The sequence below is a fragment of the Chiloscyllium plagiosum genome, unplaced genomic scaffold (assembly GCF_037043375.1).
Source record: "Chiloscyllium plagiosum isolate Xiang-an unplaced genomic scaffold, Cpla_swu_hap1 HiC_scaffold_27, whole genome shotgun sequence".
Classification (NCBI taxonomy): domain Eukaryota; kingdom Metazoa; phylum Chordata; class Chondrichthyes; order Orectolobiformes; family Hemiscylliidae; genus Chiloscyllium; species Chiloscyllium plagiosum.
In genome coordinates this window covers 35,891,490-35,963,578 of record NW_028270165.1, presented here as the reverse complement: position 1 = coordinate 35,963,578, position 72,089 = coordinate 35,891,490, and the positions used below count along the sequence as shown (strand labels likewise).

The window sequence follows — 72,089 nt, the reverse complement described above, 5'->3', positions numbered from 1 at the left end:
AAATCCCAAAACTTCTTTTAAGTCACAGTCTCGAGATAACTTCAGGTTTTACAAAGAGGTGCCATCTCAGCTCAGACAATGCATGAAAGATGTGAGGTTCGAGTCTGTCTTGAGTCATACTGGTTCTGTTTCCAAAGTAGGAATTTATAAAATATTACATGGATTGACTGTCTGCAGATTGTGCACTTTTTGAGCAAAATAGAATGCATCTATAAACATAATTCTGCAAATGCAAATTCATCCCATGGTCTTATCTATGTGTGAATGCATGAGAGTGAGTGAGTGTGTGCATACACGTGAGTCTGGCTGAGAGAGTGTGTGTTTGCGTGTGTGCATGCTTGGTAAAGTGAGAGTGTGCAGGAGGATGTATGTGTGGGTGAGAGTGTGGGTGGGTACATTTGTGTGCATCTGAGAGAGCGCGTATATCTGAGAGAGTGCCTGCCTTAGTATGTGAGAATGTATGGCTGTGTGTGAGAGACAGAGAGACAGAATGTGTACAGTGTAGTGGGGTCACCTGTAATGTAACATGAACCCAAGATCCTAGTGGAGGCCATCTTCATGGGTTCCAAACTTGGCTATCAGTCTCTGCGCGGCCACGAGAAATGATTAAGCAGTTACACAATAGACACGGGAGAGGGCAGGGTGAGACTTGTCTTTCGATTTGCAAAAGGTGGAAGGCTCTGGATGATGTGATCCATGGGAAACACAACTTGGAGGACCTTCGGCTCAGAGAGGTGGAACTGGAAGCCAGGTTGCTGACATGCTGGGAAGGCAAGGCGGAAAGTTAATCAGATGTTTTTTTATTCCGGGAGATGATTTTTCCCTCCGTACAGAGCCTTCTGATGGGGTCAGTGGACAGGGTCAGGAGGGTGTGAGCCCGGGTCAGGCAGGTAAAGGGGATCTGAGAGAGGGCTGCAGGGGGGAGGAGCTAACTGTGGGGTGGTGGGAGTAAGAACAACGTTGGGGAGGGGGAGGTAAGGGACAGAATAGTGACGGGGATTGCCTCCGTTCTCTGCAGTTGGCAGCAGGAGCACAGATGGTATCGGAATCTGGTGCCAGGATTCAGGAACCGATGCGTTCAGGGCTGGAGAAGTGGGAAAGGGAGGTGCAATGGGTGTGGTCCAACGATGTCAGCAGGACACAGCCTCTGCTGAGGGCGCATGAGAAGTTAAAAGCTGCAAAGACAAAGCAGAACCTCAAAGCACTGGGTGGGATGGTGGCTCAGTGGTTAGCAATGCTGCTTAATAACGCCAGGAGCCTGGGTTTGATTCCATCCTTGGGTGACTGTCTGTGTGAAGCTTGGCATGTTCTCCCCCTTGTGTCTGTGTTGGTTACCTCTGTGTGTTCTGGCTTCCTCCCACAGTCCAAAGATCTGCACTTTAGGGTGGATCAGCTGTGCTAAAGTGTGCAGGTGAGCTTGCATCTTTTAGGATGACCATGTTAGTTTCCCAGAACTTTTTTAAACTTACATTCTCAAGATAGCTTTTAACAATAGGTGTCACCTCAGCTCAGATAATGCATTGAAGGTGAGACATTAAAGTCTGTCTGTGTCCCAATGTTAGGTCAGACTGATTCTATTTCTAAAGGGGGGAAGCTACAGAATCTTACATGGATTTATGCAGTTTTTGAGTAATTCGGAATAGAATGGACTTCTGCAAGGAAGTGTACAAACAACTAACCAGGAACACAACAGGCAACTACCAGCTGATCTGACCAAAGAGCACAACCGTGAACTGACAGCATTCATCAAGACTTCTGATCCAATCCTTCCAGAAGTTCAGCATCCACGGATTAGTTGAATCCGTGGACATGTCAGTACTCAACACCAGCATTCCTCACGATGATGGCATCACGGTAACAGCCTCAGTACTCAATACCAACAACTGCCAATCTCTGAGCACTGTCCTACAACTCATCCACTTCATTCTCAACCACAACATTTTCACCTTTGTCAACCAGTTCTTCATCCAGACACATGGAACAGCCATGGGGACCAAACTTCCACCCCAGTATGCCAACATTTTCATGCACAGGTTCGAACAAGGCTTCTTTTCTGCACAGGACCTCCAACCAACACTATACACCAGATATATTGATGACATTTCTTCCTCTGGACCCATGGTGAGGAGTCACTGAAACAACAAGACTCTTTAGTATCTGTCTCATTTTTGAACACATGCAGCTCTATCAAGGATGGGTATCTCAGCACTTCCCTGGACCGCAAACCCACGGATAACCTGACAGTGCTACACTTCTCTCGTGAAATATATTAAAACAGCCATCCCCTCTGGACAAGCCCTTCGCATACATCGGATCTGTTCAGGTGAGGAGGAACATGGCAGACACTTGGAAGTACACAAGCATGCTCTCATAAGAACGGGGTACAATGTTCAACTCATCAACTGCCAATTCCAATGTGTCACAGCAAGAAACTGTGATGACTTCCTTTAGGAGACAGACACGAGCTGCAACCAAAATGGTACCCTTTGTTGTCCAGTACTTCTCAGGAGCCGAAACACTACGCCATGTTCTTCACAGCCTGCAACACATTATTGATGAGGATGAGCACCTCGCCAAGACCTTCCCCACGCCTCCACTTCTCGCCTTCAAACAACCACCAAACTTTAAACAGATAATTGTTCTCAGAAAACTGCCTGGCCTTCAGGAAAACACGATACAACTCTGTCACGGCAGATGATGAAAAAGTATCAGAATGTTGACACGATTATGACCATTATACGTGAGGACACCACCCACCATGAGTGCAGCAGGTACTCATGTGACTCAGCCAACATTGTTTATCTCATACGCTGCAGGCAACGATGCTCTGAGTCTTGGTATATTGGTGAGACAAAGCAGAGGCTACAGCAACAGATGAATGGACACTGCACAACAATCAGCAGCCAGGAGTGTTCCCTCCCAGTCGGGGAACACTACAGCGGTCTGGGACATTCAGCCTTGGACCTTCGGGTGACCATCCTCCAAGGTAGACTTCAGGACAGGCAAAAATGCAAATTGGCCAAGCAGGGGCTGATAGCCAAGTTCGGTACCCATGGAAATGGCCTCAACCAGGACCTTGGGTTCATGTCACACTACAGGTGACCCCACTGTACTATGCATTCTCTCTCTCTCTCACACACACACACACAAGCATGCATTCACACAAATACATGCTCCTCCAAACCAACACTCACACAGACTCTCTCTCATACACATACGCTCTCTCAAATGCTCTCTCTCTCACACACACCCTCTCACAGACTTATACCCCATTACACTCTCTCTCTCTCACTCACACACACATACACACCCTATCACAGACTTATACCCCATTACACTCTCTCACACACACACATGATCACTCGGTTTCTCCTGCGCACACACACACACATAAAAGTTTGTGGGTTGAATTTGTACTTGCAGAATCGCATTTTATTTTGTTCAAAAACCCATACACGTAAGATTCTGTAATACCACGATAGAAATAGAATCCGTCTGACCTAACATTGGGACACAGACAGACTTTAACTTAACACCTTCAATGCATGATCTGATTCAGATGACACCTATTGTTAAAAGCTATCTTGAGAACGTAACTTTTGAAAAGTTCTGGGATTTACATGTGAAGGAATCAAAACTAACATGGTCATTCTAAAAAATGGTAGAGGTAAGCTAAAGTTGTTTAATGTTACATCCCATGACACTGCAATTCCTGTTGCTATAAAGTCTGTGTTATGATTCTGCTCCACAACCAACGATGAAGGAGCAGCGCTTCGAAAACTAGTGATTCCAAATAAACCTGTTGGGCTATAACCTAGCATTGTGTGATTTTTACCTTTGAAAATCTGCAGTAATACCAACATCTCCATACTGCGCATGCTACTCGGTGTCAGCAACGCACTACGCATGTTCCACAGTGTCAGCAAGATATTACGCATGCTCACACAACAAGCGGAAACACTCCGTGACCTTGTTTTGATGGACCAATGTGAAGTTCTGGAGGGCCGGATGGAGACTGGTCCTCCTGCCAATCACAGCAAACCAATCGTCTGGATGCGGAAGTAGGACAATGAACTTTTGAAGTTGTTGCTGCTGCTCCTCTCTCTATGAACGAAGATTGAGCTTCACTCCAGACTGCAACTTCCTTCCTCTTTCCAACATCTGTGAGTACAGCACACTCTTTTCTCACCCCTTTTCCATTCCGGGGTTGAGCTGTTGACTTGCAGGAACTGAAGGGAAACGAAGTGAATCCAGGGAGGGGACAGACTCTGGGAAAGTTAGTCCAGGTCTTTTTTCAATGGCAAATACAGGAGAATTGACATTTCAGGCTCGAGCCTTTCATCAGCAATGATGTGTGGCTGAACAAAGGGGCCTCTGCGTCCTTCTAATCCAGTCAATGCAAGTTGTCAGACAGGTGCAGCAAGTAGTGAGCAAGGCAAGTGGTATATTAGCAAGAGGAATTGAGTTCAGAAGTGGGGACCCCTTCCTGCAGTTTGGGCGTAATTGAATATATCCAAGGCTGAGTTCATCTGATTTTTGAACAACAAAGATGTGATGGTTATGGGGGAGGCAAGACCAGTACAGATCAGTTACAGAAACAGACCCTTCAGTCCAACTAGTCCATGCTGACTATGTTCTCAAACTAAACTGGACCCACCTGCCTGTGTTTAACCTATATCCCTCTGAACCTTTTATATTGGAGTCATAGAGATGTACAGCACAGAAACAGACCCTTCGGTCCAATTTGTCCATGCCTATCAGTTATCCTAATCTCGTCTGCTTGCCAGCCCTGGGGCCATAATCCCTCGAACCCCTTCTATTATAGACCAATCCAAATGCCTTTTAAATTCTGTAATTATACCAGTCTCCGCCACTTCCTCTGGCTGGTCATTTCATATATGCACTACTCTGTGTGAAAAGGCTCCCCTTAGAGCTCTTTTATGTCTTTCCCCGTTCGCCCAAAACCTTTAGTTCTGCACTCCCCCACACCAGGGGGAAGACATTGTTTATTTACCCTATCCTTGCCTCTCATGATTTTATAAACCTCTAAGGTCATCCCTCAGCCTCCGATGCTCCAGTGAAAACAGCCCCAGCCTATTCAGCCTCTCCCGAGAGCTAATTTTTTTCAAACCTGGCAACATGCTGGTAAATCTTTTCTGAACCCTTTCAAGTTTCACACCGTCCTTCTGATGGGCAGGAGACCAGAGTTGCACACAATATTCCAAATGTGGCCTCACCAATGTCCTGTAGAGCTGCAACATCACCTACCTCCCAACTCCTTTACTGTAACCGATAAAGGAAAGCATACCAAATGCTGCCTTCACTATCATATCTACCTGGGACTCTACCTTTAAGGAACTATGAACCTGCACTCCAGGTTTTGATCTGGGATTCCTTACAGAGACATGGCTTCAGGATGACAAGGATTGGATCCTAAATATTGAGGGGAGATGTGGCATTCAAGTCGAATTGGAAGCGAGGTAAAGGTAGAGGATTGACACTGCTAATCAAAGCACTGATCACAGGGTAGTCTAGTGTCAGCTCGGATTTCAGGTCCTGGTTTCTTTGTCCTCTATTGATCTCCCTGTTCCCACAGTTGTTGTCTGTTCTCAGCTCTGCTTCATTTCTGCTGAAGCTTTAACCTCCTTTGACACCTTCTGGAACAATAAATCATTCAGTCAATCAAAGTCCAATCTACAATCTCCCAGCCTGTGAACCATCCAGACACAGAGTATCATACCAGAAAATATAACAAAATAAGTGAAAAGTTAGAATTAAATAGGTGCTTGTGTCTGTTCATTGGCAAGTAAACTAGAAATAGGGGTCTGCCAGGATTCTTATAGTGCCCTGATTGAAGAATTCTCTCTCCCTTACATCTAAGTATTAGTACCCTGCTATGATTTATAACAATATTTACATCAACAGAAATAAAGCATCTGTTATGCAATAGACATAGAGATATACAGTATGGAACTAGACTTTTTCTCTCTCTCATGTGTGTGCGCACACAAACACACCGAGGTCTATGGGGTGAATTTGTATTTGCAGATACCATCTATTTTGCTCAAAAAATGCACAATCTGCAGGCAGACAATACATGGAATATTTTATAAATTCCACTTTGGAAATAGAACCAGTCTGACTCAAAAACTGGGATACAGACAGACTCTGGCCTCACACCTTTCTTGCATTGTCTGAGCTGAGTTGTCATCTTTTCTTATAAAACCTTAAGTTATCTTAAGCCTTAGAAGAAGTTCTGGGATTTACATATTAATGACACCAGCAACTCATTCTAAAAGATGAAAGACTTTACAATCCAGGTTTCTTCAATGTATCATTTCAGTGGCATGACTCTGTAATGTTTTGCTGTAAACTCAGTGTCTTATGATCTTATACTCCACAACCACCGAATGAAGGAGCAGTGCTCCGAAAGCTAGTGCTTCCAAATAAACCTGTTAGACTGGCGTCATGTGATTTTTATCTTTGCCCAGGTTAGGGTGGGTTGGCCCTGCTAAATTACCCATAGTGCTCAGGGTTTTGCAGGTGTGGGAGAATTGTTAGAAGCGATTTGATTCTACCTTCTCATGACTGTCTGTGTGAACTTTGGTATGTTCTCCCTCTTCTGTCTGCGCGGGTTACCTCTGGGTGCTCCGGTTTCCTCCCACAGTCCAAGGATCTGCAGTTTCGGATGGATCGGCTGTGCTAAAGTGTCCAGGAATGTGCAGGTTAGAGTGGGTTATCCATGGGGAACTGCAGGGCTGTAGGGTAAGTGGATGAGTCTGGGTGGGATGCTGTGTGGAAGGTCGGTGTGAATTTGATAGATGAAATGGCCTGCTTTAGCCATATGTGGATTGAGAAATGACTGCTGTGGGAGGAGTAGGTTCCAGTTGATGGGACACTGCCCCAGTCCTGGGGAAGGTAGGAATTGTGCTGTCTCTCTCCCCACCTACTGCCGCCAACCATTCTCTCTCATCCCGCAACTCTCTGCCCCCATTTTCTCTCTCTCCCCCTCATTCTATTCCTCCACCCTTTGACCCCCAAGTCTTTCCTTTCCGCCCCCACCACCCTCTGTTCCCCCCAGTCTCTCAATGGCCCCACACTCTGTCACCCTGTCCATTCTGTATCTCTTCCGACTCCCACTAAACTTTCTCATGCCTCGAGCTCTCTTTGATCGCTGTATCAAGCTCTTCTCAGAAGAGAGAGAGAAAATGGTTGGTCATGACACTGCCTGGGAGATGGGGGTGCACGAGAAATGGCTGATCTTTCAAAGAGAATAGCTAAAATAATATATTCAGAAATAGCATTAAAGTTTGAACGCATGTTCAATTTTATATTAAGACAAAGCTGCAGCCAACTTTCTCAAACTTGATTTGAACTATGTGCAGTTGAGGACAGGCTGTTCGGGGTGAATGAGGCTTTTGCCTAAAATGTCAATTTTCCTGCTCCTCGGATGTTGCCTGACCTGCTGTGCTTTTCCAGCACCACATTCTTGACTCTAATCTCCAGCATCTGCAGTACTCACTTTCTCCTGTTAGGGGTGAATGGCCGATTCCTCGTCTTGAAAAATTGGTTCTGTTAGAAGGTGTCGAGGTGTATTCTACCTTCAAGAGAATTGAAAAGCGAGCAGAACCACCTGACATAGCACCAAACGTTGTGAACAAGGTAACAATTTAACATTTGGTCAAACAGCTCAGTAGCTGGGTTGCCTGGAGACAAAAACATACTCAATTTTGGCCAATCGATTTAAATCTTGCCCCAAAATACTGAATTCCAATCAAATTTGAATTTAGTATTTTGATAATATTGTTAGCACTGCTGCCTCACACCACCAGGGCCGATTCCAGCCTTGGGTGACTGTGTGGAGTTTGCACATTCTCCCCGTGTCTGCGTGGGTTTGCTCTGGGTGCTCCAGTTTCCTCCCACAGTCCAAAGATGTGCAGGTCAGGTGAAGTGGCTATGCTATATTGCCCGTAGTGTTAGGTGCATTCGTCAGAGGGAAATGGGTCTGGGTGAGTTACTCTTCGGAGGCTCGGTGTGGACTGGTTGGGCCGAAGGGCCTGGTTCCGCACTGTAGGGAATTTAATCTAATCTAATATTAACACCAATGAAACGATTTGATGCTTTGGAGTCCAAAATCAAAACAAAACGTTGAACAGTTACAGGAGAACTGTCAAAAGACCAAAAGGCTGCTAGTGAGAACTCTGAGAGGTACCTGTCCAGAGAAGGAGTCTGCACAGAGAAAAAACATCGACACCGACCTGGAGAGCAAATCTACAGAGGAAGGTACAAAGAGAAGATTTAACAGCTGGCTGGTCTTGAAGTTTGAATCTTTCGGTAAATCTTAATCAGGGGTTTTTATTGGACTGGTATCATACAGGGGAAGGTAGAAGATAGGTTAGAGAAAGGAGTTGTAAATTGTTGTTAATTAATTATTCTCCATTAGACGTTAATAAATAAAGTTGTTAATTTTAACTTTAAATACTGACCTTTGGGAATAGTTTCTTGGTTCTTGAATTTTCACAGATTACTGCATGGGTTCAACCTTCTCTCTGTTGCTGGTTTAAATTAGGTGGGGGAGGTTGCACCCAGTGTTGTAAAATTTGGGGGCTTTCGTCCGAGATTTGAACTAGTTTAGACAGATTTGAATAGATTTGGCGGTACGAAAAATCCCAGCAGATTTAAACACTTGCAAGTTAGTGTCCTAGATCATTAAATAAAACTTTAAATAGTGACTTTTAGAAACAGTTCCTTACCTCTTGAATTTTCACATTATCACATGGGGTAAATCTTTTTTGGGTTTAAATTAGTGGGGGGTGCAGTCCGTGTTATAACAGTTCTGACTATATAGAAATAGAGTAGTGGAACATGGAAACAAACTGTTTGTTCCGTGCCAGTCGGATATCCTAAATTAACCTTGGCCCATTTGCCAGCTCTTGGCCCATATCCCTCCAAACCTTCCTGTTCATATACCCATCCAGATGCCTTTTGAATATTGTAATTGTACCAGCCTCCACCACTTCCTCTGGGAGCTCATTCAATCCACGCACCACCCGCTGCGTAAAATAGTTGGTCCTTTTGGTCCCTTTCTATCCTTTCCCCTCTCACCCTAATATAAATCAATTGCTGCTTTTTCTGAACAGGCTCAGTAGTTAGCACTGCTGCCTTATAGCGCTAGGCACCCGGGTTTGATCCCAGTCTCGGGCAACTGTCTGAGTGGAGTTTGCACCTTCTCCCCATGTCTGCGTGGGATTCCTTTGGTGCTCCGGTTTCTCCCCACAATCCAAAGATGTGCAGGTTTGGAGAGGGCACTTGTGGGGAATTAACTTTCACACTTTTTTTCTACTCCTTCGGTCCCTTTTAAATCTTTCCCCTCTCACCTTCAATCGATGCCCTCCAGTTTGGGAATCCCCTACCCTGAGGAAAATATGAGTCGTCAAATAAAATGCAAAAGGAATAAAATGTGGAGCCGCAGGATAAATATAAAATGTCGCTCCAGCCTTTCTTGTCTCCGAGTGTCATTTGGGCACAAAACCTGTCGGTAACACCAGCAACGTCACAGAGCATCTTGCGCATGCTCCTCGGTGACAACACACACTGCGCATGTTCGCCGGTGTCAGCAAAACCTGTGCGTGCACCTGGCTGTCCGCGGAAACTGCGCGTGATCTTCTTTTGTTGGGCCAATAGGAAGCCCTGGAGGACCGGAAGGAGCGTGGTCCTCCTACTAATCAGAGACACCTTTATTGTGTGTGCCTCTCTCTCAATCTCAATTTATGGAGAGGACAGATTCTGGAAAAGTTGGGCCAGGTCTGTGTCTCAGTTGGCAAGCTCATGGAAAATGCAGTACCACGATGTGAAGTGATAGCATTCCCGGGGGGGGGGGGGCAGAAAGGAGATGCATTGTTTAAATGGTGATATATTGGGATGTGGAGAAAGTGAGGACTGCAAATGTTGGAGATCAGAGTCAAAAAGTGTGGTGCTCGAAAAGCACAGCAGATGAGGCAGCATCCGAGGAGCAGGAGAATCAGCGTTACAGGCACGAGCCCTTCATCAGGAATGTGTATAAAGGGGCCTCAGCGTCCTTCCATACCAGTTAATGCCAGTTGTCAGATAGATGCAGCAAGCAATGAGCAAAGCAGGTGTTATCTTAGCAAGAGGAATTGAGTTCAGAAGTGGGGATGTCTTCCTGCAGTTATGGGATCATTGAATATATTCAAGGCTGAGTTCATCTGATTTTGGAACAACAAAGAAGTGGATGTTTATGCGGGAAGGCAAGAAAATGGTTTTCACACCATTGCAGAACAGTTACCGAGTCAAACAGCACAGAAACAGTCCCTTCAGTCCAACTACTCCATGCTATGTTCTGAAACTAATCTAATCCCATCTGCCAGTGTTTGGCCTATATCCCTCTGTCACAAAGCTGGTCCTTTTTTCTAAAAGCTGGTCCTTCTTCTCAAGGATGCTCTGTCCTTGGTTTTTTTTCAGAGGGGTGGTAAAAAGACCCAAGCTCCGAAGCAACTGGTTTAGTACAGAGATGAAAAACGGTATTGGGAGGCATTTTTGGTAATGTGTGAACAGATGAGACTTGAGGCCAAAGCTTTTTTGTTTTAGAAGTGACCTGTACAATGAAAGGGGAGTGGTCAGTCCTGAAAGCTGAAGTCTTGTTTGGGTGAGTTAAGCAGTGGGCTGTGTGGAGAAAGGCTGCTAATACTGTCTCCTTCTGCCCTTCTAACTTCAACTGTAAGCCTCTGTTTCAGTTTTACTTTGTTTAAGGGGTTTGTTTTTTTGGTACTGTTGTGTTCAAGCATTGCGAAGAGTGTTAAGAGTTTCTCCACAACTTGTACTGTACTTAATAAAGTTTGGTTGTTCACAGAAGTTGGCGTATTGCAGTGTAAGAAGCTCAAGCAAAAGAACTTAACAAAGGAACCTAAGGGATAAGTCTTTCATGCAGAAAGTGGCGTGTTTAAGGAAAGAGCTGTCAGAAGAAGTGGTGGGTGCTGGCACAATTATGACATTAAAAGGCATCTGGATGGGTATACGATTAGGAAGGGTTTAGACGATATGGGCCAGATGCTGGCAAATCAGCCGAGATTAGGTTAGGTTATCTAGTTGGCACGGATGAATTAGACCAAAGGGTCTGTTTCTGTGCAACATATCTTTATCACTCTGGCTTGCCACTAACATTTGCCACATCTATATGTACAGTTTCTCTCTGGTGTCAGTGTCAATGCCTTGATGTCTCATTCTTAACCGGGCTGGCAGTGATGATTTTTGTAATCTTTTCTTACAGACTATCTGAAGACAGAAGTTTCAAAGTCAACAGATAAAGGGCTCAAGTCCAAAATGTTGATTTTCCTGCTTATCTGATGCTGCTTGCCATGCTGCGCTTTTCCAGCAACGCATTTTTTGAATCTGACTCTCCAGCGTCTCCATTCCTCACTTTCACGTCAATGTCTGACAGTCACTCAGTCCACCAGGACCGCAACAATTTTCAACTATGATTCTGTGAGAAGGAGCAAAGCTTTCTTTTTGCTTCCTGTTTGAGTACGGGGGGACTGGTTGAAAGACGCTCCTGTTGCAGCGCACTGAGTGTGGAGCCTGAAATAACTCTACTGCCTGGAAAGAAGAATTCACGGCGGGGTTGTACACGTGTGTGTGTGTGTGTGCAGCTGAAGCTTCGGCCATGGAGAAACCTGAGGCAACACTCCCCGTTGAGAAACCATGGAAGTGTGGCAACTGCGGGAAGGGCTTCCATGTCCCATCTGTCCTGGCGGCTCATCAGTGCAATCACACTGGGAAGAGGCCGTTCTCCTGCCCCAAGCGGGTGAAGGGCTTTACTTGCTCCTGTGTCCTGCTGGCCCACCAGCATATACAGACTGGTGAGAGGACGTTTTACTGCTCCGTGTGCGGGAAAGGGTTCACTTGTGTGGACAACCTCCAGACCCACCAGCGAATCCATGCAGGAGAGAGGCTTTTCAGTTGCCACGAGTGCGGGAAAGCCTTTGGCAATTCCTCCGACCTGCTGAAGCACCGGCGAGTCCACACGGGGGAGAGGCCATTCAGCTGCCCAGAGTGCGGGAAGGCCTTCAGCGACGACTCCAACCTGCTGAGGCACCGGCGGGTCCACACAGGGGAGAGGCCCTTCAGCTGCCCAGAGTGCAGGAAGGCCTTCAGCAATTCCTCCAACCTGCTGGCCCATCAGCAGGTCCACATGGGGGAGAGGCCCTTCAGCTGCCCAGAGTGCGGGAAGGCCTTCAGTAAATCCTCCAACCTGCTGGCCCATCAGCGGGTCCACACGGGGGAGAGGCCCTTCAGCTGCCCAGAGTGCGGGAAGGCCTTCAGCAATTCCTCCGACCTACTGAGACACCGGAGAATCCACACGGGGGAGAGGCCTTTCGCCTGCTCTGAGTGTGGTAAGGCCTTCAGCATTTCCTCTGACCTGTTGTCCCACCGGCGGGTCCACACCAGGGAAAGGCCATTCAGCTGCCCCGAGTGTGGAAAGGGGTTCACCCGCTCCTCCAAACTGCTGGCCCATCAATGGGTCCACACCGGGGAGAGACCGTTTGCCTGCCCCGACTGTGGGCAGAGGTTCACATTGTCCTGCAACTTGCGGAGGCACCAGCGGGGGCACCAGTGCACCCAACAATCAGATTCCACCAGTGACGCTGCAGTGGGTCACCCCCAAGGCTGAACCTCTTGCCCATTCTGACAGTGGGTGCAGTGGGCTTTTTTTGTTTTGTGCTGGACTCACCATCCCCTCCCCGCCCCAACCCCCCCAAGCCCACCTACGTGGCTCAGGGGTGGTATGGTGACTCAGTGGTTAGTACCACTGCCTCACGATGCTGACCTGGGTTCAATTCCACCCTCGGGATGACAGTCTGTCTGTATCTTTCACGATGTCCCCCCCACATCTCTATGGGTTACTTCTGAGTGCTCCGGTTTCCTTCCCCTGGTCTAAAGGTGTACAGGTTAGGATGGATTGGCCCATCTAAATTGTCCCATAGTGTTCTGGGATGTGTAGGTGTGGTGCATTAGTCAGGGGTAAATGTAGAGGAATAGGAATAGGGGAATGGGTCTGGCTGGGTTACTCTGCGGAGGGCCAGTGTGGACTTGTTGGGCTAAAGGACCTGTTTCCATACTGTTGGGAATCTAATCTTTAAAAAAAAAGAATTCCTCCAAGCGATACTGATAAAACATGCCGAGTTGGACAAAGTATCCCGTCAAGTTTGAGACAAACCCAGAGTTGAAGAAGTCGGAAGTCACACAACAGCATGTTACAGTGCAATAAGTTTATTTGAAATCACAAACTTTAAGAGCATTGCTCTTTTATGAGTGCTGCTCCTTCATCACTTCATCTGGTGCCATGTGACTTCTGACCTTGTCCACCCCAATTCAATACCAGCACCTCCGCATCAGAGTTGATGAATGAGATTGGAGTTTATTCGGCCTGATTTAGTAAGATGTTCATTTGGAAACTCAAAACTGTCAGACCGACAAAGAGACATGAATCATAGAGTCCCACAGCAGGAGACAGGCCCTTCGGCCCAACATGGTCCATGCCAACCAAACTGTCCATCAACACTAAGCCCATTTCCCTGCACTTGGCCCATTTCCTTCCATACCTTTCCTATCCACTTATTTGTCCAAATGCCTTATAAATATTGTTAATGTACCCACCTCAACCACTTCCGCTGGCATTTCATTCCATATGTGTACCACCATCTGCATAAAAAAAAAAGTTGCCCCTCACATTCCCTTTTATTCTTTTTCCTCTAACCTTAAACTGATGCCCTCTAGCTCTCACTTCCCCAACCCCGGGGTAAACGTCTGAGTGCATTCACCCTCTCCATGCCTCTCACGATCACTTCACTTCTCTAAGGGCCCCTGTCAGTCTCTAATGCTCTAAATAAAAATATCTTAGCTTGTCCAACCTCTCCCTTTTACACAGACCCTTGAGTCCTGGCAACATCCTTGTATATGTCTTCAGCACGCTTCCAAGTTTAATAACATATTTGTTATAGACACTGCCCTGTCTACCTATTTTGTTGGAAATATAGGACCTAATCCAAACTGGATAATCTGGCTGATGGGGCAGGAAACCACTTCCTTTCTTAAGAGAGAAGTCTCCTGGAGAGAACTGGCTGGCTGACTGATCTACTGACCCTCACAGTGTCCCACTGCCCTCAGTTATCTGGAGGGGTGTCCACACATTTGCCTAAGGTGGTGCTTGAAACCTTTATCATCTTTGGGATGGATCCCCATTCATTCCGTGCGATGGAGTCATGCAGCCTGGAAACAGACCCTTCAGACCAACCAGTCCATGATCCCTAACTAAACTAGTGCCACCCATCTGCTCCTGGCCTGTATCCAGTTTGTTAATAGTTTTGTTCATTTGTTCACCATGAGAGTTGGATAAATAAATTGCTGATTGTTGATTTTAAAGTGTTGGGGATTTATTCTTCTCACTAGAGCAGGTTACACCACTTTTCATGCTAATTTTATAGATTATTGGGCGACACTCTCTGTTTGAGAAAGGTGGTGCTGTCAGCCTTCGCTTTATAAGAGTATTGACGTGATGTACTGCTGAATGCAATGGAGTCAACATGAATCCCAGCCTCTCACTGTGGTTGTGGGTGAATCGCCTTAATTTGGTTCTTAACTCAGAAACTGCACACAATTAACTGCTGAAACAATGATTTACACTTGATTGTATGCAGAAACCAAAAATAAAACTCAAGTAACCATGTTCAACCTCACTCACAACTTGGCTATCACCCAATTGATGGCAGAATTTAACTGAGTTTCCACCAACAGTTTGTCTCTGGAAGTATCCAGGGATTCAGTGCAGCATTCTTCTTCCAAGTACTGCTGCTGCATCTTTCTGGAGTTGCATTCTGGTGGAGATTCCTCGCTTTCAAATCTGTGGTGTGATGCTTCTTTAGATTCTAACACCATCTCCCCACACTTCTGGAGATCTCCGGTCTGTAGCTTACCTTCTTATCCTCGAGGGTTAGTGGCTTGTTTGATACAGCCTTTCCTGCAAAAAACCCCTTTACGTCAGTGCCTTCCTTCCACAGACAAACTTAATTGTCCTTTTGTCATGAGGTTATTAAACACTTAGCTCATCGGTCCCAGGAAACAACTTGTTGCTTTGCGTCCTTCTACCCAGGGATGACTAACTACCAGAAATTAGGCCATTCAGCCCATTGAGTCTGCTCCACTATTCAATCATGGCTGATATGTTTCTCAACCCAATTCTCCCCGTAACCCTTGATAGGTAAGAATGATTGAATGGTGGAGCAGACTCAATGAGCTGAATGGCCTCATTTCTGCTTTTGAGGTCTTCTGATGTAGCAGTTTCTCAGTGGCCCTTTTGTTTCTTGGTCCAGAAAGAGTTACTGCTGACTCAGGGAGTTTGGAAACTTCTGGAGTTTACAGGACCACACCACATTCCTCTCTGCCTCCTCCCGAGATACTGGCAATTCCCAAGATCCCTTAGTATCCCTGAAAACAATCGAGGTATCTGTAAATCTCTGCTGCTACTCAGGAACAGAAAGATTATGGGGACAGACTATGGAGTTCTACTCCAGGATTCTCTCAAGGTAAACTTACAGGTTGAGTCAGTGGTTAGGAAGACAAATGCAATGCAGGCATTTATTTTGATCAGACTTGAATATAAAAGCAGGGATGTACTTCTGAGGCTCCGGTCAGGCCACAATTGGAGTACTGTATGTAGATTTGGGCCCCATATCTCAGGAAGGATGTACTGGCCCTGGAACATGTTCAGAGGAGGTTCACAAGAATGGTCCAGGAATGAAAAATTTAACATATGAAGAACATTAGAGGACTCTAGGTTTATACTTCATGGAGTTCAGAAGGATGAGAGGGGATCTAATTGAAACCTACAGAATAATAAACGGCGTGGATGTTGGGAAGATGTTTCCATTGGTAGGACAGACTAGAACCTGAGTGCTCAGCTTTCGTGTCAAGGGAAGACCCTTTAGAACAGAGGGGAGAGAAACTTCTTAAACCAGAGTGTGGTGAATCTATGGAATTCACCGCCACAGAAGGCTGCGGAGGCCAAGTTACTGAGTATATTTAAGACTGAGATAGATAGGTTCTTGAGTATCAAGGGGATTAAGGGTTACGTGGAGATTGGGGTTGAGAAACGTATCAGCCATGATTGAATGGCGAAGCAGACTCAATGGGCTGAATGGCCTAATTTCTGCTCCTATGGTCTTATGATATGCTGATGTGAGGAGGGGGGAAAAAGAGATGAAGAGAGAAAGATAGTTAAAGTGAACCTCGATAGTGATGAAGGAAATATAAGAATTGTATGATAAATGGCAGAACACATAGGAGCACTGGCATACAGAGGGATCTGGGCATATAGATCCGTGGAAGTGGTAATGCAGGTGGGCATGGTGGTCAAGAAGGCACACAGCATGGTTCCTTGAGTGTAAGAGTTACGTTACAGCTCTTTATTCTGACCACATTCGGAATATTGTGTGCAGTTCTGGTCACGGTGCTACTGGAAGGTTGTGGGTGCTCTGGCAGAGGGTACAGACAAGGTTCACCAGGACATTGCCTAGTCTGGAGGGCTCTCATTACGAGCAGAGGAGGCATAAACCTGGATTGTTTTCTTTGGAAAAACAGAGGCTGAGAGGAGACCTCGACAAAATGATGAGACACACAGATTGGCTGGACAGGGGTGGCAAGGTAGCTCAGTGGTTCGCACTGACGCCTCACAGTGCCAGAGCCCTGCATTCGATTTTAGTCTCAGGCAACTATCTGTGTGGAGTTGGCACATTGTCCCTGCACCCCACCTCCGGTGTCTGTGTGGGCTTCCTCCGGGTGCTCCGGCTTCCTCCTACAATCCAAACTTGTATAGGTTAGGGTGGATTAGCGAAGCTAAATTACCCATAGTGTCCAGGAAGAGGCAGGTTAAGTTGGATTGTCTGTATGTAAATTGCCCCAATGTTCAGGGATGTGTAAGTTTGGTGCATTAGTCAGGAGTAAATGTAGATAATAGGGGTAAGGGAACGGGATTCTATGTGTTAATCTTTGGAGGGCCGGTGTTGACTTGTTGGGCTGAATGGTCTGTTTCCACGCTGGAGGGAATCTGTGATAGTCAGAGGCGTTTTTTCCCTCCAGGGTGGAAAAGTCAACTAAAAGAGGGCACAGGTTCAAGGTGAAAGGGGGACTGTTTGGGGGAGAAGTGGTGGGGGTGGGGAATTTACACAGAGAGGTGGTGGGTTTCTGAAACGCACTGCCAGTGGAGGTAGTGGAAGCAGGCATCTTAACAATGTTTAAGGTGTATCTTGATAGACACATGAAGGGGAGGTGAACAGAGGAACAGAAACCACACATGGGCAATAAATAGCAGGTCTAAGTAAGGATTAAGAATTAGCACAGGCTTGAGGGGGTGTGTATGCCTAAACCAAGTGAGAAGAGCCTGTGACTGTGCTGTATTGTATTGATACAGCTTTCCCCCACTATTTGAAAGTAGAGTGTTCCTTTCATAAGCTGAAATGGGCCTAAAGCGAAGAAGCAATTACCATGAATTAATTTATATTATGCCTTTCTTTGTAAAAGCGACAATCCTCTTCAGATTTCTTTCGATTTGTGAGAACAGGTATTAATGTAGGTCTTTTGTAAAAGTGAAGTAGTGTAAAGTGAACTTTCGAAAAGTGGGGGATACCCTTATGCTGATGGAGGGGAGATGGGGGAGCAATGAAGAGGGGTGGATGGAGGCTCATGTGGAGAATAAACACAGAGACCAATTGTGCCTGGCCCTGTGCTGGAGACTCAATGGGACAGAGACAAATGTATCTATTTCAGGTATACCTGCAGTATGCTCCATCCAGGATTAAAAAAAATGTCCTTCATCTGCTTCAGCATACAGGGCAGATGAGCAGTTTCTCCACAATGTGGACCAGGAGGTGATGCGACTGAGTGAAGCCTTTCCTGTGCTGAATGTAGGTGAATGGCTGCTGCCCAGTGTATAAATGCTGATGAATATCTGGCAGGCGGGGAAGGGAAACCGTTCCTACACTCCCTGCATTTTCATGATTTCTCCATGGTGCAGGTGTACTCGTATTTCTCCAGGTTCAACAATCAGTTGAAACTCGCTCACACTTACAGCATAGGTGTGGTGTTACTGGTGAACTGGTAATTGGAGGACTCGCATTCAGTCTGTAAAGCATGTTCCAGTCACTACTCTGGTGTGTGGGTATGTGAGACTCTGAGTTTCCAGTCACACTGACGTTTAAAACCTAACTAAGCAGACAGACCTTCTCCCCTTTGTTTTCAAGGCCATCAATATCCAAGTCCTGGTGAATCAAGCGACTGTCAGACTTCGATGTGATGTTTGGTCTGAGATTTCTGCCTCCAAATTCTTCTCTTGTAATATTCCTGTGGAAAGAGGTTGCAAAGGTCATCGCTGTCAGTCCACAATAGAAAATCAAAACACACAATTCTAGTTTCTGTGGAACATTCTTTCCTCTCTTAATACCCAAGATCTTTGTGCTGATCTTTATGTAAATGTATACAGCAGGGTAATGTGGTGGATTGCATACTCCATGAAGAGTCCACTCAAGTTGCTGAATGGACATCTATCATGCGGTATTGACGTTCTTACTGAAGATACACAATATTCTGCTGTACAATATTACGAGCCCAGCAACAACTGCAAATCAGGCTTTGAGAGCTATAAACATTCCATCAAATATGTAACATATACCCCAGACTTATCTGTCTTATATTAATGCACGGTTGTCTTAAATCTGAGTCTTCTGGAAATGTAAGTTTTAAGTGTGACTTTTTGTAAAAGAAGCCATCGTTTTGGACTCCTTCCATGCCATACTGACTCTATTACTGGAAATACATCCATACTACACCAGGATTCATGGATCAATGACGTGAGGCTAATCTTTACCCTCTTATAATTTTCTGTTACATAAATGTTTCGACGAATGCCAACGCTTTTCACCAGTCATACAGTCAGAGACATAAAGCACAGAAACAGATCCTTCAATCTAATTTGTCCATGCCAATCGGATATCCAAAATTAGTCTAGTTCCATTTGCCATCACTTGGTCCATATCCCTCTAAACCCTTCCTTTTCATATATCCATCCAGATGCCTCCACCACTTCCTCTGGCAGCTCATTCCATACACGCATCACCCTCTGCAAAAAATGGTTGACTGCAAGGTCCCTTTTAAATTTTTCCCCTCTCGCCCTAAACCTATGCCCTCTAGTTCTGCACTCCCCCTATCCCAGGGAAAAGACCTTGTCTATCCACCCTATCCACACCCTTCAAGTTTTTATAAACCTCTTTAAAAAACACACACTCAGCCTGAGATGCTCGAGGGAAAACAGCCCCATCCTATTCAGCCTCTCCTTGTGGTTCAAACCCTCCTACTCTGGCAACAGCCTTGTGAATCTTTTCTGAATCCTTTCAAGTATCACAACATCCTTCCTATAGAAGGGAGACCAGAATTGCACACAATATTCCAGAAGAAGCCGACTGAAACTGACCTTTGCAGAGTTTGCTCCCTGCTTGGATTCATACTCTCTGCCTCCCGTTGCTGCAAGTGAACAGTGCTTCTCCCCTTCTCTCTCCCTCCCAGGATAAGGAATGGAAAGGAGGAGACATTGCTTCACTCCCAGATTTTACCCAGAAGAGTCCCCCTATTGTCTGAATGCGCAAGTTGGACCTTGAGCTTCTGAAGCTACTGCTGCTCCTCTCTTTCTCTGAATGAAGATTGAGCTTCACCCCAGACTGCAACTCCCTTCCTCTGTCCAAACATCTGTGAGCACAGCACATTTTTGTTGAAGTAAGGCATCTTTCCTGAATGTTAAAATTAAAGGGGTGTCTTCCCCCTGATATTCAAAGGGACGGTAAGTCAGAGACGGGCCACGCCTTGTGTTGTGTGGCATGTGTGACAGTTGCAACAGGATGTCCCAACTCCTATGCTCAATTCAAAATTTGTGAGAAGGTTTGTAGCTCGGGTGCTCGTTGTGGTTCTGTTTGCCGAGCTGGGAATTTTTGTTGCAGACGTTTCATCCCCTGTCTAGGTGACATCCTTAGTGCTTGGGAGCCTCTTGTGAAGCGCTTCTGTGATGTTTCCTCCAGCATTTATAGTGGTTTGTCTCTGACGCTTCCGGTTGTCAGTTCCAACTGTCCGCTGCATTGGCCGGTATATTGGGTCCAGGTCAATGTGTTTGTTGATAGAATCTGTGGATGAGTGCTATGCCAGAGAACGGCCAGGGAATTCATAAAGGCATGGCCTCTAGGCATTTTTCAACTCTGGATCTGGGACAAGGTGTGTAGTGTGGGGGTGGGGGTGGGGGGATGGGAAATAAAGAAACTGGTGAAATCTACATTGATCCTATGTAGTTAGTGGGTCCCAAAGCAGAAGATGAGGTGTTCTTCCTACAAGCGGCAGGTAGCTAGAGCTTGGAGGGAGAGGCAGCCGAGGATTTGCATGTCCTTGACGGATTGGGAGGGGGGAGTTAAAGTGTTCAGCCACAAGGTGGTGGGGTCGTTTAGTTTTGGCGTCTCAGAGCTGTTCCCTGAAATGTTCTGCAAGTTGGCGTCCAGTCTCCCCAATATGGCAGAGACCACATCGAGAGCAATGGACTTATAAATAAATCTTATAAACAAATTGTCCAAATCTTAGCCTGCTAGAGTTATTTTCTTTAATTAAGTTAAAGAAAATTTTAATTAAATTGGGTGACTACATGAAACGATTTGTTGGTCAGACTCAAATCATCCTCCTCAAATGAGACAATGCCATAAATATCAGTGAACTGTTTTTTTTGTTCGAACCAAAAGTTCTTGATTTATTTTCACAACTTATTGGTATTCACATCTGCACATTCAATGTCAAACTCTGACATCAGAAATGACATGACATCATTAATTTTTTCTTACAATAATCCAACAAACAAATTAATAACACAGTGAATACCAAGTCTCATTAATATGAAATTAAATTTGACCAAATAAAATGTAAAATCAAATGGGAGATAACAAATGGGGGAAGGGCAGAAGGCAAGAAATGCAGCATCATAGAAGGTGCTCCTCCAGGGAGTGTATTTTACCAACTACAACTGCTCAATATAAGCAAACACTCTGACATGACCCTCCGGTTTTAATGTAAACCATAGCCCCATACAGTAGGTACCATTTAAATAAGTTAATAGATACAAGCCTTGAGCAAATCCAGCCTCCAGCCGGACCCCCCGCTTCTTGGAGCTCGGACCTTCCTCCAGCTCCGGGGGGTTGTTGAGCTCCTGGGCTCCGGCCGCCGGCGAAGAAGCCGCGGGCGCCGGCTCTCTCTCCTCCACCGCCGACATTTTTAATTTGTTTTCTCGTTCACCCGGTAACCGTCACCTCCCCCTTCCCGGGCCCCGGGAATTATACACAAATAAACAATAAACCCCACCGGGGACTGTCTCCTTTTCTTCACAACTTTTGTTTGAAAAGTTCCGGCTTTAATTTGAAATGTATTTTAAAGGTATTTTCTGAGGTAAACGATGCCTGTCTGCCCCCCTCCCTCCGTCAGAAACCGCCCGCTGAGTCGATGAGAAAACTGCAGCCTCGCGTCGCCATCTTTGTTTTTCTTCTTCTTCTTTCCGTCTCCTCCTTCTGTGACGCGCGTCATCTGCGCCTCCTCCAATCAGAGCGCACCTTACTCCACCTGACCAATGGCAGCTGGCATTCCGTGTCGTGTTGGTCCCACCGTCTGCAATATCTCTCTCCGATTAGTCGGTACCGACCACAAGCTTTGGGATTGGTTGGGAATTTCACAATCACGTCAGTGTATCCGCCCTTTTCATTCCTTCAACAGCAGATGACCCAATTTACTGCCACGGGCTCTGCAGCTATAGCGGTAGTGTCACATATTCAGGGAGAAGATGTGATTTTTAACGTTATCAACTAATTCAACTGTGGCACCTCCACATCCATTCATTCAACCGAAGAGGGCTCAATTTAGTGTAAAGGGCTCTGAGGGTATAATATTTGTATCCCACGTTGAGAAGAAACCTCTCCCCATTCATTCACTAGAAGAGGGCCTATTTGCTGCAGAGGTTTTTTATGGCGCAGTGTAGTGTCCCTATCTTCGAGCCCTGAAATCCCACTGCTATGAGGATGTGTAATAACAAATTTTTTAGTCATAAGTCACATGACACCAGATTATAGTCCAGCAGGTTTGTTTGGAGGGGATCTTACAGAAATATATTAAATTATGAAAGAAATAGAAGTAGGATGTTGCATTGGTAGGTGAGACTAGGATAAGAGCACATGGCCTCAAGATTAGAGGAAGCAGGTTTAAAACTGAACTGAGAAGAAACTTCTTCACCCAGAGGGTTGTTAATCTATGGAATTCCTTGCCCAGGGAAGTATTTGACATTACTTCAGCAATCACTAGAAGCAGTAGATACGTTTTTGAAAAATAAAAGAATTAAGGATATGGTGAAAACGTAGGTAAGTGCAGCATAGTCCACGAAAAGATTAGTCATGATCTTATTGAGTGGTGGAGCAGACTCGAAGGGCCAGAAGGCCGACTCTTGCTCCTAGTTCTTATGCTCTTATGTTGAAATCACAGCTTTTGGAGTGTAGTCACTTCAGCAGATGAAGTCATGAAAAAACAAGTGCAGGAAAGAGAATTTAGATAAATGAAAGACAGAGCATCTCAACGGTCAATTACTTACTCCCATACCTATTTCTGATTATCTTACTTCATAGCAAGTTGTGTTTTCCAAACATTAATTTTATTTCCATTGTTTAAAATCAAATATTTAAGATGAACAGTTTGTTTTTCCTCACTTGGACACACTGTGACCCACAACACTGTGAATATCATAAACCCGCTCATGAGATATCATAGGAACAATTCATAAACTAGATTTGTCACTGAGATACTAGAAAGGAGAAAAATTCCCAGCATGTGCAGGATGCTAACGAAAAGTTAGCAACCTGAAATGGTAACAGGAGCAAGTGAACAGTCCCAATCAGGAAACTCATATTCTGACATCCACGACAGTACCTTGCTTTCCTTTTCAGTTTAATGATCCATAACTGAATCTGACTCCAACACACTCTCTGGCAGACAGTTCCAGAGGTCAAAGTAATTTCAATCATTAACGAAGTAAGTTTTGGATCCATCCCAAAGACATTGAACATAGAAAAATACAGCGCAGTACAGGCCCTTTGGCCCTCGATGTTGCGCCGATCCAAGCCCACCTAACCTACACTAGCCCACTATCCTCCATATGCCTATCCAATGCCCGTTTAAATGCCCATAAAGGGGGAGAGTCCACCACTGCTACTGGCAGGGCATTCCATGAACTCACGACTCGCTGAGTAAAGAGTCTACCCCTAACATCTGTCCTATACCTACCACCCCTTAATCTAAAGCTATGCCCCCTCGTAATAGCTGACTCCATACGTGGAAAAAGGTTCTCATGGTCAACCCTATCTAAACCCCTAATCATCTTGTACACCTCTATCAAGTCACCCCTAAACCTTCTTTTCTCCAATGAAAACAGCCCCAAGTGCCTCAGCCTTTCCTCATACGAACTTCCTACCATACCAGGCAACATCCTGGTAAACCTCCTTTGCACCCGTTCCAGTGCCTCCACATCCTTCCTATAGTATGGCGACCAAAACTGCACACAATACTCCAGATGCGGCCGCACCAGAGTCTTATACATCTGCAACATGACCTCAGGACTCCGGAACTCAATTCCTCGACCAATAAAAGCCAGTACGCCATATGCCTTCTTCACAGCACTATTTACCTGGATGGCAACTTTCAGAGATCTGTGTACATGGACACCAAGATCCCTCTGCTCATCCACACTACCAAGTATCCAACCATTAGCCCAGTACCCCATCTTCTTGTTACTCTTACCAAAGTGAATCACTTCACACTTACCTACATTGAACTCCATTTGCCACTTTTCTTCCCAGCTCTGCAGCTTATCGATATCCCGCTGTAACCTGCCACATCCTTCCTCACTGTCAACAACTCCACCGACTTTCGTATCATCCGCAAACTTGCTCACCCAACCTTCTAGCCCCTCCTCCAGGTCATTTATAAAAATGACAAACAGCAATGGTCCCAAAACAGATCCTTGCGGAACACCGCTAGTGACGGCACTCCAAGATGAACCTTTTCCATCAACTACTACCCTCTGTCTTCTTCCAGCCAGCCAATTCCTAATCCAAACCTCCAACTCACCCTCAATGCCATACCTCTGTATTTTTTGCAGTAGCCTAGCATGGGGAACCTTATCAAACGCCTTACTAAAATCCACATACACCACATCTACTGCTTTAGCCTCGTCCACCTCCTTATTCACCTTCTCAAAGAATTCAATAAGGTTTGTGAGGCACGACCTACCCTTCACAAAACCATGCTGACTATCCTTGATCATATTATTCCTATCCAGATGTTCATAAATCCTATCCCTTACAATTCTCTCTAAGACTTTTGCCCACAACAGAAGTGAGACTCGCCGGCCTATAGTTACTAGGGTTATCCCTACTCCCCTTCTTGAACAAGGGAACCACATTTGCTATCCTCCAGTCTTCTGGCACTATTCCTGTAGACACTGAGGACATAAAAATCAAGGCCAATGGCTCTGCAATCTCCTCCCTTGCTTCCCAGAGAATCCTAGGATAAATGCCATCAGGCCCAGGGGACTTATCTATTTTCACCCTTTCCAGGATTTCCAACACCTCTTCCCTACATACCTCAAAGCCATTCATTCTAATTAATTGTGACTCAGTATTCACATCCGCAATAATGTCCTATTCCTGAGTGAATACTGACGAAAAGTATTCATTCAGTGTCTTCCCCAATCTCTTCAGCCTCCACACGCAACTTCCCACTACTATCCTTGACTGGACCTATTCCTACCCTCGTCATTCTTTTATTCCTGACATACCTAGAGAAAGCCTTTGGGTTTTCCCTAATCCTACCAACTAAGAACTTTTCATGTCCCCTCCTTGCTGATTTTAGCTCTCTCTTCAGATCCTTCCTGGCTACCTTATAACTATCAATCGCCCCAATTGAACCTTCACATCTCATCTTTACATAGGCCGTCCTCTCCCCTTTAACAAGGGATTCCAATTCCTTATTAAACCACGGTTCCCTCACACGACCCTTTCCTCCCTGCCTGACAGGTACATACTTATCAAGAACACTCAATAGTTGCTCCTTGAACAAGCTCCACATATCAATTGCGCCCTTCCCTTGAAGCCTACTTTTCCAAGCCACGCATCCTAAGTCGTGCCTCACCATATCATAATTTCCCTGTCCTCAGCTATAACTCTTGCCCTGCAGTGCACACTTATCCCTCTCCATCACTAGAGTAAAAGTCACCGAATTGTGGTCACTGTCCCCAAAGTGCTCACCTACCTCCAATTCTAACACCTGGCCTGGTTCGTTACCCAGAACCAAATCCAGCATGGCCTCACCTCTTGTTGGCCTGTCTACATATTGTGTCAGGAAACCCTCCTGCACACATTGGACAAACACCGACCCATCTAACGAACTCGAGCTATAGCTTTCCCAGTCAATATCTGGAAAGTTAGAGTCCCCCATAACAACCACCCTATTACTTTCACTCTTCTCCTGAATCAATCCTTTCTTCTACGTCTCTAGGACTATTAGGAGGCCTGTAGAAAACTCCTAACAGGGTGACCTCACCTTTCCTATTCCTAACCTCAGCCCAAACTACCTCAGATGGCGAGTCTTCATCCATCGTCCTTTCCACTGCTGTAATACTATCTTTGACAAGCAATGCCACACCTCCCCCTCTTTTACCCCCACCTCTGACCCTACTAAAACATTTAAACCCTGGAACCTGCAACAGCCAATCCTGTCCCTGTTCTACCCATGTCTCCGTAATAGCCACAACATCGAAATCCCAGGTACCAATCCATGCTGCAAGTTCACCTACCTTATTTCATATACTTCTTGCATTGAAGTATACACACTTCAAGCCACTTTCCTGTTTACAGGCACCCTCCTTTGAGATTGATGCCATGTTCCTAACCTCCCTACACTCCAGGTCCTGCACCCTAAAGCTACAGTCTAGGTTCCCATTCCCCTGTAGAATTAGTTTAAATCCCCCGAAGAGCACTAGCAAACCTTCCCCCAAGGATACTGGTGCCCCTCAGGTCCAGGTGTAGACCATCCTGTTTATAGAAGTCCCACCTTCCCCAGAAAGAACCCCAGTTATCCAGATACCGGAATCCCTCCCTCCTGCACCATCCCTGTAGCCACGCATTTAACTGTTCTCTCTCCTTATTCCTCGACTCTCTATCACGTGGCACGGGTAACAAACCAGAAACAACAACTCTGTTTGTTCTAACTCTGAGCTTCCAACCTAGCTCCCTGAAAGCCTGCCTAACATCCTCAACCCTCTTCCTACCTATGTCGTTTGTGCAAATGTGGACCACGACTTCAGGCTGCTCCCCTTCCCCCTTAAGGATCCGGAAAACACGATCAGAGACGTCACGTACCCTTGCACCTGGGAGGCAACATACCAAACGTGAGTCTCTCTCGCCCCCACAGAACCGCCTATCTGTGCCCCGAACTATTGCTCTGCTCTTCTCCACCCTTCCCTTCTGAGCAACGGGGACAGGCTCCGTGCCAGAGGCCTGAACCCCATTGCTTACCCCTGGTAAGTCGTCCCCCCCACAAGTATCCAAAATGGTATACTTGTTCTTGAGGGGAACGGCCGCAGAGGTCCCTGCACTGGCTGCTTCTTCCCAGTCCCTCTCACTGTCACCCATCTATCTGCCATCTTTGGAGTTACTACTTCCCTAAAGCTCCGATCTATGACCCCCTCTGCCTCCCGAACGATCCTAAGTTCATCCAACTCCAGCTCCAGTTCCAGTTCCCTAACATGGTCTTGGAGGAGCTGGAGATGGGTGCACTTCCTGCACGACCATGGCATCCCTCACCTCAAACATGTTGCAAGAGGAACATTGCACTGCCTTCACTGCCATCCCTCTAAAAGTAACCTTTTAAAAACAAACTAGGTCCAAGAATAGAACAAGCAAAATGCAGCACTTACCTACTTACCACAACGGTTCTTATTATTAGGTTAGGCACCTCTGCAGTGCCTCGGGTTCCTCTCCTGCGTGCTTTTATAGGGAAAGAAACCTACCCAGGTAAGCTTACGCTACACCAACTTCCAGATCCGCTTCGCGCTTTTTAAACAAAAACTTTCAAATTTAAACCGTTAAACAAACGTCACCGAGCCTTCAAGCAGCCCCTGCCAAACAGCCCTTACCTGCTCCGCTGACACTTCTATAAGAGGTGTTGGCTGGACCCAGACACTTCGGCGGGCAGTGTTCATTACTCATGTGTATTCTCTCCCCCACCCGCCTTAAACTAATCACCTGGGTTGTGAGTCGATTGTGCTGGCATTCTGGTGGCCCCAGGCAGTGTCTGTATCTGCTCTGCTGTTTTTCTCCATATTGTGATCCAGCGGCCATCTTGTGTGTCAAGTTGGCCAACTGATGGCTCAGTAGCCATCTTGTGTATCTGTGTGCCTAGTAACACCCTGCCCTTCCCCACCTCTCCGCCATGCCCACTCTCTCTCCCCCACTCAATCTCTCTATCAACCCCACTCATTCTCTCTCTCTACCCCCACCCTCTGACTGCCATTTTCTCTCTTTCTCCGTCCCCCATCCTTTTGGTCTCTATTCTCCCCCGCCCCCACCACACCCGTCCTTTCTCAAGCCTCGAACCATCTTTGACCGCTGTATCAAGCCCTTCAAAGGACAAAGAGAGAGAGAGAGAGAGAGAGAGATAATGGATAGTAATGACTCTACCTGGGAGTTGGGAGGGGTGAGAAATGGCTGATCTTCAAAATTGAGAATACCTAAAATGATTTTTGCAAGGTTTGTAGCTCAGGTTGAGGTTTAGGGTGTAGGTTTGCTCGCTGGGCTGTAGGTTTGATATCCAGACGTTTCATCACCTGGCTAGGTAACATCATCAGTGGCGACCTCCCAGTGAAGCGAAGCTGTGTCTCCTGCTTTCTATTTATATCTTTCTCCTGGATGGGGTTCCTGGGGTATGTGGTGATGTCATTTCCTGTTCGTTTTCTGAGGGGTTGATAGATGGCATCTAGATCTATGTATTTGTTTATGGTGTTGTGCTTGGAGTGCCAGGCCTCGTAGCCCTACACATGGATGAAAAAAAACACCATTTCGACTGGGACAACACATCTATCCTGGGGCAGGCTAAGCAAAGACTTGCCAGAGAATTCCTAGAGGCCTGGCACTCCAACCTCAACGCCATAAACAAACACATAGACCGAGATACCATCTATCAGCCTCTCAGAAAACGAACAGGAAATGACATCACCACAAACCCCAGGAACCCCATCCAGGAGAAAGATATAAATAGAAAGCAGGAGACAACAGCTTCGCTTCACTTGGCGTCGCCACTGAAGATGTTACCTAGCCAGGTGATGAAACGTCTGGATAGCAAACCTACACCCTAAACCTAAAATGATATCTTCAGAAACATCGTTAAAGCCAGAAAGCGTTTTCAAGTTTTTTTTTAAAAGAGCTGCTGAAATCTATCTGATTCTTTCACTGAAATAAACGCAGTCAGGCCACCGCTCAGGACAGGCTGGAAGGGGTGAATGGGCGAAAATGAGCACTGCAGATGCAGGAGATTAGAGTCAAGATTAGAGTGGTGCTGGAAAAGCACAGCCGGTCAAGCAGCATTCGAGGCTTTTGCCTGAAACATCGATTTTCCTGCTCCTTGGATGCTGCCTGACCTGCTGTGATTTCCAACACCACTCTGATCTTGAATGTAAGGGGTGAATGGCCTAGTCCTAGTCTTGTGAAGTTGGTTCCAACTATCTAGAAATAGCGTCACAGAGCACAGAAACATACCCTTCGGTCTATGCCGACCAGATATCCTAAATTAATCTAGTCACCCATTTGCCAGCATTTGGCCCCTTATCCCTCTGAATCTGTCCTATTCATATCCCCATCCAGATGCATTTTAAATATTATCATTGTACTGGCCTCCACCAATTCCTCTGGCTGACACGCACCAGCGTTCTGTGCAAAAAGGTTGCCCCTCAGAAATCTTTCCCCTCTCACCCTAAACCCATGCCCTCCAGTTCTGGACTTGCGCAACGTGGGGAAAAGACATACAAAAGTTGAGCAGCCAGACAGAATGCAAAAACAATACAATGTCGAATCACAGGGAAAAACAAATTGTAGCTCGACCCCTTTTTTGTCGTATTGGCATTTGGACTCTTAAAATCTGACAGGAACACCAGCATCCCTAGTGAGCATACTGCGCATGTTTCCCGGTGTCAGTAACGCAGTGCACATGCCCACCGGTATCAGCTAAACACTGGGCATGCTCATCGCTTTCCGCAAAAAATGGCGCGCGACCTTCCTTTGATGGTCCAATAGGGAACCGTGGAGGACCAAAACAAAACTGGTCCTCCTGCCAATCAGAGCCACCCCATTGTCTGAATGCGGAAGTTGGACCATGAATTTCTGAAGCTGCTACTCCTGCTCCTCTTTCTGAATCAACATTGAGCTTCACCCAGACTGCAAATTCTTTTCTCTGTCTAAGATCTGTGAGTACAGCACTCTCTTTTCTCGCCCCCTTTGCCATTTCTATTTCTTTCCGGAGTTCAATTGTTGACTTACAGCAACTGAAAGGAAAGGGATTGAACCCAGGGAGGGGACGGACTATGGAAAAGTGATCGAGGTCTGTGTCTCAATTGGCAAAATAGACAGACAGGAGGCTGGAAGGACACAGCAAATCAGGCAGTATCACGAGGTGTAGAAGTCGATATTTCGGGTGTAACCCTTCTTCAGGACTGGGGATGGGTGCCAGGGCCGGGGGCTAAAGTGGGGATAGGTGAAGAATCGGTCAGATTAATCATTGGGTGGAAGAAATCAGGTTGGTGGCAGGAAGGAGTGGTAGTGAGGGGCATGGGGCTGAGAAGGGAGTCGGGTGATGGGAAGGGAAGTTATTTGAAATTGGAGAACTCTATGTTGGGTCCTGCAGGCTGTAGTCTGCCCGGGCGGAAGATGGGGTGTTGTTCCCTAATTTGCGGTTTGGTTCATTGTGGCAATAGAGGAAGCCTATGATGTTCTTGTCAGAAAGGGAGTGGGAAGGGGAATTAAAATCGATGGTGACTGGGAGGTCTGGTCAGCCTCTGCGGACCCAGCTGTGATGCTCGCCAATCCGTTCCCCAAGTTTATGCTCAGTCTCCCCGAAGTCGAGAAGACCACAATTTACAAACACGTGGCAAATGCAGTATCTCAATGTGAAGTTATAGTCTTTGCTATGAAACAAAAAAGCAGGAAGGAGATGTATTGTTTAAATGGTGATACTGTGGGATGTGGAGAAAGTGAGAACTGCAGATGTTGGAGATGAGAGTCAATGTGTGGTGCTGAAAAAGGTGGTAAGTCAGGCAGCATCTGAGGACCAGGGGAGTCGACATTTCGGTCCCGAGCACTTCATCAGGAATGATGTGTGGATGGACAAAGGGTCTGATTCGGTTCTATATAACTCTAATCATCTTCAGTGAGAGCAGAAGTGTGATTGTGAAGGCTGGAGTTTCAGAGCAGCTTTCAAAGATGCTTTGCCCTTAATGTGGATGGACAAAGGGTCTGTTTCTGTGCTGTATGACTCTAATCATCTTCAGTGAGAGCAGAAGTGTTTCTGAGGACTTTTCAAAGATGCTTTGCCCTTAATGGGAGTAGAAGGTACAATGAAATCTTGCATTTGTGAGACAGCAACTGAGTGAGTGAGTAAATCCGAGGTTTTGGTGCAAAGTGGGAATTCATTGCACTGTGAGGATGAAACTCTACTTATTGAGTCATTTCTGCTGGTGAATGAAACCAGGCTCAAGATTAGGAGGAGTAAATTTAGGACAGAGATGAGGAGGAACTGCTTTTCCTGGAGTGTAGTGTATCTATGGAATTCTCTGCCCCAGGAAGCAGTAGAGGCAGCTTCATTAAGTATATTCAAGACACAATTGGATGGGTTTTTGCAATGGTAGGGGAATTAAGGGTAGTTGGGACAATGCAGGGAGGAGGATCTCAGATGGTGAATAGATTAGCCATGATCTTAATTGGATTTTTGAACAAGAGGAAGGCATGAAAATGGTTTCAAGACCAGTTTAGAACAGTTACAGAGCCAGAGAGCACAAACAGACCCTTCAATCCAACTAGACCATGCTGACTGTGTTCACAAACTAAACTAGTCCCACCTGCCCCATTCTCCCCGTAACCTTTGATCCCCTTGATACTCAAGAACCTATCTGTCTCAGTTTTAAATATCCTCAGTGACCTGGCCTGCACAGCCTTCTGTGGAAATAGATTCCACAGATTCACCGCTCTCTGGCTGAAGAAGTTTCTCCGTTCTAAAAGGTCTTCCCTTTACTCTAAGGCTGTGCCCTCTGGCCCGAGTCTGTCCTACCAATGGAAACATCTTCGCAATGTCCACTCTGTCCGGGCTTTGAAGATTATGTATGTTTCAATTAGAACCCCCCCCCCCCCCCCCCCCCCCGAGTGTGCGCCTGTTAATCAGCATGAACCAGGATGAGGTACAGCAGGGATTAGGGTCAGCAAAGTGAGAATGAAGGGAGTGTGTGTGTGGGATGGAGATTTTCAGCTTCTAGGGAATGAGAGAGAAAAGTGAGTTCGCTATAAATTAGAATTGATCGGATGGGCCAAAGAGTGGTAGATGGAATTTAATTTGGAGAAATGTGAGTTGTTGCATTTTGGTCAAGCAATCCAGGCAGGACTGACACAGTTAAGAGGAGTGTTGCAGAACAAAGAGTCCTTGGAGTGCAGGTTCCATAGTTCTCAGGTAGACAGGATAGCCTTTGTTGGTCAGAGCATTGAGTAGATGAGTTGGGAGGTCAGGTTGTGGCTGTCTAGGATGTTGGTTAAGCCACTTTTGGAATACTGCAGTTAGTTCTGGTCTCCCTGCTGTAGGAAAGATGTTATGAAACTTTGAAAGGGGTCAGAAAAGAATAGGCCAGGGGCATTTTCCATGGAGCATCAGAGGCTGAGGGGTAAACTTATAGACCTTTGTAAGGGCCATGGATAGAAGGGAAACCCTAAGGTCTTTTCCCCAGGGTATGGCAGTCCAAAACTAGAAGGCATATGTTTGAGGTGAGAGTGGAATGATTTAAGAGATTGGAGGGGCAACCACTTCAGAGGGTGGTGCATGTATGGAACGAACTGCCAGAGGAAGTGGTGGAGGCTGGCACAATTACAACATTTAAAAGGCACGTGGATGTCTGTCTGTTCTCAGCTCTGCTGGATGTCTGTTGAAGCTCTGAACCACCCCTTCTACACCTTCTGGGACAAACAAACATTTAGTCAATCAAGCCTCAATCCACAATCTCCCAGCCAGTCAACAATCCAGGCACAGTGTAGTCACAGCAGGGAATCAGCTGCACTGAGTGCAGGAAGGCCTTTACCCAGGCCTCTGCCCTGCTGAGGCACCGGTGGGTCCACACGGGGGAGAGACCCTTCAGCTGCCCCGAGTGCAGAAGGACATTCCGTGAATCCTCCAACCTGTTGAGGCACCAACGGGTCCACACAGATGGTGGAATTCGAATTTGGTCAGAAATCTGGAGTTCAGAATCTAACGGTGAAACCATTGTTGGTGGGGTGGGGGTGGAAGAAAACCCCCATCTGATTCATTCAGTTCTTTTTTAGGGAAGACTTGAGCAGTTATTACAGCAGTCGTCCCAGCTGCATCCTTTACCCGGTCTGGCCTACACGTGACTCCAGCCCCACAACAGTCTGGTGGACTCTACGCTGCTCATCCAACTTGATTGGAATACAGGTTGAAATTGCTGAGTGAGGCAATACTTCCTCCAGGTTAAGGCTGTACCAAGGATGCAGTTACAAAGGGACGACTCAGTGGTGACCAATAATGAAGAAAGTGAGGGGTTGCACTTTGACCTTGAGCTATTTTTTAAAAATTGCTACTTTTTCTACGCCTTTCTGCTGGGAGATTCTGAAGCTGTAACAAAGTTGGGTCACAATAAAGATTACCTGAACTTCACACTGAGCTCAGACTCTCACTGAGAGCTTTAAACTGCAACAGGTTTTTGTTTTAAAATTGCTCATTTTACATGTGAAAGTGAGAACTGCTGATGCTGGAGATCAGAGTCAAGATTAGAGTGGTGCTGGCAAAGCACTGCAGGTCAGGCAGCGTGCGAGGAGCAGGGAAATTGACATTTCGGGCAAAAGTCCTTCCTCAGGTTTTTGCCAGAAACGTTGATGTTCCTGCTCCTCAGATGCTGCCTGACCTGCTGTGCTCATTTCTGACAGTCTCCTGTACTATGTTTCCAATGTTGTGTATCGGTTGCAGCAGTGAATGAGTAGCCAGCATTGTTAGAAATTGTAAAATTTTCAGGAGTGCAATGTCATCAGCATTGTAGTTTCCTGGCAGCACTGAGAAGTGTGTGCTTGGTTCACTAGACATGATGTGGAGGTGCCGGTGTTGGACTGGGGTGGATAAAGTTAAAACTCAACACCAGGTTATCGTCCAACTGGCTTATTTGGAAGCACGAGCTTCTTCATTGGGTGTTTGTGGAACAGGATCATAAGACACAACCACCTGATGAAAGAGCAGTGCTCCTAATGCTAGTGCTTACAAATGAGCCTGTTAGAGTATCACCTGTATTGTGTGAAATTTAACTTCGCACACCCCAGTCCAACAGCGGCATCTCCAAATCAGGTACATAGTTCTTTGAAAGTTGCATCATTGGGAGACAGGGTAGTGAAAGAGGCCAGTCAGGAGCCCTGGAGGACCGGAAGGTGACTGGTCCTCCTGCCAATCAGAGCCTTCCTATTGTCTGAATGCAGACGTTGGAACATGAGCTTCGGAAGCTGCTGCTGCTCTCTCTGAATGAAGATTGAGTTTGCTCCAGACTGTAACCTCCTTATTCTGTCAACCATCTGAGTGTATGGTACTCTCTTCACAACTCCTTTTCCATGATTTTCATTCTGGGCTTCAATTTACGACTTGCAGCAACCGAAAGGAAAGGGAATGAACTCACGGAGTGGACAGAATCAGGAAAAGTTTGTTTATAAACAGAGTGGTTCACGTGTGGAGTGAATGTAAAGAGGAAGTGGTGGATGCACATTCAGATGCAACGTTTAAAAGACATTTGGATAAGTATATGAAGAGGCACGGTGCGGAGGGATATGGGCCAAACACTGGCAAGTGGCACCAGTTTAGTTTGAGAACGTAGGCAGCATGGAATAGTTGGACTGAAGGGTCCGTTTCTGTGCTGTCTCACGTAACTGTTCTGTCGTGGTCTTAAAAGCATTTTCTTGCCTTCCACCTTCAACGTGGATACTGTATCTGCATCCAACACATAAACCATTCAAAATAAAAAAAAACACCTCCTGCGCACAAAGAAATCCACACTTTATTGGTCAAAAATCAGATGAACTCAGCCTTGAATATATTCAATGACCCCCTAACTGCAGGAAGACATCCCCACTTCTAATCTCAGTTCAGCTTGTTAATATACCACTTGCCTTGCTGCACCTGTCTGACAACTGGCATTGACTGATGTAGAAGGATGCTGCTAATCAAAGCACTGATCACACGGTGGTCTGGTGTCAGCTCAGATTTCAGGCCCTGATTTCTCTGTCCCGTGTTGATCCTCCTGTTCCCACAGACTAAGATGTCGGTCTGTTCTCAGCTCTGCTGGATTTCTGTTAAAGCTTTGACCCCGCCTTTTATAACTTCTGGGCACGGTGGCACAGTGGTTAGCACTGCTGCCTCACAGCTCCAGAGACCTGGGTTCAATTCCCGCCTCAGGCGACTGACTGTGTGGGTTTCCTCCGGGTGCTCTGGTTTCCTCCCACAGTCCAAAGATGTGCAGGTCAGGCGAATTGGCCATGCTAAATTGCCCGTAGTGTTAGGTAAAAGGTAAATGTAGGGGGTATGGGTGGGTTGCGCTTCGGCGGGGCGGTGTGGACTTGTTGGACCGAAGGGCCTGTTTCCACACTGTAAGTAATCTAATTAATGATTGCTGCAACCTATTCTAAAATATGAAAGACTTAACAATCCAGGTTTGTTCAATATATCAGTTCAGTGGCAGGGCACTGTAATGTTTTCCTATAAATTCTGTGCCATATGATCTTATTGTCCACAATCACCTGATGAAGAAGCAGTGCTCCGAAGCTCGTGTTTCCAAATAAACTGTCGGACTTAGCCTGGTGTTGTGAGATTTTTAACTTTGTCCAGGTTCAGATAGTGCCCAGGGATGTGCAGGTTAGGTGCATTAGTCAGGGGTAAATGTTGAGCAATAGGGGAATTGTGTGGGTGGGTTACCTTTCGAAGGATCGGTGTGTAGTCTTTGGGCCAGTTGGCCTGCTCCCACAATGTGGGGAGTCTCTGAAGGGGAAGGGATTTTTGTAAACTGTGCAAGGCAATGCAGGCATAGTGTGGGGGCCTGCTGTTGGCCTTGCCCCGCCCTTTGCTCCTTTCCCCTGTTGTGGAGTTGTCTAAAAAACAGCTACTCTTTCTCTGCCCTTTTTGCTGGGGGAGGGGGGTGGGGGATCTGAAGCTGTAACCATGTTGGGACACAAAATAAAAGGTAACCAGAACGTACTGCTGGGCTCAGGCTCTCATTGAAAGCTCCAAGCGGTTTTTGTTTTAAAGCTGCTCATTTCTTGCAGCCTTCTGCACTAAGTTTCCAATGTTGTGTATTATATGGAGCAGTGAATGAGTAGCTGGTTTCGTTAGATACTATAAATTTTTCAGGAGTGCATCGTTTCATCGGCAGTTTACTGGCAGCACTGGGAAGTATGGGCTGTGTTCACTAGAAACGAGGTGGAGGTGCTGCTGTTGGACTAGGTTGGACACGGTTTAAAAATCACAACACCAGGTTATAGTCCAACAGGTTTATTTGGAAGCACCAGCTTTCGGAGTGCTGCTCCTTCATCGGGTAACTGTGGAGCAGGATCATAAGACACAGAGTTAAGAGCAAAAGATCAATGTCATGCAACTGATGATATATTGACAAACGTAGATTGTTGTTAAATCTTTCATCTTTTAGAATGGGTTGCAGGTTTTAATTCATTAATGTGTACATCGCAGTACTACTATTAAGTCATATTCTCAAGATCACTTAAGGTCTTTTTAAAAAACAGGTGACATCTCAGTCCAGACAATGCATGAAAGGTGTGAGAGTATCCCAATCTTAAATCGGACTGGTTCTATTTCCAAACTAGGAATTTATAAAATATTACATGGATTGACTACCTGCATATTGTGCGTTTTGTGCAAAATTGAATATATCTGCAAATATAATTCTGCAAATGCACCACATTGTTATATGTATGTGTGCAGCATGAGTGCGCGTGTAAGAGAGTATGTGTGCACATGCTTGGTAAAGTGAGTGTGATGGAGGAGAAGCCTGTGAAAGGGTGTGTGTGTTGGGGGGGGCGTGTACGTGTGTATGTCTGAGAGAGAACATGTGTATAGATAAAAGGTGAGGGGTTGCATTATGCCAAAATAAGGAAGGGCCGGGCTTGTACAGAGGGATATGGTGGGGGGGGGGGGGGGGGGGGGGGTTCAGATATATACTTCTTTGAAAGTTGCATCACTGGTTGGAAGGAAGCTTCAGAAGGCATTCAACACACTTACCTTAATTGTTCACACCATTGAATAAAGGAGCTGGGACATAATGTTGAAGTTGTACAGGATGTTGGTGAAGCCACTTGTAGAGTACTGAGAACGCTTCTGGTGGCCCTGTAATAGGAAGAATTCTATTAGAAAGGGTTCAGTAAAGATTTACCAGGATGTTGCCAGGACTGGAGGGTTTGAGTTGTAAGGAGAGGCTGAGATACTCTTCACTGGAGCACAGGAGGTTGAGGGGTGACCTCATTTGAGATTTATAAAATCATGAGGGTTATAGGGAAGATGAACATCAAACACAGAAAGGAGCATGCGCGGTTATGTCGAGTGACGGGGGAAGAAATTGTGGCATTTGGACACTTTAAATCTGCTAGCAGAAGACTGGAGGTTGGCTAATGTGGTGCCACTGTTTAAGAAGGGTGGTAAGGACAAGCCAGGGAACTATAGACCAGTGAGCCTGACATCGGTGGCGGGCACGTTGTTGGAGGGAGTCCTGAGGGACAGGATGTACATGTGTTTGGAAAGGCAAGGACTGATTAGGGATAGTCAACATGGCTTTTTGTGTGGGAAATCATCTCAAATTTTGAGTTTTTGAGGAAGTAAAGAGGATTGAGGAGGGCAGAGCGGTAGATGTGATCCATATAGACTTCAGTAAGGCGTTCGACAAGGTTCCCCATGGGAGACGGATTAGCAAGATTAGATCTCATGGAATACAGGGAGAACTAGCCATTTGGATACAGAACTGGCTGAAAGGTAGAAGACAGAGGGTGGTGATGGAGGGTTGTTTTTCAGACTGGAGGCCTGTGACCAGTGGAGTGCCAGAAGGATCGGTGCTGGGCCCTCTACATTTTGTCATTTACATCAATGATTTGGATGCGAGTATAAGAGGTACAGTTAGTAAGTTTGCAGATGATACCAAAATTGGAGGTGCAGTGGACAGTGAAGAGGGTTACCTCCGATTACAACAGGATCTTGACCAGATTGGCCAATGGGCTGAGAAGTGGCAGATGGAGTTTAATTCAGATAAATGTGAGGTGCTGCATTTTGGGAAAGCAAATCTTAGCAGGACTTATACACTTAATGGTAAGGTCCTAGGGAGTGTTGCTGAACGAAGACACCTCAGAGTGCAGGTTCATATCTCCTTGAAACTGGCGTCGCAGATAGATAGAACTGTAAAGGTGGTGTTTGGTATGCTTTCCTTTATTGGTCAGAGGATTGAGTACAGAAGTTGGGAGGTCATGTGGCTGTTGTACAGGACATTGGTTAGGCCACTGTTGCAATATTGTGTGCAATTCTGGTCTCCTTCCTATTGGAAAGATTTTGTGAAACTTGAAAGAGTTCAGAAAAGATTCACAAGGATGTTGCCAGGGTTGGAGGATTTGAGGTATAGGGAGAGGCTAAACAGGTTGGGGCTATTTTCCCTGGAGCGTCGGAAGCTGAGGTTTACAAAAGGGGCATGGATAGGATAGATAGACAAAGTCTTTTCCCTGGGGTGGGGGAGTCCAGAAGTCAAGGGTATAGGTTTAGGGTGAGAGGGGAAAGATATAAAAGAGACCTACTGGGAAACTTTTTCACACAGAAAGTGGTACGTGTATGGAATGAGCTGCCAGAGGAAGTGGTGGAGGCTGGTACAATTGTAACATTTAAGAGGCATTTGGATGGGTACATGAATAGGAAGGGTTTGGAGGGATATGGGCCAAATGCTGGCATGTGGGACTAGATTGGGATGGGATATCTGGTCGGCATGGACGGGTTGGACCGAAGGGTCTGTTTCCATGCTGGTTCAGCAAAAGCTATTCACACTCTTTGCTGTCTGCAAAAATGGTGCAAATCCTTCTTCAAATGGACCAATGAGAAGCCAATTGTTGACTTGCAGCAACTGAAGAAAGTGAGTGAATCCAGGGAGGGGACAGAGTCGGGAAATGTTGGTCCAGGTCTGTATCTCAATTGGCAAACACATGGCAAATGCAGTCCCACAGCGTGAAATTATAGCCTCAGTTACGAACAAATAACTGCTGAAAGGAGGTGCGTTGTTTAAATGGTGACATATTGGGATGCGGAGAAAGTGAGGACTGCAGATGCTGGAGATGACAGTTGAAAAGTGTGGCACTGGAAAAGCACAGCAGATCAGACAGCATCCGAGAAGCAGGAGAATCAACGTTTCAGGCATGAGCCCTTCCTCAGGAATGATGTGTGGATGTAAAAAGTGGCCTCAGCATCCTTCCACACCAGTCACTGCCAGTTGTCAGACAGGTGCAGCAAGCAATCAGCAAGGCAAGTGGTATATTAGCAAGAGGAAATGAGTTCAGAAGTCTCTGCAGTTAGGGGGTCATTGAATATATTCAAGGCTGAGTTCGTCTGATTTTAGAACAAGAAAGAAGTGGATGTTTCTGGGGGAAGGCAAGTAAAATTATTTTAAGACCAGTACAGAACAGTTAAAGGGTCATACAGCACAGAAACAGACCCTTCAGCCCAACTAGTCCATGCTGACTATATTCACAACTAAACTAATCCCACCTACCTGTATTTGGCCCATATCCCCCTGAACCTTTCCTATTCATGTACTTTTCCAAATGTCTTTTAAACGTTGTTACACAACCAGCATCCACTATTTCCTCTGGACACACACACAAACCACTCTGTTTACAAAAAAGGTGCTCCTCATCTCTTATTAAAATCTTTCTCCTCTCACCTTAATTTGCGGCCTAATCTTGAAATGACACATGCCGTTCACCTTATCTATGCCCCTCATGGTTTTGGAAACCTCTATAAAGAGAACAAAGAACCTTACAGCACAGGAACAGGCCCTTCAGCCCTCCAAGGCTATGCTGATCGAGATTCTCTATCTAAACCTGCCGCCTATTTTCTAAGGATCTGTATCCCTTTGCTCCCTGCCGATTCATGTATCTGTCTAGATACATCTTAAATGACGCTATCGATCCCAGCCCTACTGCCTCCACTGCATGAGGCACCCACCACCCTCTGCGTAAAGAACTTTCCATGTAGATCTTCCTCAAACCTTTCCCCTCTCACTTTGAACTCGTGACTCCTAGTAATTAAGTCTTCCCCTATGGGGGAAAAAAAAATTCTTCCTATCCACCCCTGTCTACATGCCTCATGGTTTTATAGGCCTCAATCAAGACCCCTCCTCAACCTCCTTATTTCCAATGAAAATACTCCTAATCTACTCAACCTCTCCTCATAGTTAGCGCTCTCCATAACAGGCAACATCCTGGTGAACCTCCTCTGCACTCTCTCCAAAGCATCCACATCCTTTGGGAAATTTGGCTACCGGAATTGTACAGCAGTATTCCAAATGTGGCCGAACCAAAATCTTATAACTTCAACATGGCCTGCCAGCTCTTGTACTCAATACTCCGTCCGATGATGGAAAGCATGTTGTATGCTGCCTTAACCACTCTACTGACAGACATTGTTCTCTGAAGATGGCAATAGATCTGAACACCCAGATCTCTCTGTACATCAATTTCCCCCAGGACCTTCCCATTTAATGTATAGTTTGCTCTCGAATTGCACCTTCCAAAATGCATCACCTCGCATTTGTCTGGATTAAACTCCATTTCTCTTCCCAACTCTCCAATCTATATTCTGCAGTATCATCTGACAGACCCCTTCACTATCTGATATTCCATCAATCTGAGCGTCATCTGCAAACTTGCTAACGAGGCACCCGACACCTTCACCTTTCAACCTCCTGTGCTCCAATGAAAAAAGTCCCAGCCTACCCTTCAATCGGTGTGAATTCTGTCTGGGTCCCAATGTCGAGTCAGCCTGACATTTTGGATAGAAAAGCTCTGCATTTAAATTACGTTGAGAAAGTTACTGAAAACAGGTTCTGGGATTAACATACCAAAGAACAGAACCCCATTCTAAAAGATGGAAGATTTAATCTAAATTGTTTAATGTATCATATCTCCATGACACTGGACTCCTTTGGCTATAAATTCTGTGATCATGATCTTATTCTCCACAACCACCTGATAAAAGAGCAGAACTCCAAAAGCTAGTGCTTTCATGTTATGGCAGTAGCGGGAGGTATGGGCTGTATTCACTAGAAACAATGAAGCAGTTAGATACCACACATTTGAGGGGGAAGGGTGTATTACATGACCTCCCAACTCCTATACTGAATGCTCTGAGCAATGAAGGAAAGCAAACCAAACGCCTTCTTCATTATTCTATCCACCTGAGACTCCACTTTCAAGGAACTATGAACCTGCACTCCAAGGTCTCTTTATTTTGCAACATTCCCCTAACTGTATCAGTCCTGCCTGGATTGCTTGACCAAAATGCAAACCTCAGACTTCTCTAAATGAAACTCCAACTGACACTCCTCGGCTCATCAGCCGATCCCAAAAATTCTAATTTATAGGGAACTCTCTTTCCTCTATTATTCCCTAGAAGCGGAAAATCTCCATCCCACACTCTCTCCGTCCGTTTACACTTTGTTGAAAGTGGAAGAATGGGATTGAGAAACTGATCAGCGATGATTGAATGGAATGAGCAGACCTGGTGGTCTAATTTCTGCTCCTATGTCTTGTGGTCTCTTGCTGTCCTGGACACCGTGAGAGAGAATTGGGACCAGCATTGAACCGATCATGACTGGATATGGATCTACCTGCATCTAGGTGGATGGGCTGGGACTTTTTCACTGGAGCATAGGAGGTGGAGATGTGACCTTATCAAGGTTTATAAAATCATGAGGGGAGAGATGAGGTGAATGACAGGTGTCCTTCCCCTAGGCTGGGGGTTTCAAGATGAGGGAGCAAACTTTGAATGTGAGAGGAGAAAGAGATTTTAAAAAGACTTGAAGGGCACAATATTTTTTCTATACAGAGTGGTTCACGTGTGGACTGAATGTCCAGAGGAAGTGGTGGGTGCAGGTACAGTTACAAGGTTTAAAAGACATTTGGATAATTACATGATTAGGAAATGTTCAGAAGGGTATGGGCCAAAACACTGGCAGGTGGGACTGGTTTAGCTGGTGAACATAGTCAGCATGGACTAGTTGGACTGAAGGGTCTGTTTCTGTGCTGTATGGTTCTGTAACTCGGTTCTGTACTTGTCTCAAGACCATTTTCTTGCCTTCCCCATAAACATCCACATAAAAATCAGACGAACTCAACCTTGAATATATTCAATGACCTGAAAATGTGTTGCTGGAACAGCGCAGCAGGTCAGGCAGCATCCTGGGAACAGGAGAATCGACGTTTCGGGCATAAGCCCTTCTTTAGGAATCAAACGTCAATTCTCCTGTTCCCTGGATGCTGCCTGACCTGCTGCGCTGTTCCAGCAACACATTTTCAGCTCTGATCTCCAGTATCGGCAGACCTCACTTTCTCCTCGAATATTCAATGACCCCCCAACTGCAGGAAGACATCCCCGCTTCTGAACTTAATTCCTCTTGCTAATACACCACTTGCCTTGCTCATTGCCTGCTGCACCTGTCTGACAACTGGCACAGAAGGACACTGATGCCCCTCTGAATATCCACGCATCATTCTTGATGAAGGGCTTGCGCCCAAAACCTTGACTGTCCTACTGCTCGGATGCTGCTTGACCTATTGTGCTTTTCCAGCACCACACTTTTTGACTCTAATCTCCAGCATTTCCAGTCCTCACTTTCTCCACATCCCAATATATCACCATTTAAACAATATACCTTTCTACTTTTTTTCACAGCAAAGACTGTAACTTTATGTTGGGGTACTGTATTTGCCAACTGTGGCCTTCTCTACGTCGGGGAGCACGAGCATAAACTTGGGGAACGGTTCGCCGAGCATCGCAGCAAGGTCTGCAGAGGCCGACCGGACCTCCCAGTCACCACCCATTTTCATTCCCCTTCCCACTCCCTTTCTGACATGACCATTTTTGGCCCCATCCATTGCCACAACAAACCACAGTGCAAATTGGAGGAACAACATCTCATCTTCCACCTGAGCAGTCCACAGCCCGAAGGACTCAACAGTGAGTTCTCCAATTTCAAATAACCTCCCTTCCGAGCCCCTGCCCCTCCACCTCCCTGCCACCAACTAGGTTCCTTCCTCACATTCACCAACCAGGTCGTACCCTCTACCTATTTACACTTATCCCCAGTTCATCACCCTGCCCTCAGCATACCCTTGTTCTGCAGCTCTCCCTATACTCACCCCCAGTCCTGAACAAGGGTTACACCCGAAACGTCGACTTCTCCACCTCCTGATACTGCCTGGCTTGCTGCATTCTTACAGACTCCTGTCTGTCTGTATTGCCAATTGAGACACAGGCATGGACTAACTTTTCCAGAGTCTGGATTCATTCCCATTCCTTTCAGTTGCTCCAAGTAAACAATTGAACCCCAGAATGAAACGTAAATGGAAAAGGGGGTGAGAAAAGAGAGTGCTGTACTCACAGATGTTGGACAGAGGAAGGAAGTTGCAGTCTGAGGTGAAGCTCAATCTTCATTCAGTGTGAGAGGAGGAGCAGGACCTTAAGAAGCTCATGGTCCACCTTCCGCATTCAGACAATAGGGGAGCTCCAATTGGCATGAGGACAACTCTCCTTCTGGTCCTCCAGTGCTCCTTATTTGTCCATCAAAAGTAGGTCTCGCCCCTTTTCTGCCAACAGCGAGGAACATGCCCAATGTTTTGGTGACACCGGCAAACATGTGCCCTGCTTGTTGACACTGAGGAGTGTACACAATATGCTCTGTAGCAATGCTGATGTTATTGACAGATTAAGTGTCCATATGCCTCAGAAAACAAAAAGGATTTGAGCCATAATTTGTTTTACACTATGTGTCTCGATATTTTATTGCTTTTGCATTTGTCTGGCTGCTCAATGTTTTTATGTCTTTTCCTCAGTGTTGGGGTGAAGTTCACAACTAGAGGGCACAGGTTTAGGGCGAGAGCAGAAAGATATAAAAGGTACCTAAGGGGCAACGTTTCCATGCAGAGGGTGGTGCATGTATGGAATGAACTGCCAGAGGAAGTAGTGGAAGCCGGTATAATTACAGCATTTAAAAGGCATCTGGATGGGTCTATGAATAGGAAGGGTTTAGAGGGATATGAGCCAAGTGCTGACAAATGTGACTAGATTAATTTAGGATATTTGGCTGGCATGGACAGGTTGGACCAAATGGGTCTGTTTCCGTGCTGTACATCTCTATGACTTTAAATAATAAAAAGTATATTTTCCAAGTAACAAACTATACCCAGTTAAAAATCACACAACACCAGGTTATAGTCCAACAGGTTTAATTGGAAGCACACTAGCTTTCGGAGCGATGCTACTTCATCAGCTGATTAAACCTGTTGGACTATAACCTGCTGTTGTGTGAGTTTTAACTTTGTACATCCCAGTCCAACACTGGCATCTCCAAATCATAACTATACCCATATTCACAAGGTTTAGTACACCACACACTTGACCAACCATTCTCAACAGATCCTGCCCCTTCAATGCCTGAGGAACATAGACATGCTGGTGCATAATCTCCTTCACTAGTATTTATACACTACCCTCACCAATTGCACAAGTAACAGCAAAGGGCAAACAGCACAAGGATTAAACACACAGTGAGGGGCAAACAGCACAAGGATTAAACACACAGTGAGGGGCAAACAGCACAGGATTAAACACACAGTGAGGGGTAAACAGCACAAACGCCAGTAAAAGCAGATGGAAAGTGAGTATAAAATGTCACTATGACAGGACAGGCCCCACATTCCTTCCCCTCCGTCCCCCCCAACCTGCCTCACCTTTCACCTCCCGGGCCCAGTACCTTCCAGGTGGCCCCATAGTTGACACAGGGGCCGCCCCACGACCAGTAGAACTCCACCACCCCGGCGGCCGACGAGTTCCCAAACAGGCCCTTAACCCCATCCGCCTCCAGAATGCTCACCGGCTCCTGCCTGCTGTGCAGCCGGTCGGTGTGGCCGTGACACAGCAGCTGCGCCAGGAAGGCGGCGGTGCCCAGTGACGGGTGTCTGCCCCGGGCCGCACGGCGCCATTTTCCTAACGGCCGCCCTCCCGCCGCTTCCCCGCTCGAGCGACTTCTCCTCCCAACCGCCTTCGCCCCCGCGTGACGTCTGCACGGGGGGAATGGGCGGGGCCGGGGGAGCCTCACCGTCACCAAGCAACAGCCACCTCGCGCTACAACTGCTCATTCACAAAAACAAACTCTCCTGTCTCGCTCTGCAGCTGCAGGGGGGACACTGCCACGTTTCCAGGAGCCCTGTCTACATTGGGAAAGCTCACGGCTCAATTTAAACAGATATTCCGACATCTAACGGAACGGCGTCATATCTAAAGGGGGCAATCTGCATTTTAAAGGGACACGGACATTTTAACGATATTTCTGCAAATAAAGAGGTTTAAATGGACGAGATTACATTTCAAAGGGATGTGGGCACATTCAAAGGGATATCTTCATATGTAAAGTGACGCAGTTATATCTAAATGAATCTACATTTCGAAGAGACGTTGCCCTATTTATAAGTAGAGACAATAGGTGTGAATTCTGTCTGTGTCCCAATGTTGAGTCAGACTGACATTTTTCTTAGAAAAGCTCTGCATTTAAATTACATTCTTGAGAAGGTAAGTTATAGATTCGGGTGGTAGGTTAGGGAGGATTGGCCGTGCTAAGTTACCCATAGTGACCAGGGATGTACAGGTTAGGGTGGCTTGGCCATGGGAAATACGCAGTAAGGGGTTGGGTATGGTTGGGATACTGTTCAGAGGGCCAGAGAGGAATCGATGGGCTGAATGGCCCGCTTCCACATTGTCGGAATTCGATGACCCTCCCCACCAAAGGAGCATTTTATCTGCATCTATCCTGTCAAGCCCCTTTCAGAATTCTACCGGTTTCAATAAAGGTATACAGCACAGAAACAGACACTTCGGTCCAATTCGTCCATGCCGACCAGGATTCCAAACTAAACCAGTCCCACTTGCCTGCATTTGGCCCATATCCCTCTAACCTTTCCATTCACGTACCCATCCAAATGCTGTTTCAATGTTGTCACTGTACCTGCATCTACCACATCCTCAGCAAGTTAATTCCACGTGGAAATCACCCTCTTTCAAAATGTTGCCCCTCCGGTTCCTTTTAAATCTCTCTCCTCACATTAAAAAAAATGTTTTGAGCTCGCCGACGCTAAGCAAGAGCCCTTTGTTATTCACCTTACCTCCAATCCTCATGATTTTATCAATCTCAATGAGGTCACCCCCCCAACTTCCTGTGCTCCAGTGAATAAAGTCCCAGCCTCTCCTTATAACCTCAAACCCTCCAGTCCTTACAACATCCTGGTAAATCTTTATTAAACCCTCTCTAATAGTATTCTTCCTATTACAGGGCCAACAGAACTGTACTGAGTACTCTAAAAGTGTTACATATTAATGAACCAACGCCCACACCCATTCTAAGAGATGAAGACTATCTAAGTTTGTTCAATATATTCTATCAGTTGCATGATACTGATGTTTTGATATAAGTACTGTGTCTTATGATGCTGTTCTTTGAGGCTTATGTGTTGATGAAGCAAGATGGAACAGATGAGGCGATGGAGAATTACAAATCACGTAGGAAGGATTTAAAGAGAGAGTTAAGAAGAGCAAAGAGAGGACAGGAGCAGCCTTTAGCAAATGGAATACAGGAAATCGCTCAAGCTTTCTATAGATATGTGAGGAATAAAAGGATGATTAGGGTAGGAATAGGGCCAGTCAAAGACAGAAGTGAGAAGTTGAGCATGGACCCTGTATCGGTGTTCACTCAGGAAAAGAATGAGTTACGAGATATTAGACTCGAAAGGATCGAGGTCAGTTACACACAGGTGTTATCAATTTGAGAAGGAGTGAAAGTAGACAAGTCCCCTGGGCTGGATGGGATTTATCCGATTCTCTGGGAAGCTAGGGAGGAGATAGCAGAGCCTTTGGCTTTGATATTTGAGTCGTTATTGTCTACGGGTTTAGTACCCGAGGACTGGAGGATTGCAAATATTGTGCCCTTGTTCAAGTAGGGCAGCAGAGATGACCCAGGTAATTATAGACCAGTGAGCCTTACATCTATTGTAGAAAAGATTTTGGAAAGGATTATAAGAGAAGATTTAAAATCATCTAGTAAGCAACAATTTGATTTCAGATAGTCAACATGGTTTCGTGGAGGGCAGGTCGCGTCTCACAAATCTCATTGAGTTCTTTGAGAAGGTGACCAAGCATGTAGATGAGGGTAGGGCAGTTGATGTGGTATACTTGGACTTCAGTAAAACCTTTGATAAGGTTCCACATGGTAGGCTGATGGAGAAAATGCAGAGGCATTGAATTGAGGGTGATTTAGCAGTTTGGATTAGAAACTGGAAGAAGGCAGCGAGTGGTGGTTGATGGAAAATATTCAGTCTGGAGTCCGATTACTAGTTTCGGGACCACTGGTGTTTGTCATTTTTATAACTGACTTAGACACAGGTATAGGTGGATGGATTAGTAAATTTGCAGACGACACTAAAGTCGGTGGAGTACTGGACAGTTTGGAAGAATGTTACAGGTTGCAGGGGGAAATTTGGATAAACTGCAGAATTGGGCCGAGAGGTGGCAAATGGAGTTCAATGCAACTAAATGCGAGGTGATGCACTTTGGGAAGAATAACAGGATGGCAGAGTACTTGGTCAATGTAAAGATTCTTGGTAGTGTGGATGTGCAGAGGGATCTTGGAGTCCATGTGCGTACATCCCTGAAAGTTGCCACCCAGGTGGATAGTGCTGTGAAGAAGGCATACGGTGTGTTAGGTTTCATTGGTAGAGGGATTGAGTTCCGGAACCGCAATATCATGCTGCAACTATACAAAACACTGGTGCAGCCACACTTGGAATATTGTGTATAGTTCTGGTCCCCATATTTCAGGAAGGATGTGGGAAGCATTGGATACGGTGCAGAGGAGATTTACCAGGATGTTGCCTGGTCTGGAGGGAAGGTGTTATGAGGAAAGGCTGAGAGACTTGGGCCTTTTCTCATTGGAAAGGCGGCGGCTAAGGGGAGATTTGATAGAGACATACAAGATGATCAGAGGATTAGATAGGATAGACAGAGAAAGACGTTTTCCTAGGATGATCACGTCAGCATGTACGAGGAGGCATAACTACAAATTGAGGGGGGATAGCTTTAAGACAGATGTCAGAGACAAGTTCTTTACACAGAGTGGTAAGGGAGCGGAATGCCCTACCTGCTAAGGTAGTCAACTCAGCCACATTAGGGAGGTTTAAACAATCCTTACATAAGTGCATGGATGATTTTGGGATAGTGTAGGGGGACGAGAATAGTTCACAGGTCGACTGTTCTATGCTGGATTGTTCTATGTTCTTTGTTCTAAACTTAGTGCAGGAGGCTGAAAGAAATGAGCAGCTTTAAAACAAAAACTTCTTGGAGCTCAAAGCTTTCAATGAGAGTCTGAGCCCGGTGGTAAGTTCAGGTAAACTTTATTGCAACCCAACTTTGTTACAGCTTCAGATCCACCCAGCAAAAAGGCAGAGAAAAAAGTAGTTGTTTTTGACCAGCTCAAGGTCAAAGTGCACACACCACACCTCCCCTTGTCCGACCTCCCCCCTCACTGTCTTTACTATTGGCCAGCAGCAAGTTGGCCCTTTGTAATTGGATCCTTGGGAAAGCCGTAACCTGGAGGAAGTATTGCCTAACTCAGCAATTTCAACCCATACCTTGTCTCCAAGTAAGTTTCTCCCCACTCCTTTGCCAGGAAGGGGCAGTGTAGAGTCAACCAGACTGCTGTGGGTCTGGAGTCACGTGTAGGCCAGACCGGGTAAAGAATGCAGCTGGAACAACCGAGTGAATCCTTTCCCACAATGGCGGTTCTCTTCCCGAACAAGGGAGAGAGTGAATCAGATGGGGGCTTTCTCCCCCGCATCACCCCCTCCCTGAAACGTACTCATCGTTAGATTCCCAACTCCACATTTCTGACCGAATACCAATTCTGCCATTTGTCGTGGGGGGATTCAAACCCGAAGTCCCTGGAACTGGGTTGATGGTCCAATCGATAATGGCACTCAGCCATCACTCCTTCAATCCCCCTGCGATGGCACGTGAACTCGCTGGTGGCTCCGCAGGTGGGAGGAGCGGGTGAAGCCCTTCCCGCACTGAGAGCAGGTGAACGGCCTCTCCCCCGTGTGGACACGCTGGTGGATCAGCAGAGTGGAGGAATTGCTGAATGCCTTCCGGCACTGAGAGCAGGCAAAGGGCCTCTCCTCCATGTGGATCCGCTGGTGCCTCATCAGGGAGGCGATGTCGGTAAAGGCCTTCCCACACTCGGGGCAGCTGAAGGGCCTCTCCCCTGTGTGCGCCCGCTGGTGCCTCATCAGGGAGGAGACGTCGGTATCGGCCTTCCCGCATTCAGGGCAGCTGAAGGGCCTCTCCCCCGTGTGGACGCGCCGGTGGCTCTGCAGGGTGGAGGAATAACTGAAGGCCTTCCCACACTCAGGGCAGCTGAAGGGCCTCTCCCCTGTGTGAATCCGCTGGTGCCTCAGCAGGGCGGAGACGTCGGGAAAGGCCTTCCCGCACTCAGGGCAGCTGAAGGGCCTCTCCCCCGTGTGGACACGCTGGTGGGCCAACAGGTGGGAGGAATGTCTGAAGGCCTTCCCGCAGTCGGTGCAGGGGAATGGCCTCTCCCCGGTGTGACTGCGCCGATGAGTCTCCAGGGCAGACGGGACACGGAAGCCTTTCCCACAGTCACCACACTTCCACGGTTTCTCCACGGGGTGGGATTCCTCAGGTTTCTCCATGGCCACAGCTTCAGCTGCACACAAACACGTGTAGAGCCCCTCCGTGCCGTGAAATCCCCTTTCCAGGCCATATAACTGTTTCAGGCTCCACACACAGTGCGCGGCATTAGTGGGGTCTCTCGTCCAGTCCCACTGATGCTGAAAACGTCCTCAAACAGGAACCAAAAAGCGTTGATCCCCCTCACAGAAATCACAGTCAAAAATCGTTGCGGTCCCCGATGGATTGAGTGACTGTCAGACATTGACATCAAAGTGAGGACTGCAGACGCTGGACAGTCAGTCGAAAAGCAGAGGAGGTCAGGCAGCATCCGAGGAGCAGGAGCGTCAATGTTTCGAGCGTAAGCCCTTCATTTGTTGATTTTGAAACTTCAGTCTTCAGATTTTCAAATACTCTGCAAAAAGGGATTACAAAAGGGATCATCAGTGCAGGGTAGAAATTCAGAAAAAGCAATTCTACTTTCTGTGGAATATTCTTTTGTTATTCCACAAAATTGAAAGCACCATCCCACTCTCTCTCTCCCTCTGTTCTCACTCCGCTCTAACTAATTCCCCTGAAGGTGCTGATTCAGGAGCTTACAGGGGCAGAAAAAGCAAAAACATCAAGACTGACATCTCTCTGAATTTTGGATACCTCCACCTGAAAGTTAATATCTTTCACAACACTGGGATCCTGCGGAGAGTGAGCAGGTCTGATTTTGGGAAGCAAAAAAAAGTGTCAATTCAGGGTAAACCTGCAATGCAGCTTCTTGAGGAAGGACCAGACACGAAATGGTTAATGACCCCAGGAAGGTGGGAGCAAAATGAGACATCAAGGCATTAACACCGACACACTTCAGTCAAACTCTTCTCCTGCTTCCAGTCAGGAGAAAGTGAGGACTGCAGATGCTGGAGATCAGAGCTGAAAATGTGTTTCTGGAAAAGCGCAGAAGGGCTCATGCCCGAAACGTCGATTCTCCTGCTCCTTGGATGCTGCCTGACCTGCTGCGCATTTCCAACAACACATTTTCAGCTGCTTCCAGTCAGGGAAAAACATGGTCTGAAAGTCCAGCCTTGGAATGGCCCCTTCCAGGTTTTACTTCCCACCCCTATGGTGGTCACAGTCGCTGGGCGCTCAGCTTGAGTCCAACTGCACCATTGTCAATTGATTGACCGCACCAATCAAAAGTGGGGGAAGAGGAGGAGAGAATCCTGGAATCCCAACAAAAGGAGTGGACCCTGTCCAGTTGGGTTTTTGAATCTTGCTGTTGTTCTAATGTTAATCTTATTACAGATACTTGAACTATGAGGAGGGACATGTGGGGGATCGCTATCTTCTCACCTTTCTGATCACGTACAACATCCTGATGGGGAAAGCCACTTAGCATCGATGTGATTAGGAATGATCAGAGATTATCCACCACCTATGCCGAGGAGATGTCGTCCAGTGCACCGGACCAGACGCCTTGGACGTGTGGAACGTGATGAAGATTGATTATTGCAATGGACTCTTACATCAGAAAGACCAGATGGTCCATCTGGACAGTAGAAATCAGTGGGAGTTATGTCTTTTTGATTTTACCTGCAGATGAAAGCCGAGTGAGGATAAAAGTGATCAACCCCGTTATTATGGTAAATATTTTAAGGGCGCCCAGGAACACCATCACTTTTTGCAGGACGGGCCGACTCGAGAAAAGGGAAGCCTGATAGGGGAAACTCCTCAATCCACAAACAACTTATGTATACAGGCCCACAGAACGCTCTTCACCCCAGAGGCAATAGTATGTTGCTCCTCTCTATCGGGAGACGACTTACTTGCCCCGTCGCCAGTCCCCAATTCCATTCTATTCATCAGACTCCCTACTGCCGACCCTCCGCAGAGAAATACAGTATCACTTTCCAACACCATATGAGCCTCGTGCTACCTGTTTGCTGACATCTTTTCACTCTGCTGCATGGTCATATGAGAATTGCTTTAATGGAACCGGCTATGGATGTGCAATTGTTCATGTTCCACATAACATCACCTGCCTACTTGAGACCTGTCACGCCCATTCGTGCAAGACAAAAGGAGCCTTATACCTCCTGCCCATATACAAAGATGGCTTGCGTTCCACCGGCTGGGGAACAACAGGCCTTATGCGTCATAAGTAACTATACCCATCTCCATGTACACACCCGGAACGGAACTATTCCCTTGTGCATTTATAGGTCTTTTCTCATTTCAGAATGTGATACTGTCACCACGACCATGTGCAATAGAGTTAAGGGTGAGCATAATGGGAACAGAATTCTGGGGACCATTGTCTACCAGATGTACAGCACAGAAATAGTCCAACTCATCCATGCCGATCAGCTATCCTAAATCACTAGTCCCATTTGACAGCACTTGGCCCATATCCCTCTAAACCCTTTCTATTCATATACCCAGCGAGATGCCTTTTAAATGCTGGAATTGTACCAGCCTCCACCACTTCCTCTGGCAGCTCATTCCTTACATGCGCCGCCCTCTGAATACAAGAGTAGCCCCTTAGGGCCCTTTTAAATCTCCCCCCAACCCTAAACCTATTACCCTCTAGTTCTGGATTCCCCATTCCAGGGAAACACCTTGTCTATTTATCCTGTCCAAGCCACTCATGATTTTATAGAAATCTGTAGGGTCTCCCCTCAGCCTCTGGTACTCAAGGGAAAACAGCCCCATCCTGATCAGCTCAAACCCTGACAACATCCTTGCCAATCTTTTCTTAACCCTTTCAAGTTTCACAACATCCATGACTCTATGACATCCTTCCTACAGCAGAGAGACCAGTACTGCACACAATATTCCAAATGTGGCCTAACCAATGTCCTGTACAGCTGCAACATAATCTCCCAAATCCTGTACTCAGACGATTGGGAAAGTTTTCAAAGCCCACAAAAGACAACCGGAAAAACATTGAGGTATCAACACCCGGCGGGGGAGGGGGGAGTCGAGAAGGGAAGGGAAGCCAAAAGTGCTGGAGCCAAGGCAGAGGAAGAACAGAGGATGCACAGCCGGCTTGAAGCTGCATGTGCTGTACTTTTACCTGTTGCATTTACTTGTGGAAATCGGGTGCGTTTTGAAAAGGAAAACAGAAAAGATATCTACTCCTCCCAATCTCTGTCCTCCTCACCTGGTAACTAACTCCCATACCTGAGTTGACAGGGTCTGCTCTCTCCCTGGAATCACTCCCGTTGCTACAAGTGAACAGATTTTCCCGCCCAGGATTAGCCCAGACGGAGGGATTTTCATTCATTCGGTGTCACTTCCGCGTTGTGACGTCACGAAAGGAGCGGATGGGCGGGGCAACGCCGGGCGCACGCACTGCGCCTGCGCTGTCCTGCACCGTTTGCAAATATCCCTTCGCTTCAGAGAATCCCCACAGTGTGGGAGCAGGCCACTCGGCCCAACGAGTCCACACCGACCCATTCCCCTACCGCTCTGTATTACCCCGACAAATACACCTAACCTGCACATCCCTGGGCACTATGGCCAATCCCACTCAAGGCCAGTGAGCAATGTAGTGATGTGGGAAATGAACATCACAGAATGATGGAGACAAGGAGAGTAAATGTACCAGCAATTAAAACTGGATTGCAAAGATCATAAAAATGTAAACCTAAAACAGTGTGTCTGCATGTGTGCTGCACTGTTACAAAAGTGAATGAATTGACTGCACACATTGAAGAGGATAATTATGATCTGAGACTCCTTACAGAGACATGGCTTCAGGATGACAAGGATTGGATCTTGAATATCGAGGGGGTAGTCAAACAGGAAGCTAGGTGAAGGTAGAGGGTTGGCATTGCAAATCAAAACACTGATCACAGTAATCCGGTGTCAGGTTGGATTTCAGGTCCTGGTTTCTCTGTCCTCTGTTGATCTCCCTGTTCCCACAGAGTAAGATGTTGATCTGTTCTCAGCTCTGCTGAAGTTTTGATTCCCCAACACTCCACACCACCCCACCCCCTTTACACCTTCCAGAACAATACAACATTCAGTCAATCGAAACCCAATCCACTATCTCCCAGCCTGACAACCGACCAGACACAGAGTACAGTCGTACCAGGGAATCAAACAAGAAAAGGTGAAACAAAAAAATAGAAATAAATAGGTGCTCATGCTTAATGTTTGTCAATAGGAAGTAAACCAGAAATAGGGGTCTCCCAGGATTCTGATAGTGCACTATTTGAGGAATTCTCTTTGCTTTATATCTAACTATTAGTACCCAGCTATGACTTACAACAATATTTATGCCAACAGAAATAAAGCATCTGTTACCAAATAGACAGAGATACACAGCACGGAAATAAACTTTTTAGCTGTAAGCACACACAAGTCCATGGGGGTGAATTTGCATTTGCAGAATTACATTTTCAGATAAATTCTATTTTGCTCAAAAATGCACAATCTGCAAGCTGTCAGAACGTTGTATTTTATAAATTCCTACTTTAGAAACAGAACTAGTCAGATTCAAGGTGGGGATAAAGACAGACTCTGACTTTTAACGCATTGTCTGAGCTGAGATTGGAATCAATTCCCTTCAGTACGGAAACAGGCCCAACAGGTCCACACCAACCCTCCAAACAGTAACCCACCAGGCCCCATTCCCCATATTTACCCCTGACCAATGCATGTAACACACTGGGCAATTTAAGCATGGCCAATTCACCTAACCTGCATATTTTTGGATTGTGGGAGGAAACCAGAGCACCTGGAGAAATCTCATGCAGACACGGGGAGAATGTGCAAACTCCACACAGACTGTGGCCAGTGGCTGGAATTGAACCTGGGTCCCAAGTGCTGTGAGGCAGAATTAAGAACCACTGAGCCACAATGCCGCCCAGATGTTGTTACCTTTTGTTATAAAACCTTGTGTTATCGAGATTTACACATGAATGATAGTTGCAACCCACTGTAAAAGATGAAAGAGGTAACAATCCAGGTTTGTTCAATATATCATTTCAGTGGCAGGACACTTTAATCTTCTTCCATAAATTCTGTGCCTTATGACCTTATACTCCACAACCACCTGATGATGGAGCAGTGCTCCGAAAGCTAGTACTTCCAAATAAACCCATTGGGCTATAATCTGGTGTTGTGATGTTTAACTTTGTCCAGGTTAGGGTGGATTGACCATGTTAAATTAGCCAGTGTTCAGTGTTGCGTAATTTCGGTTGGATTGGCTGTGCTAATTTACCCATGGTGCCCAGGTAGGTGCAGGTTAGAGTGGATTCGCTATGCTAAATTACCCACAGTGCTCAGTGATGTGCAGATGAGGTGGGTTAGCTATGGGAAATAGTTTCACAGTAATAAAAGCAGGAGTCAGCCATTTTGCCTATCTAGCCTGCCCCATTCTTCATTGCGATCAATCCATCGTCTCAGCTCCTCCTCGCAGCATTGCCCCAAATACCCTTAATTCCCCAACCATGCGAAAACCCATTTTGAATATACTTAATGAAGAGAATTCCATAGATTCACTACACTCCAGGAAAAGCAGTAGTCCTCACTTTCCCCTCCTCATCTCTGTCCTAAATCTACTCCCCTTAGTCTTGAGGTCTGGTCTCACCCACCAGCAGCAATGACTGGATAGGGTACGGCTTCATCCCCACAGTGCAATGAATTCCCACTTTCCACCAAAATCCGGGATGTACTCACTCACTTAGTCGCTATCTCACAAATGCAAGATTTCATTGTAAATTCTTCTGCTCCCAGTAAGGACAAAACATCTTTGAAAGCTGCTCTGAAAGTCCAGTCTTCACAACCACACTTCTGCTTTCGCAAAAGATGATTAGTGTCATACAGCACAGAAACAGACCCTTTGGTCCAATTCATCTGATCAGATCTCCAAAACTAATCTAGTCTCATTTGTCTGCATATGGCCCATATCCCTCTGAACCCTTCCTATTCATATCCCCATCCAGATGCTTTTTAAAATGTTCTAATTGTACCAGCCACAACCACTCCCTCTGGCAGCTCGTTCCATACATGCATCACTCTCTGCGTGAAGTTGCCCCTCAGATCCCTTTGAAATCATTCCCCTCTCACCTCAAACAGGGTAGGACTCCCCTACCCTGGGGAAAAGACCTTGGGTCTTCACCATATCCATGCCTCTTACAAACGTCTATGAGGTCACCCCTCAGATTCTGATGCTTCAGGTGAAGATCTAAAATTTGAATTTAGGTTATTGTCAGACGCAACAAGTATATGCAGATTTTTACTAACCACAAAATGGCTTTTCAATTTAAAACATACAACAAAATCGCTGAGAATAATGATTGAACTCTGAACTTGGCCTGCTGTTTTGCAGAATTAAACTAAAATCCAAAGATAAGAGGACAATGGAGTCTAGTTGAAACTTTATTGCTGGAACAGCACAGCAGGTCAGGCAGCATCCAGGGAACAGGAGATTCGACGTTTCGGGCACAGGCCCTTCTTCAGGAATGAGCAGAGAGTGTTCAGCAGGAGAAGATAAAAGGTAGGGAGGAGGGACTTGGAGGAGGGGAGTTGGAAATGTGATAGGTGGAAAGAGGTCAAGGTGAGGGTGATAGGTCGGAGTAGGGTGGAGGCGGAGAGGTCAAGAAGAAGACTGCAGGTCAGGAAGGCGGTGCCGGGCTGGAAGGATCCGGCTGAGACAAGGTGGGGGGAGGGGGGATGAAGAAACTGGTGAAGTCCAAGTTCATCCCCTGCGGTTGGAGGGTTCCCAGTCGGAAGATAAGACGCTCCTTCTCCGACCGTCGGGTTGTTGTGGTTTGGCGGTGGATGAGTCCAATGACCTGCATATCCTCGGTGGAGTGGGAGGGGGAGTTGAAATGCTGTGCCACAGGTTGGTTGGGTTGGTTCGTCCGGGTGGCCCAGAGGTGCTCCCTGAATCGCTCCGCAAGTAGGCGGCCTGTCTCCCCAATATAGAGGAGGCCACACCGGCTGCAGCGGATGCAGTAGATGATGTGGGTGGAGGTGCAGGTGAATCTGTGGCGGATATGGAAGTTTCCCTTGGGGCCTTGGAGAGAAGTGAGGGGGGAGGTGTGGGCGCAAGTGTTGCACCTCCTGCGGTTGCAAGGGAAGGTGCCGGGAGTGGTGGTTGGGTCGGTGGGGGGTGTGGATCTGACAAGGGAGTCGCGGAGGGAGTGGTCTCTACGGAAAGCTGATAGGGGAGGGGAGGGAAATATATCCTTGGTGCTGGGGTCTGTTTGGAGGTGGCGGAAGTGACGGCGGATGATGCGCTGTATATGGAGATTGGTGGGGTGGTAGGTGAGGACCAGTGGGGTTCTGTCCTGGTGGCGGTTGGAGGGGCGGGGCTCAAGGGCAGAGGAGCGGGAAGTGGAGGAGATGCGGTGGAGGGCACCGTCGACCACGTCGGGGGGGAAATTGCGGTCCTTGAAGAAGGAGGCCATCTGTGTTGTACGTATTTTGAACTGGTCCTCCTGGGAGCAGATGCGGCGGAGACGAAGGAATTGGGAGAATGGGATGGCGTTTTTACAGGGGGCAGGATGGGAGGAGGTGTAGTCCAGGTAGCTGTGGGAGTCGGTAGGTTTGTAGTAGATGTCCGTGTTGATTCGGTCGCCTGAGATAGAAACAGAAAGGTCTAGGAAGGGGAGGGAGGAGTCCGAGACTGTCCAGGTCTGGTCCTCACCTACCACCCCACCAATCTCCATGTACAGCGCATCATCCGCCGTCACTTCCGCCACCTCCAAACAGACCCCAGCACCAAGGATATATTTCCCTCCCCTCCCCTATCAGCTTTCCGTAGAGACCACTCCCTCCGCGACTCCCTTGTCAGATCCACACCCCCCACTGACCCAACCACCACTCCCGGCACCTTCCCTTGCAACCGCAGGAGGTGCAACACTTGCGCCCACACCTCCCCCCTCACTTCTCTCCAAGGCCCCAAAGGAAACTTCCATATCCGCCACAGATTCATCTGCACCTCCACCCACATCATCTACTGCATCCGCTGCAGCCGGTGTGGCCTCCTCTATATTGGGGAGACAGGCCGCCTACTTGCGGAGCGATTCAGGGAGCACCTCTGGGCCACCCGGACGAACCAACCCAACCAACCTGTGGCACAGCATTTCAACTCCCCCTCCCACTCCACCGAGGATATGCAGGTCATTGGACTCATCCACCGCCAAACCACAACAACCCGACGGTCGGAGGAGGAGCGTCTTATCTTCCGACTGGGAACCCTCCAACCGCAGGGGATGAACTTGGACTTCACCAGTTTCTTCATCCCCCCTCCCCCCACCTTGTCTCAGCCGGATCCTTCCAGCCCGGCACCGCCTTCCTGACCTGCAGTCTTCTTCTTGACCTCTCCGCCTCCACCCTACTCCGACCTATCACCCTCACCTTGACCTCTTTCCACCTATCACATTTCCAACTCCCCTCCTCCAAGTCCCTCCTCCCTACCTTTTATCTTCTCCTGCTGAACACTCTCTGCTCATTCCTGAAGAAGGGCCTGTGCCCGAAACGTCGAATCTCCTGTTCCCTGGATGCTGCCTGACCTGCTGTGCTGTTCCAGCAATAAAGTTTCAACTTTGATCTCCAGCATCTGCAGACCTCACTTTCTCCTCGACAATGGAGTCTACTTAAAATGAACACTGACACATTAATTGACCATTCGAACAAACCTTGAGCTGCTACCATGCATGATGATTTACGTAATTAAGACTCCTTTCCCAGGAAATATCATTGGATTAACCTGCTGTTAATCATGTCACCTTATTATATTAGATTGGTATTTTCTTGTAATTAAGGCTGTACTATGTCTTAAAAAAACTTAAATAAATAATGTGTAATTTTTGAATGTACTTGCACAACTTCACCATGGAACACAGCTTTAACCGCTGTGTTGCTGGACAGAATTGTGTCAAGATGCCTTATTAAACTGATAACCTTGCTTTGTACAGACGCATTCCATTGATTCTTTAGACTGATCTCGAACCAAAAGGCTCCTTAAGAGGGGTCAAGATCTTCACTCTGGATAAGTTAGTCTGGCCAATTAACCCTAACCTGCACATTCCTGGGCACTACAGGTAATTTAGCATGACCAATCCATTCCTGGACACTATGTGTAATTTAGCACAACCAATTCACACAAACCTGCCCCTCCCTGGTCACAGTGAGCACTTTAGCATGGTCAATCCACCCTAACCTGTACAAAGTTAAAAAAAAACACACACCCAGGTTATCGTCCAACAGGTTTATTTGGAATGACCAGCATTTGGAGTGCTGCTCCTTCATCAGGTGGTTGTGGAGAATAACATCATAAGGCACAGAATTTATAGAAAAACAGTAGTGTCCTGCCACTGAAATGATATATTGAACAAACCTGGATTGTTTAGCCTTTCATATTTCAGAATGGGTTGCAGGTATCATTAATATGTAAATCCCAGAATTTCCTGTAAGACACTTTCTTGAGATAACTTAAGGTTTTATAACAAAAGGTGTCATCTCAACTTAGACAATGCATTAAAGGTGTGAGGTTTGAGTCTGTCTGTATCCCAATCTTGAATCAGACTGGTTGTATTTCCTAAAGTGGAATTTACAAAATATTACTGGATTGACTGCCTGCGTGAACTGCCGAGTCTCATCCACCAGCTGAAATAACTGGATAAGGTAGGGCTTCATCCCCATAGTGCAATGAATTCCCATTTTTTGCCAAAATCGCAGATGTACTCCCTTTACTCAATTGCTATCTCACAAATGCAAGATTTCATTGTATTCTTCTGCTCCCAGTAAGGGCAAAACATCTTCGAAAGCTGCTCTGAAAGTCTAGTCTTCACAACCACACTTCTGCTTTCATCAAAGACGATTAAGAGCCATCCATCATGGAAACAGACCCTTAGGCCCAACTTGTCCATGATGACCAGATATCCAAAATTAATCTAGTCCTGTTTGCCAGCATGTGACCCACACAGTTTCAAACCATCCCAATTCATGTACCCAGCCAGATGCATTATAAATATAATTGTACCAGCCTCCACCAATTCCTCTGGCAGCTCGTTCCACACATGCACAACTGTCTATGTGAAAAAGTTGTCCTTCACGTCTCTTTTAAATCATTCCCCTCTCACCTCAAACATATGTCCTCTAGCTTTGGAGTCCCCTACTCTAGGGAAATTCCTGATGAAGGGCTTTTGCCCGAAACGTCGATTTTCCTGCTTCTCGGATGCTGCCTGACCTGCTGTGCTTTTCCAGCACGACTCTGATCTAACCTCTGGTTTCCAGCATCTGCAGTCCTCCATTTTGCCTAGGTCGAACCCTCTACCTGTCTACATCTATCCCCACTTCACCAACCAGCACACCCTTTATCTGCATCGCCCCCTAAACCCATCCCCAATCCTGAAGAAGGGTTACACCTGAAACGTTGACTTCTCCACCTCCTGATACTGCCTGGCTTGCTGTGTGCTTCCAGCCACCTACCTGTGTATTTTGCCAATAGAGACACAGACCTGGCGCAACGTTTCCAGAGTCTGTCCGCGTCCCGACTCACTCTCTTTCCTTTTAGTTGCTGCAAGTCAACAACTGAATCCCAGAATGAAAAAATAAATGGAAAAGGTGGCAAGAGAAGAGTGCCGTACTCATAGATAATGGACAGAGGAAGGAATGTGCAGTCTGGGATGAAGCTCAATGTTCATTCAGACACGAGCAGCAGCTTCAGAACCTCATGGTCCAACTTCTGCATTCAGACAATGGGGTGCCTCTCATTGGCAGGAGGACAAATGTCCTTCCGGTCCTCCTGTGCTCCCTATTGGTCAATCAAAAGAAGGTCCCGCGCCTCTTTTGCCAATAGTGATTAGCATGAGCACTATTTTTTGCTGACACCAGCGAGCATGCGTACTGCGTTGCTGACACTGGCAAACATGCGCAGTATGCTCTTTGAGGCTGCTGTTGTTATTGACAGATTTTAAGTGTCCAAATGCCAACAGTGATAAAAGGGGTGGAGCCACAATTTCTTTCCCCTGTGGTTCGACATTTTATTGCTTCTGCATTTTGTCTGGTTACTCCACTTTTGTATGTCTTTTGCCCTTGTTGAGAGAGAGTGTGCCCCAGTGAGCTGTCTATGGGATGGAGCTGTAACCAGTTACACAGACTGAAGTAACATTATAGTATTCGCAGCAGGGAGTAACTGCACACATTTCCTGAGTGTGATCACAGTTTCAATTGTTCATCAGAATCCGGGAGCCAAAAGGACACCAGAACGACAGAGAAGTCGTGGAAATGCGGGGAGTGTGCTAACGGATTCCATTCCCTGTCGGTCCATGAGATTTATCAGCTCAGTCGCAGTTGGGAGAGGCAGTTCTTCAAAACATTATTACAACATTATTTCCCATTGACAAAAACACATTCACGCTGCCTGAACTTATACAAGTGCCCCGTCATCACATCTTTAATCATAGCTTTGAACATTTTCCCTATGGCATATGTTAAGGTAAATTGTCTGCAGTTTCCTGTTCCCGGTCTGCCTTTTTGAAGAAAGGAGTTTTCCAATCTACAAAAACCTTCCCTGAAACTAATAAGGTTTGGAAAATTAAAACCAATGCATTAACTTTATCACTAGCTAATTTTTCTTTAAGGGTCTAGAATGATATCCTTTGGACCCCTGGGACTTGTGAGCTTGTAGTTCCAACAGTTTACTCAGTACTACTTCCCTGGTAATTGTAATTGTCTTCAGTTCCTCCTTCCCTTTCAGTTCCTGATTTCCAGCTAGTTCTAGGGTGTTACTTGTATCCTCTCTACTGAAGACAGATTCAAGCTCTTTTCAATTCATCTGCCATCTCTTTATCCTCCGTTATTGAATCCCCAGACTCATCTTTTACAGAACCAACACTTAGCTTTTCTTTAAAAAGTTAACAAAGTGACAAAACTTTCCTTCCTGTTTTTATATTTTTTGCTAACTTTCTAACTCTAATTGCTGTGCTCCTGCCTCCATTATTTCTGATGTTTGCCCCAGCTCTTAACTCTCGCATCAATCTGACTGCATATTCTATGGAACTGACCTTGGTTAAGTGTTGCAAAACACACAAGGGCAAATTTTTCATCTCCAGAAAGTCTTAGTACTGAACACGATAACATTCACTTTGAAATATTGTTCATTCAAGCTTCACAAGCACACCCTCCAGATTCAAAATCCCACAATAACACCCAGTTCTGTTATGATCTTTAATTTTGAAGAGAAATCTGAATATTCAGTGATTAACTGGAAGAACTGTTCACGAAATTTTCACATTTTTAAACAAAAAAAATCAACTGGATTAATTTAGCAGAATAGCATGTATGACCTTAAATTGTAAATCTAGTTTTGTTTTGAGTGACGGAGCAGATCCACACCAGATGAGGATCTAATACGTAGATTTAGGCTGTTGTCAGGAGCTTTTATTAAACACAAAATGGCATCTTAATATAAAGTAATATAAAACATGTCTTCAGGCTGCAAATTAACACTGTGTTTAAAATGGCTAAAAGCTGCATTTCTGCATTCCTGAGCTAACTGAATCACAGATTAAGCAAACAATGCCTTCTTCATAGTATGGATCTAATTAAGCTAGATAGGACATTACTGACCATCCTAGCTAACCTTGAAGCACAGGTATGAGGAGATAATGCGTGTGAAACAACATTATTTCCCAGGAAATATCATTGGGTTAATCTGTTGTCCATTATGTAATTTTATTACATTTTATTGGATTACTCTGTAATTAAGGCTGTACTGTCACTTAAGAAACATATGAAAATTGATATTTTATTCCAAGTTAATCACACAGTTTCTCCAAGGAACACAGAATCTTTTAATATCTGTCTTGCTGGACAAATCTTTGCCCGGCCATTACAAATTAAAGCGTGAAACCTTGCTGAAGCTTGCTGTTGATTTGACCAATCTCAGAACTGAGAGAGCCCTGCTGGGGGTTGAGATGTTCAACTCTCACTGTGCTTTTGGTGTGACCCATGATTACAGAGACTTGTGGGAACATAGAGGATTTGTAACCCCCAGGGGGCAGATGAATAGTAATGCTGTTTTGTCCAATCAACCTGGCAGCTATCAAGATGTTCGGCTCACCCTGAGGCAATGGATACAGTCTCCAAAGGAATGAGCAGATGGATGCTGCTGCCAAGCAGGCAGCCTGACACCCCAAACCTTTGGTCCCATTGGGTCCCCAGCAAAACCCGGATAGAGACAATATGGGGATAGGAATGCCAGGCCTGGGTAAGGGACTGAAATCACAGGGGAGGCCCCCTTTTGAGCAGCACAAACTATGGTCTCAAATAGGGTACTCCCTCGATACTCAAACCGAAATGTGGGTGATCCCTGATGGACTGGTTTGTGTTCCTTCTTTGCTGCTTCCTTTTTCAATTGATTATGTGCATTATTGTACACATGTGGGCAAGGAGGGAATGGTTAATACTGTATTACAAACCAGGTGTTACCCAGATTTCCAGAAAGCAGCTAGGAAAAGAGCTGAAGCATGTTTAATTTGTAAACAAACAAGATGCATGATTTAAGAGGGATGCCCTGAGGTTGTTAACCACCTCCGTCCCTGGTCAGCCTTTTTACTTGTCTACAACTTGTTTTTAGAGTCATAGAGATGTACAGCATGGAAACAGACCCTTTGGTCCAACCCGTCCATGCTGACCAGATATCCCAATCCAATCTAGTCCCACCTGCCAGCACCTGGCCCATATCCTTCCAAACCCTTCCTATTCATATACCCATTCAGATGCCTTTTAAATGTTGCAATTGTACCAGCCTCCACCATATTCTCTGGCAGCTCTTTTCATACACGTACCACTCTCTGCATGAAAATGTTGCCCCTTGGGTCTCTTTTATATCTTGCCTCTCTCACCCTAAACCTATGCCCTCGAGTTCTGGACTCCCCGACCCCAGGGAAAAGACTTGGTCTATTTTTACTATCCATGCCCCTCATAATTTTGTAAACCATTATAAGGTCACCCCTCAGCCGCCGACGCTCCAGGGAAAACAGCCCCAGCCTGTTCAGTCTCTCCCTGTAGCTCAGATCCTCCAACCCTGGCAACATCCTTGTAAATCTTTTCTGAACCCTTTCAAGTTTCATAATATCTTTCTGATAGGAAGGAGACCAGAATTGCACGCAATATTCCAACAGTGGCCTAACCAATGTCCTGTGCAGCCGCAACATGACCTCCCAATTGCTGTACTCAATACTCTGACCAATAAAGGAAAGCAGACCAAATGCCTTCTTCACTTCCTGTCACTATCCTATTCTTCACTACCTGTGACTCCACTTTAAAGGAGCTATGAAACTGCACTCCAAGGTCTCTTTGTTCAGCAACACTCCCTAGGACATTACCATTAAGTAAAGAAGTCCTGTTAAGGTTTGCTTTCCCAAAATGCAGCACTTCACATTTATCTGAATTAAACTTCATCTGTCACTTCTCAGCCCATTGGGTCCAGACCCTGTTGTAATCTGAGGTAACCCTCTTCGCTGTCCACTACACCTCCAATTTTGGTGGCATCTGCAAATTTACTAACTGTACCTCTTATGCTCGCATCCAAATCATTTATGTAAATGACAAAATGTAGAGGGCCCAGTACCGATCCTTGCGGCACTCCACTGGTCACAGGCCTCCAGTCTGAAAAATAACCCTCCACTGCCACCCTCTGTCTTCTACCTTTGAGCCCGTTCTGTAACCAAATGGCTAGTTCTACCTGTATTCCGTGAGATCTAACCTTGCTAATCAGTCACCCATGGGGAACCTTGTTGAATGCCTTACTGAAGTCCATATAGATCACATCTACTGCTCTGCCCTCATCTATCCTCTTTGTTACTTCTTCAGAAAAACTCAATCAAGTTTGTGAGACATGATTTCCCATGCACAAAGTTATGTTGACTATCCCTAATCAGTCCTTGCCTTTCCAAATACATGTACATCCTGTCCCTCAGGACTCCCTCCAACAACTTGCCCACCAATGACATCAGGCTTACTGGTCTACCACCCTTCTTAAACAGTAGAACCATGTTAGCTAAGCTCCAGTCTTCCGGCACCTCACCTGTGACTATTGATGATAATATCTCAGCAACAGGCCCAGCAATCACTTCTCTAGCTTCCCACGGAGTTCTAGGCTATACCTGATCAGGTCCTGGGGATTTATCCACCTTTATGTTTCAAGACATCCAACACTTCCTCTTCTGTATTTTAGGGTGTAGGTTAGGGTGGATTAGCCATGGGAAATATGGAGAAAGGGGTTAGGTATGGGTGGAATGCTCTTCAGAGGGCCAGTGTGTAATAGATGGGCTGAATGGCCTGCTTCCACATTGTTGGGATTCTATGACCCTCCCCACAACGGAGCATTTTATTGGCATCTATCCTGTCAAGCCCCTTTCAGAATTCTACTGGTTTCAATAAGATCACTTCTGGTTCATAGAGGTAGACAGCACAGAAACAGACCCTTCGGTCCAACCCGTCCATGCCGACCAGGATTCCCAAAATAACTAGTCCCAATTACTTACATTTGGCCCATATCCCTCTAAACCTTTCTATTCATGTACCCATCTGAATTTCGCTTAAATGTTGTAACTGTACCTGCATCTACCACTTCCTCAGCAAGTTCATTCCATATGCAAACCACCCTGTACCAAAACGTTGTCCCTCAGGCTCCTTTTAAATTTCTCTCCCCTCACTTTTAAAAATATGCCTCCTAGTTTTGAGCACCTCTACACTAAGGAAGAGCCCTTTGCTATTCACCTTCCCTCCACTCCTCATGGTTTTATAAATCTCAATGACATCACCACTCAACCTCTTGCACTTCAGTGAAAAGTGTCCCAGTCTCTCCTTATAACTCAAACTCTCCAGTCCTTACAACATCCTGGTAAATCTTTATTTAACCCTCTCTAATAGTATTCTTCCTATTACAGGGCCACCAGAACTGTACTCAGTACTCTGAAAGTGGCCTCACCAACATTCTGTACAACCTCAACATGATGTCCCATCCCCTATACTCAATGGTGTGAACAATGAAGGCAAGTGTGCTAAACACCTTCTTAACCACCCTGTCTCCTAGTGATGCAGCTATGCACCTGAATCCTCCCATGTCTCTGTTATCCAACAATGCTCAAGGCCTTTCCATCACCTGTATAGGTCCACCCTTCCTTGTTTCAGCAAAATGCAACCCCCTGCTTTTATTCATACTTCTCTCATACATATACACACACATACACCCCCCAACACTCTCACAGGCTTATACTCTATACCAAGCATGCACACAAACTCACATGCACACACACACAAATAACTCCAAGAAGTGAATTTGAATTGGCAGAATTATTTGCAGTTGCATTCTACTTTGCTCAAAGAAGTGCAGAAACTGCAGGCAGTCAATCCATGTAATATTGTATAAATTCCTACTTTGGAACTAGAACCAGTCTGATCCAAGATTGGGGTGTGACAGGCTCGAACCTCACACCTTTAATGCATTGCCTGAGCTGTAAGCATTTTTTAAAATAAAACCTTAAGTCATCTCAAGAACGTAACTTAAAAGATGTTCTGTATTTACAGATTAATGAACCAAAACCCGCAATCCATTCTCAAAGATGGAAGACTGAACAGCAATCTAGGTTTGTTCAGTATATCCTATTAGTTGCATGACACTGTGAGCTTTTGCTATCAATTCTGTGTCTTTTGATCCAGCTCCACAGCTACCCGGTGAAGGAGCAGCGCTCCGAAAGCTAGTGCTTCCAAATAAACCTGTTGGACTATAACCTGGTGTTGTGTGATTTTTCACTTTACCCAGGCCAGTCCACCACCGGCTCCTCCACATCGTTTCCACTGAACACAGCCCACACCTCCCGATGCTGCCAGTAAACTTTACAATGCCGATGAAATGATGCACTCTACACTCCTGAAAAACTTACAATTTCTAATGATACTGGCTCCTCATTCACTGCTCCATCTGATAGACAACATTGGAAGCTTAGTGCAGGAGGCTGAAAGAACTGGTCAGCTTTAAAACAAAACCTCTTGGAGCTCAAAGCTTTCAATGAGAGTCTGAGCCCGGCGGTAAGTTCAGATAACTTTTATTGCAACCCAACTTTGTTACAGCTTCAGATCCCCCTGCAAAAAGGCAGAGAAAAAGTTGCTGCTTTTTAAACAGCTCAAGGTCAAAGTACATACATTCCCCCCCCCCCCCCCCCCCCCCCCCCCCCCCCACCACCTCACATTCTTTATTATTGGTTAGCACCCAGTCGTCCCTTTGTAATTGGATCCTTGGTCCAGCTGTAACCCAGAGGAAGTGTTGCCTCACTCAATAATTTCAATCCATACTCTGTCTCCAAGTAAGTTTCTTCCCTCTCATTTGCCGAGTGAGGAGGGGTGGGGCAGTGTAGAGTCAACCATACTGCTGTGAACCTGGTGCCATGTGTAGGCCGACCAGGTAAAGGATGCAACTTGGCCATCACTGTTTCAATTCCCCTACAGGTGAACTCGCTGGTGCCTCCGCAGGGCAGAGGAGCAGGTGTAAGACTTCCTGCACTGACAGCAGGTGAATGGTCTCTCACCTGTGTGGACCCGCCGGTGGGTCAGCAGGGTGGAGGAATTGTTGAAGGCCTTCCCACACTTGGGGAAGGGAACGGCCTCTCCCCGGTGTGGCTGCGCCGATGAGAGTCCACGGTAGATGGGAAACAGAAGCTTTTCCCGCAGTCATCACACTTCCATCGTTTCTCCAAAAGGTGGGATTCCTCGGGTTTCTCCATGGCCGACGCTTCAGTTACACGCAAACACGCATACAGCCCCTCCCTGGCATCAATTCCTCTTTCCAGGCTGTATAGCGGTTACACGCTCCACACTCAGTGCGCTGTAGGGTCTCTCATCCAGTCCCACTGACGCTGAAAACGTACCCAAACAGGAACCAAAAAGCTTTGCTCCTTCTCGCAGTATTACAGTTGAAAATTGTTGCGGTCTGAATGTCTGTCAGACATTGATGTCAAAGTGAGGACTGCAGACGCTGGAGAGTCAGTGTCGAAATGTGTGGCATTGGAAACTCACAGCAGGTCAGGCAGCATCCGAGGAGCAGGAGAGTCAATGTTTCAGGCATAAGCCCTTCATCTGTTGACTTTGAATCTTCTGTCTTCAGATTTTCAAATACTCTGCAAAAAGAGATTACAAAAGTCATCACTATCAGTGCAGGGTAGAAATTCAGAACAAGCAATTCTACTTTCTGTGGAATATTCTTTTGTCATTCCACAAAATTGAAAGCACCATCCCACTCTCTCTCCCCCTCTGTTCTCACTCCGCTCTAACTAATTCCCCTGAAGGTGCTGATTCAGGATCTTACAGGGGCAGAAAAGCAAAAACATCAAGACTGACATCTCTCTGAATTTTGGATACCTCCACCTGAAAGTTAATATCTTTCACAACACTGGGATCCTGCAGAGAGTGAGCAGGTCTGATTTTGGGAAGTAAACAAAAAGTGGCAATTCAGGGTGAACCTGCAATGCAGCTTCTTGAGGAAGGACCAGACGCAAAATGGTCAATGACCCCGGGAAGGTGGGAGCAAACGGAGACATCAAGGCATTAACACTGACACACTTCAGTCAAACTCTTCTGCTCCCAGTCAGGGCAAAACATGCTCTGAAAGTCCAGCCTTCACAACCACAATTCTGCTTTCACCGAGGACATTTAGAGTCACACAGCACGGAAACTGACTCATTGGCCCAATCTGCCCGAGCTGCCCAGATTTCCTAAATTAATCTAGTCACGTTTGCCATCACTTGGCCCCTATATGGGCCAGGTGCTGGCAGCTGGGACTAAATTGGGTTGGCTACCTTGTCAGCAAGGACGAGTTGGACCGAAGGGTCTGTTTCTGTGCTGTACATCTCTATGACTCCAGTCACATTTGCCATCACTTGGCCCCGATCCACTGAACCCTTTGTATTCATACACCAATCCAGATGCCTTTTAACTGTTGGAATTCTAGCAGTCCCACAACTTCCTCTGGCAGCTCATTCCATAAAAGCACCACCCTTTTCATGAAAAAGTTGCCACTGAGGTCTCTTTTACATCTCCCCACTGCCCTCACCCTGAACCTATGACCCTCCAGTTTGGGACTTTCCCATCCCAAGGGAAAGACCTTGTCTATTTACCCTATCCATACCCCTCATGATTTTATAAAAGTCTCAGACTCTGGCGCGATGGGGAAAACAGCCCAACCCCATCCTTCTGTCCCTCCTCGCCCAGATAATTAAGACACATACCTGAGTTTGCGGAGTCTGCTGCCTCCTTGGATTCACTCCAGTTGCCACAAGTGAACAGATTCCCTCCCACACACTCCCAGGACGAAGAATTGCCGAGAGGGGGGTAGTTTCATGCAAACTGACAGGGCCACTTCCGCGTTGTGACGCCTTCAATGGGTCAGGGGTGGGGTAGGGAATGGGAAAAGGGACGAGAGGAAGGGGTGGGTCGTGGCCGACCGGCTGGCTAGCCCGCACTGCCCTGCATAGTTTGCAGGAATTCCTTCCCTTCACAGAATCCCCACAGTGTGGAAGGAGGCCACTTGGCCCGACGAGTCCACACCGACCCACCCACATCCCTGCACCTGTTGCTCTACTCCCTGACTATCACACCTAACTTGCACATCCCTGGGCACTATGGGTAATTTAACATAGCAATTCCCCCCTAACCTGGACAAAGTTAAAAATCACACAACACCAGGTTATAGTCCAACAGGTTTATTTAGAAGCACTAGCTTTTGGAGCGCTGTTCCTTCATCAAGTGGTTGTGGAGAATAAAATAATAAGACACAGAATTTATAGAAAAACATGACAGTGTCCTGCCACTGAAATGATACATTGAACAAACCTGGATTGTTAAGTCTTTCATCTTTTCAAAAGGGTTGCAGGTATCATTAATATGCAAATCCCAGAACTTCCTGGAAAGCACCTTATCAAGCGAACTTAAAGTTTTAGAACAAAAAGTGACATTTGAGCTCAGCTCTGCAAATGTGCATTTATTCCCGTGAACTTGTGTGTGTGTGTGCGCGCGCATGAGAGAGAAAATGTCTATTTCCATCCTGTATGTCTCTGTCTATTTGAGAACAGGTGCCTTACTTCTGTTGGTGTAAATATTGTTGTAAATCATAGCTGGGTTCTCATAGTTAGATGTAAGGGAGAGAGAATTCCTCAAGTAGGATAGTATAAGAATCCTGGGAGAGCCCCATTTGTGGTCCACTTTCTCATGAACAAACATTAAACACGAGCACCTAGTCATTTCTAATTTGGTTTCATTTTTCTTGTGAGATCCCCTGCTGTGATTACACTGTGCCTGGATGGCTGACAGGCTGGGAGATTGTAGGTTGGGGCTCGGTTGACTGAATGCTTTATTGTTCCAGAAGGTGAAAAAGGGGACAAAGCTTCAGCAGAAATCCAGCAGAGCTGAGCACAGACCGACATACTCCTTGGGAACAGGGAGATCAACAGTGGACAGACAAACCAGGCCCTGAAACCCGAGCTGACATCAGACTACCATGCGATCAGTGCTTTGATTAGCGGTGCCAATCCTCTACCTTTACCAAGCTTCCCATTAGACAATACCCTCAATATACAGAATCTAATCCTTGCCATCCTAAAGCCATGTCTCTGTAAGGAGTCTCAGACCATAATTATTCACTTCAATGTGTGCAGTCAATTCATTCAATTTTGTTACAATGCGGCACACGTTCAGACTCACCGTTTCAATTTTTGTGATCTTTAGAATCCTGGTACATTTTGCTGGTACATTTACTCTCCTTGTCCCTTTCTCTAATGTTCATTTCCCACATGACCTTGATTTGATTTGAATTGGCCATGCTAAATTGCCTATAATGATGACGGATGTGCAGGTTAGGTGGGTTAACCATGGGAAATGCAGGGTTACGCAGTTACCTAGTAATAGTAGCAGGAGAAGGCCATTTGGCCCGTCCAACCTGCTCCGCCATTCATTAAGATCAGGGCTGATCTATTCATCATCTGAGATCCTCCTCCTTGCATTGTCCCAACTACCCTTAATTCCCCTAACATTGCAAAAATCCATCCAACTGTGTCTTGAACATACTTAATGAAGCTGTCTCTACTGCTTCCTGGGGCAGAGAATTCCATAGATTCACTACACTCCAGGAAAAGCAGTTCCTCCTCAACTCTGTCCTAAATCTACTCCTCCTAATCTTGAGCCTGGTTTCATTCACCAGCAGAAATGACTCATTAAGTAGAGCTTCATCCTCACAGTGCAATGAATTCCCACTTTGCACCAAAACCTCGGATTTACTCACTCACTCAGTTGCTGTCTCACAAATGCAAGATTTCATTGTAACTTCTTCTGCTCCCATTAAGGGCAAACATCTTTGAAAGCTCCTCTGAAACTCCAGCCTTCACAATCACACTTCTGCTCTCACCGAAGATGATTAGAGTCATACAGCACCGAATCAGACCCTTTGTCCATCCACATATCATTCCTGATGAAGTGCTCGGGACCGAAATGTTGACTCTCATGGTCCTCAGATGCTGCCTGACCTACTGCCTTTTTCTAGCACCACACTTTGTCTCTGATCTCCAGCATCTGCAGTTCTCACTTTCTCCACATCCCAAAGTATCACCATTTAAATAATACACTGTCTTTCTGCTTTTTTTTCCACAGCAAAGGCTATAACTTCACATTGTGGGACTGCATTTGCCACGTGTTTGCAAATTGTGGTCTTCATTACTTCGGGGAGACCGAGCGTAAACTTGGGGAATGGATTGGCGAGCATCGCAGCTGGGTCCGCAGAGGCTGACCAGACCTCCCAGTCACCATCGATTTTAATTCCCCTTCCCACTCCCTTTCTGACAAGAACATCATAGGCTTCCTCTATTGCCGCAACGAACCAAACCGCAAATTAGGGAACAACACCCCATCTTCCGCCCGGGCAGACTACAGCCTGCAGGACCCAACATCGAGTACTCCAATTTCAAATAACCTCCCTTTCCATCACCCGACTCCCTTCTCAGCCCCGTGCCCCTCACTACCACTCCTTCCTGCTACCAACCTGATTTCTTCCACCCAATGACTAATCAGGCCGTACCCTCTCCCTATCTTCACTTATCCCCACTTTAGCCTTAGCCCCAGCCCCAGCCCCAGCCCCAGCCCCATCCCCAGTCCTGAGGAAGGGTTACACCCGAAACATCGACTTCTCCACCTCCTGATGCCGCCTGGTTTGCTGTGTCCTTCCAGCCTCCTGCCTGTCTATTTTGCCAATTGAGACACAGACCTGGACCATGTTTCCAGAGTCTGTTCCCTCCCTGGGTTCACCCCCTTTCATTTCAGTTGCTGCAAGCCAACAATTGAACTCCGGAAAGAAATAGAAATGGAAATGGAGGCGAGAAAAAAAAGTGCCGTACTCACAGATCTCAGACAGAGGAAGGAGTTTGCAGTCTGGGTGAAGCTCAATGTTGATTCAGGAAGAGGAGCAGGAGTAGCAGCTTCAGAAACTCATGGTCCAACTTCCGCATTCAGACAATGGGGTGGCTCTGATTGGCAGGAGGACCAGTTTTGTTTTGGTCCTCCACGGTTCCCTATTGGACCATCAAAGGAAGGTCGCGCACCATTTTTTGCGGAAAGCGATGAGGATGCCCAGT

At 46.3% G+C, this 72,089-nt stretch overlaps 1 protein-coding gene and 1 long non-coding RNA gene across 3 annotated transcripts; both read right to left on the bottom strand.

The window, feature by feature from the left end:
- Window positions 1-34,473: 34,473 nt before the first annotated feature.
- On the bottom strand, window positions 34,474-44,725 carry LOC148143601 (uncharacterized). 2 transcript variants are annotated; one of them, XR_015751273.1, is made up of 3 exons: window positions 44,460-44,725; window positions 36,709-36,813; window positions 34,474-34,802 (listed from the first exon to the last, which is right to left on the bottom strand). It is a non-coding gene; the product is annotated as an uncharacterized LOC148143601 (long non-coding RNA). The 2 variants fall into 2 exon arrangements; XR_015751274.1 differs by lacking the exon at window positions 44,460-44,725 and adding an exon at window positions 43,112-43,236.
- A 3,943-nt stretch (window positions 44,726-48,668) lies between these two features.
- LOC148143600 (uncharacterized) lies at window positions 48,669-49,481 on the bottom strand. Its single transcript, XM_087974396.1, has one exon. It carries the CDS (start codon window positions 49,479-49,481, stop codon window positions 48,765-48,767), a length of 717 nt encoding a protein of 238 aa, XP_087830522.1. The 3' UTR covers window positions 48,669-48,764.
- Window positions 49,482-72,089: the final 22,608 nt, after the last annotated feature.

Excerpts from the sequence above, each read along its gene's own strand:
- LOC148143600 (XM_087974396.1), bottom strand. The coding sequence starts at position 49,481 with ATGGAGAAACCTGAGGAATCCCACCCCGTGGAGAAACCGTGGAAGTGT.